The 72089-nt window shown below is 45.0% G+C and overlaps 2 protein-coding genes across 3 annotated transcripts; both read right to left on the reverse strand.

Annotated features, from left to right (window-relative positions):
- Window positions 1-835: 835 nt before the first annotated feature.
- LOC115175364 (mitochondrial import receptor subunit TOM7 homolog) lies at window positions 836-4107 on the reverse strand. Its single transcript, XM_029734586.1, has 3 exons — window positions 3900-4107; window positions 1422-1470; window positions 836-1275 (listed from the first exon to the last, which is right to left on the reverse strand). Exons 1-3 carry the CDS (start codon window positions 4000-4002, stop codon window positions 1260-1262), a joined length of 168 nt encoding a protein of 55 aa, XP_029590446.1. The 5' UTR covers window positions 4003-4107; the 3' UTR covers window positions 836-1259.
- A 3109-nt stretch (window positions 4108-7216) lies between these two features.
- Window positions 7217-37245, reverse strand: LOC115175365 (hyccin-like). Of its 2 annotated transcripts, XM_029734588.1 has the most exons (13): window positions 37062-37245; window positions 22065-22146; window positions 18459-18560; window positions 18073-18255; window positions 17235-17315; window positions 16979-17094; window positions 16563-16658; window positions 15800-15916; window positions 15486-15573; window positions 15135-15241; window positions 14825-14883; window positions 11432-11740; window positions 8830-8914 (listed from the first exon to the last, which is right to left on the reverse strand). In XM_029734588.1, the coding sequence occupies exons 2-12, from the start codon at window positions 22113-22115 to the stop codon at window positions 11460-11462; spliced, it is 1281 nt and encodes a 426-aa protein (XP_029590448.1). In that variant the 5' UTR covers window positions 22116-22146; window positions 37062-37245; the 3' UTR covers window positions 8830-8914; window positions 11432-11459. The 2 variants fall into 2 exon arrangements, with proteins under 2 accessions (XP_029590447.1, XP_029590448.1); XM_029734587.1 differs by lacking the exon at window positions 11432-11740 and having other exon boundaries at window positions 7217-8914; window positions 37062-37244.
- Window positions 37246-72089: the final 34844 nt, after the last annotated feature.

Here is a 72089-nt window from a genome sequence, read left to right on the forward strand (position 1 = left end):
TTGGCATCTAAACTTTTATAGTATTACCATGACGACCGGCAACACAGTTCGTCTTTCAATCACCCACGTGGATATAACCAATGAGGAGATGGCACGTGGGTACCTGCTTCTATAAACCAATGAGGAGATGGGACAGGCAGGACATGCAGCGCGTTCTGCGTCAGAAATAGAAAGGAGTTCTAGTTTAGCCCTTGGCAACACAGACGCTTGTTGGCGCGCGCGAGCAGTGTGGGTGCAATAATTGAATAACATAGATTTCTACATTTATTTTGCAAAGCTTGTCGCACGCGACGCGAGCAGTGTGGTCAGCCTGTAAGGGCTATTTGACCAAGGAGAGTGATGGAGTGCTGCATCAGATGACCTGGCATCCACAATCACCAGTCCTCAACCCAGTTGAGATGGTTTGGGATTAATTGGACCGCAGAGTGAAGGAAAAGCAGCCAACAAGTGCTCAGCATATGTGGGAACTCCTTCAAGACTGTTGGAAAAGCATTCCTCATGAAGCTGGTTGAGCAAATGCCAAGAGTGTGCAAAGCTGTTATCAAGGAAAAGGGTGGCTACTTTGAAGAAACTAAAATATATTTTCATTTGTTTAACACTTTTTTTTGGTTACTACATGTGTTATTTCATAGTGGTTTTGTCTTCAATATTACTCTACAATGTAGAAAATAGTAAAAATAAAGAAAAACCCTTGAATGAGTAGGTGTGTCCAAACTTTTGACTGATACTGTAGTTTCAACCAGATGGTTAGTCACACATGTTGTCATCACAACAAAACATTATTTCCACTGATCGGTAAGTGAATTGACCAACCAGTGAATCACAAACAGTCATCTTCTCTCAAAAGGTGATTTATAGACAAACTCAGGTCCACTTTCAACCAACAGGCAGACATTTTATACAGGATCATTTCAAATAAACAGACAAACACAGGTCCATGACCACATGACAAGATAAAAGTTGTACATGTTCCCAAACAGAGAGGAAACAAAACAATAGAGAAACGTTGGTCGCAGTAAAGGACCTGTTTCAGAATAAGATGTCCATCATGCCATTGGGCGTTTCAGAATGAGGGGAACATTCAGAGCTTCATGTCTCCGACGCAACCTGATTGACGTGACAATGAAAGTTCCATCCAACCTATAATATATTAGCCATATAGAAATTGGTGAGGGTAAGATGGTGTCCGTTTCTGTGGTGACAGCTGGGAGTCACATGACCACAGTTGGATGAGGTGATTGGCCAGGTCAGGGTTGTTCTCAGCCCCACAGCAGACTGGAAGAGAGAAAACAAGGTCAGAGGTCATCTTCGTCTGAATGGTATGGCTCCCTATTCCCTCTATAGTGCCCTACTTTGACCAGATCCATGGAACACTATTCCCTATACCAGGAGGCCAAACCCCAGACACACACACAGCATACCTTAGGATGTTTGGCTCAGGCATTCCAGGATCCCCACCACGAGCAAAACCTGTCAATCAAAAACAAAGAGCAGAGATGAAGAGAAGCAAATTGTTGAAGGGATTAGTTGCATTCCTGAGCTTCGTTTTTCAAAGCCTTCGTAACATCTGGTAGTATCTTCCATCATATCCTCTGACTCAAACTCGGCCATGTAGTTTACTAGCATCAGTAGCGTGTTCCTGACAAGGGGTGAACATGAGTGTTGCGTAACCAACAACCAAGACTTGAAGCATCATAACATTCCAGACAATCGGGCAGGCAGAGAACTGGATTTCCCCCACTTCCTGACCCTTCCTCAACCCCGCTCTCTTTCTCCACCCCAATCTCTCTCGTCCTCTCGCTTTCCCTCTCCCCCCTTTCCTCCTGGCCAGCAGTTCTCCCTGTGGTCCAATAGAGATGTCAGGGAAGGAAACTGAATGTTGGAACTGACTACCCAAATAACGAAAAGACACATCGCAAAGACAAACGGCTAAAAGCACCCACTATGTGCTAGCGATCATTTGCTAGGTGTGATCGAACGGTGCCGATTCAAAATCTAGAACCGTCTGGAAATGTTTTAGTCTCTAACACCTGTTACTGACCGGCGAGAGGGGATAAGAGAATAGTAACCGTGTTTTAAGAATGGACAGCTAGCTTGTGATACTCAGTGTGTCATCATAAGTTACATTTCTATTTCTGCAACCATATTTCATTCATTACATTCATTCATTCATGCCACATTGCATCACCATTCTCATTCCTGACACAGTAAACATTCTGGGTTTCCCCATCAAGTTCTCTGAAGATAGTGTGTACTGTGTAACCATGTTAGCTTGTGGCAGACACTCAGTTACAGTAGGGAACCGCCATCTCCCTCCCAGAGAAGCTGTAACCACTCCGGACCTAAATATAACTACTGGTCTGGTAGCAAAACATTAGCCACGTAGCATGAGAGAATCAAACTTGATGATACCCAATAGCAATGTGCATTCTGCACTATTCTCTGAATACAAGTCATTGTGCACCCACACACACAACATAACCCTCAGCTAGCACCTAGAGGGGAGAGGGGGACACTTGGAAAGGAGTGGTGCAGTTTCATGTCAAAACCAATAAATTGACAGCTGTGCCATATAGATTGCTAAATAGTTGGGAAGAGATTTGATGTACCAATTTCATGGCACATGGTTTATGAACTGATACACAAAATGACACTGGATTCAAAACTTTGAATTTTTCAATTATACAAAATTCTTGCAACCAATATAAATAACATATAGAGCACCAGTCAAAAGTCTAGACACCTACTCACTCCAGGGTTTTTCTTTATTTGTACTATTTTCTACATTGTAGAATAATAACGAAGACATAAACTATGAAATAGCACATATGGAATCACGTAGTAAGCAAAAACGTGTTAAAATCAAAATATATTTTCTATTTGAGGTTCTTCAAAGTAGCAAAGATAAATACAAAAAAAGGGAGGGAGGGAGGTGGTGGGCTGAGTAAGGCTCCCTCCTCCTTGACATCTGTTCAATATTCACAAATTCGAGTTAGGGGAAGCTCGTTTGTGTTATGCAACCACTGCATGCGATTGTAATTGCATAATCAGCTATATGTTTTTCCTATTTCAGTTAGCTAAGCCACGCACCCCACATTTATGGAGATTTATGGCCGTAGTCTGACAAAGGGATTTCCTGTCGAAATAATTGCTAAACCAGCTAGTTAAGCCTTTTCCCAAACTCGGTCCTGGGGACTCCAAGGTGGACACATTTTATTTATTTTTTGCCCTAGCACCACACAGTTCATTCAAATGATCAACTTATCACGGTATAGTGCTAAGGCAAAACCCCAACATTTGCAAACCATGGGGTCTCCAGCACCGAATTTGGGAAACTCTGAGCTGTGGCTCGTTGTCATAGCTAGGGGTGTGAATGGGGAAATGAAACCAGAGACAGACAGTCCCTGAATTAACACAGGTACGCCCCTGCTGTCAAGTGAAACTAGCTAAATAAAAAAAGGTTGGATTCTCCCGTGGGGGATCATGAATCTGATTTCTCCTGTAACAAGGTTCAAGCAAACACGCACAAAAAAACAGTAGCGTCGAGCAGAACATTTGACCCCGAACGCTTCTGCCACAGCACTGTCTTACCGCAGCTACCCCAGCGCACACACACACTTAAACTAAGGCTTAACACGATGAGTCCCAATGTGCGTTTTGCCTCATTTTTGCTAACTAGTTTCCTTTGACAGCTGGGGCATACCTGGGTAAATTCAGGGTCTGTCTCTCTCTGGTTTCATTTCCCCATTCACACCCCTGACTATAATAACTGACCACTGTGAGCCACAGTTCAACGTTTCCCAAACTCCGTCAGGGGTGCACATTGTTTTTAGCCTACTCTAGGCCCCCGGAACCCGAACTGGTAGCATGCTAAGCTAACCAGCTAGCCCCGTACTAACCCAGATAGAGCACCGTGGGGATGAAACCCCAGCGGATGACGAACTGTCCGACCTGGAATACCGTCTGCAGTCGTTGTTTGGTCTCCTTGCTGAGCTTCGCCATGGTACTATGCAGGTAAACCCCGGCGAAAGTAGACAGGTATCTAGCAGATTCACAGATTCTCTGAAGGACGTGAAAAAGAGTAAGTCGACGGAGGAAGCTTGGCCGTAAAGCAAGGCAGGTTTTGCTTTTTGCGACAGTTGGTACAATCACAATTGTGACGAGCGCCACTTTGTGGGCGCAAATGTTTCTGCTCCAAACTAATCTCGTTACCCAGAAGTACAATTCTCTCGAAAATTGTCACTTTTCGCCGTTTACACGTGAATCTTTCCATGTGAGATTAGCTCCAAGCAAACTCCTCATACAAATGTTATTCTGAACATTACAACGCCTAAAATTAACATAATACATACGGAAATATGCATGCAGATAACATACATACACAAACTGGCTGCATACCTTCCCTCAGATGTTTGGGTTTGAGAACTAGGCCCATCATGTCATCTCCTGAGTGAGTGTGTGTTTGTGCTTGCATGTGTGTGATGAAGAACAGCAACAGAAATATAGTGAAATATAGAAATACTTTATTCTCAGAGAGAGTATCTCTATCAGTGAGTTATCTTCAGACAGAAAATCCCAAACAATTGAAGTCCATCAATAATACGTACAGATTCATGACATAGCGTAAAACAACAGAATACAGAAACATGATTGTTATTGTTCCACCATATGAATATAAAACAGATCTAGAACACTGACGGACAGAACTCTGGTTATGATAGAACACTGGGACTGATAGAACACTGGTTCTAGAACACAAAGGTTCCAGAGGGGCAGACTTTATTCTGCATTCAGATCTCCAGTAGGAAACAGTGTTCTGTCTGATCTACGGACTCCCAATCATAGAAATAGAATGAATAGAACGGATGTCACTATTCAAGTCAATGATGGCATAATGGATGGACTGGCGGCCATTGCAAGTGTACCCATAGGCGCAAAGCATGAAGTAAAAACAGGAAGTGTAAACATCAATATGTGCTGTGATTTGTTTAAACACAACTGACATGACAAAAAAATACATTCCAAGCATGAGCCACATCAGTTAACAATTTAAATGAACATTCTACATTACTTTGAAAATTATTGCATCACAATACCAGGCAGCCATTGCAAGTGTACCCATGAGTTTACCAGCCAAATTGCCAGGGTTAGAGCTTCCAAGTCCGTTCAATTCATTCTATTTCTATGCTCCCAACACTTTTCTCCATCTTTACCGCAGTGAACTTTATTGCCACCAAAATGGAGAAGAGTGTGACTTTGACTTTGTTCTGCTAGTCAGCAGTACACCTCTCCTCAAAGGTGTTATTTGTGTGTATTACATTATAAAGCAGGTTATGATAGACCAGAGAACAGATTCATTAAAGACCAATCAATCAATAAAGATCAACCCTAGCTTGAATAGGCCTACTCCAAATTCCCTAGCCCCTATAGCCCCTCCTCCCTAGCCCCTATGGCCCCTCCTCCCTAGCCCTTGTAGCCCCTCCTCCCACACCCCTATAGCCCCTCCTCCTACGCCCCTATAGCCCCTCCTCCCTAGCCCTTGTAGCCCCTCCTCCCTAGCCCCTGTAGCCCCTCCTCCCATGCCCCTATAGCCCCTCCTCCTACGCCGATATGGCCCCTCCTCCCTAGCCCTTGTAGCCCCTCCTCCCATGCCCCTGTAGCCCCTCCTCCCATGCCCCTATAGCCCCTCCTCCCTAGCCCCTATAGCCCCTCATCCTAAGCCCCTATAGCCCCTCATCCTAAGCCCCTATAGCCCCTCATCCTAAGCCCCTATAGCCCCTCATCCTAAGCCCCTATAGCCACTCCTCCCTAGCCCCTATAGCCCCTCATCCTAAGCCCCTATAGCCACTTCTCCCTAGCCCCTATAGCCACTTCTCCCTAGCCCCTATAGCCACTTCTCCCTAGCCCCTATAGCCACTTCTCCCTAGCCCCTATAGCCCCTCATCCTAAGCCCCTATAGCCCCTCATCCTAAGCTCCTATAGCCCCTCCTCCCTAGCCCTTGTAGCCCCTCCTCCCATGCCCCTATAGCCCCTCCTCCCTAGCCCCTATAGCCCCTCATCCTAAGCCCCCTATAGCCACTTCTCCCTAGCCCCTATAGCCACTTCTCCCTAGCCCCTATAGCCCCTCATCCTAAGCCCCTATAGCCCCTCATCCTAAGCCCCTATAGCCCCTCCTCCCTAGCCCCTGTAGCCCCTCATCCTACGCCCCTATAGCCCCTCATCCTAAGCCCCTATAGCCCCTCATCCTAAGCCCCTATAGCCACTCATCCTAAGCCCCTATAGCCACTCATCCTAAGCCCCTATAGCCACTCATCCTAAGCCCCTATAGCCACTCCTCCCTAGCCCCTATAGCCACTCCTCCCTAGCCCCTATAGCCACTCCTCCCTAGCCCCTATAGCCACTCATCCTAAGCCCCTATAGCCACTCCTCCCTAGCCCCTATAGCCACTCCTCCCTAGCCCCTATAGCCACTCCTCCCTAGCCCCTATAGCCCCTCATCCTAAGCCCCTATAGCCACTTCTCCCTAGCCCCTATAGCCACTTCTCCCTAGCCCCTATAGCCCCTCATCCTAAGCCCCTATAGCCACTCCTCCTAAGCTCCTATAGCCACTCCTCCTACGCCCCTATAGCCACTCCTCCTACGCCCAGGGGTATGTTTGGGATGGTGGTCGTGCAGGGTTGGGTTTTCTTGTGCTTTAACACTGAAGGGATTCAACACTGCTAAAACAACAACTCTCTCTCTCGTAGGAAAATGCCACATTTATAACTGGACTTTGTCTGCTGTACATAGAACACCACAGTTAAAGGTAGACTCTGCAATATGACATCAGCATACACGGTGGGGTGACTTCCTGCTACTACCTAGGCTGAATCACTCCATTTGAGTGTTCACACATGCCTCCGCCATACTGTATGCACAAGTGTCACAAAGCTGAGGGAGTGAAAATTTATCGAGGGGGGTAGGGGCTAATTAGACCCTCGGATAGCCACGTTGGCCAAGCCAGCAAGGCTGCAGAGCGAAGTGCTATCCTGACACACACCGTGATATGTTTGCAATTTGATACAAAAGACTGGAGAGGCGTGCCCAATTATTAGTCCCTTTGCAGTTGTTTGTTTGTTTGTCTGATTGACACATGTAACAGATGAAAAACATCACAAATTAAACATTTAACTGTTACTGAGGTTTAAAACATGTAAAACAACAGGATGATTTGTTCATTTAAAATGTCATGCTCATTTTATTATTTAAACGTGGAACATGAATTACATCATTCGAAGTCACGAACGTGTCCCGAAGTTGGTGGGTTTAGTGATCCCTCGCCACTCTTCGAAAGCAACATGTGACAAACGGAGGGTCCTCCAAGCGAGTTGGCAGGGGTGAGGGATTCACAGTTACACTTATATCAACACTGTTATTAGGAAGTCACCCCACTGTGTGTGATGGTGTCATATTGCAGAGTGTATCTTTAAAAAACCCTAGTCTCTCTTTGTCATAGGAACATACCACAGTTTACAAAAACAGTTCATACATCATCAAAACAAACCCACCCCAATCAACTTATTGATCTGAAACATACAAACCCCAATAAGCTTGTTTATTGATCAGATCACTGAGAAAATATTGCTTCTAATAGGATAACATCAATCAATACTTTTCAGACATTTACGACATACATCATTTTTGGGGGGTTTCTACAATTTAGCAATCTGACGTTTAATCGTTTCGTGGGATGCTATGGCAACAGGAGTGTGAACTTGGCGTTGTGTTGGGGTTGTTCAAACCCTAGTGCATGATGGGTAGGAGTACAAGGTGGAAGGGGTTGGGGGCTCAACTCTCCCATTCTCTCTCTCTCTCACACACACACACACACACACACACACACACACACACACACACACACACGCACACACACACACACCAGGGGCATGGTCAGGAGGGATGTATGGAAAGCCAAGCAGGACAAACAGGAGTCTTTTAAATACTCAATTTCCAAACCTTTTACAAAAACAGTTGTAGTGAGTCACTCTGTCCAGTCTGCAGTTCTGTCTGGTTACCACCAGGGGGGGGGGTGGTTCAGTAACTCCAGGGATGAGGGATGGACCCAGGCTCCCGGCTCTCTCACACCAGGCTCTTGCTTTGGGGAGAGAGGAGGGGGGGAGAGAGGAGGGGGGGAGAGAGGAGGGGGGAGAGGGGCCAGCCTTTGGAGGTGGGAAGCTGTCCTACTGGAGAAGAAGAGGTGGGGGAGATGAAGAATGGTGTGGAGAGGAAAGAAGGGAAGGCATGTGTTAATGAGTTTGGGTTCCAGTCCCACTGGCAGGCTGGGAGTCCAGATCAAAAGGTACAGGGGCATGGGGTTAGAGGGTTTAGATGGGTGGTGAGAAGTCAAGTGTTAAATGTTAGGGTTCACAGGTCACTCCTAAAGTGCACCCTGATGCTTGGCGAGCGCTGGGTGTGGGAGGGGCTTATATAGCCTAGCTCCTCCTCCTGTAGACTGCCACTGCATGAATAGCAGCCAGCCTCTGGGTTACCACGGTTACCTCCAGTGTTGTTTCCTTCGAAGGAGCGGGAGAACACGGCGCTGGCTGTACGCGATAGGCTGCTCAGAGCGCTATGGCTCGGCCCCTTGGGCACCGATTGGCTGGACGTCAGCGTCAGACGTTTGATTGACAGATCCAGGTTCTCGATCAAGGCCTGCCCCCCTGGAGTACAAGTCTCCTTCTCCTTATGCGACCGTCCGCCTAAATGCCACTTCCTGCTTCCTGTCTTGGTCCCTCCCACCCCAGGGGTGATACTGTTGCTGATAGTGATGGTGGGCGGAGTCAGGTATTCCGGGCCGGACCCTCTTTTAGACCACACCCCTTCGTCCACTTCCGAGATATCCATCAACTCGTCCGGGGAACCCAAATCCACTGCGTCTAGCGAGAGAAGGAGGGAGAGTGAGAAAGAGAAGGAGAGAGAGGAGGGAGAGAGAGAGAAAGAGAAGGAGAGAGAGAAGGAGGGAGAGAGAGAAAGAGAAGGAGAGAGAGAAGGAGGGAGAGTGAGAAGGAGGGAGAGAGAGAAGGAGGGAGAGAGAGAAGGAGGGAGAGAGAGAAGGAGGGAGAGAGAGAAGGAGGGAGAGAGAGAAGGAGGGAGAGTGAGAAAGAGAAGGAGAGAGAGAAGGAGGGAGAGAGAGGAGGTAGAGTGAGAAAGAGAAGGAGAGAGAGAAGGAGGGAGAAAGAGAAAGAGAAGGAGAGAGAGAGAGAGAGAGAAAGAGAGAGCACCTTTTTACATTCCACTTCAAGCACTGATTGCCATTCAGCTGTACTACTGTGTGATAGCAGTTAGTGGTACTGTGATCAGTTAACCTATTAGGCATCACCAGTTATCAGAGGCCAGCAACAGGCAGAGGTCTGGGCAGCAGGAGTAGTAGAAAGCAAAATGCAATCCCACCACACACACACACACACACACACACACTGATTACCATCTACTATCTTATACTAGCAGACGGACAGATAGGCAGGTCCTTCAATAAAACTGAACTGATATAAAAACTGAAATTAATACTAAATAAAAACTTTATAACATCTGGGCAAGAGACTCCCAGTATGGGCAGACTACATAGAACCCCTTTCTGATTTGATGAGTACAGTGACCTAATGGCCAATCCAGAGCTGCCTATCCTCCTCAGCTGCTACAGCTAACCAATCAGAAGAGAGCAGTCTGTCACCCCCGGCAACCCAGTGATGTGTTGGAGCAAGGCGTTTTAGAGACCAAAATACCTCGCACACACACACACACACACACACACACACACACACACACACACACACAACTTCCTTCACCAGTGAATGGAGAACAGAGGGAGAATGGATGGAGAGAGTGAAGAAGAAGGAGGCCCAAGGACATACAGTAACACCTAGGGTTTCTCTTTATTTTTACTATTGTCTACAATGTAGAATAATACTGAAGACATCAAAACTATGAAATAACACATTTGGAATCATGTAGTAACCAAAAAAATAAACTTTGCCTTGATGACAGCTTTGCACACTCTTAGCATTCTCTCAACCAGCTTCATGAGGAATGCTTTTCCAACAGTCCTAAAGGAGCTCCCACATATGCTGGGTAGATGTTGGCTGGTTTTCCTTCACTCTGCGGTCCAACTCATCCCAAACCATCTCAATTGGGTTGAATTTGGGTGATTGTGGAGGACAGGTCATCTGATGCAGAACTCCATCACTCTCCTTGGTCAAATAGCCCTTAAACAGCCTGGAGGTGTGTTGGGTCATTGTCCTGTTGAAAAACAAATTAGAGTCCTACTAAGCGCAAACCAGATGGGATGGCGTATCGCTGCATAATGCGGTGGTAGCCATGCTGGTTAAGTGTGCCTTGAATACTAAATAAATCACAGACAGTGTCACCAGTAAAGCCCACCCACACCATCACACCACCTCCTCCTCCATGCTTCACGGTGGGAACCACACATGCAGAGATCATCAGTTCACCTACTCTGTCTCACAAAGACACGCCGGTTGGAACCAAACATTTAAAATTCGAACTCATCAGACCAAACGACAGATTTCCACCAGTCTAATGTCCATTGCTCATGTCTCTTGGCCCAAGCAAGTCTCTTCTTCTTATTGGTGTCCTTTAGTAGTGGTTTCTTTGCAGCAATTCAACCATGAAGGCCTGATTCACGCAGTCTCCTCTGAACAGTTGATGTTGAGATGTGTCTGTTACTTGAACTCTGTGAAGCATTTATTTGGGCTGCAGTCTGAGGTGCAGTTAACTCTAATGAACTTATCCTCTGCAGCAGAGGTAACTCTCGGTCATCTTTTCCTGTGGCGGTCCTCATGAGAGCCAGTTTCATCATAGTGCTTGGTTTTTGCGATTGCACTTGAAGAAAATGTCAAAGTTTTCCCGGATTGACTGACCTTCATGTCTTAAAGTAATAGACTGTTGTTGTTCTTTGCTTATTTGAGCTGTTCTTGCCATAATAAGGACTTGGTCTTTTACCTTCTGTATACCATGTCACAACACAACTGATTGGCTCAAACGCATTAAGGAAAGAAATTCCACAAATTAACTTTTAACAAGGCACACCTATTAATTGAAATGCATTCCAGGTGACTACCTCATGAAGCTGGTTGAGAGAATGCCAAGAGTGTGCAAAGCTGTCATCAAGTAGCAAAGGGTGGCTACTTTGAAGAATCTCAAATATAAAATATATTTTGATTTGTTAAACACTTTTTTGGTTACTACAAGATTCCATATGTGTTTTTTCATAGTTTTGATATCTTCACTATTATTCTACAATGTAGAAAATAGTTAAAATACAAACTTTTGACTGGTACTGTAGATATCAGGAGGCAACGCCGCACGGCAAAAGTTAGTCAGCAAACCAATCAGCCGTCATGCTTAGATAAGACCACGCCTCCACACACTGTTACCTAGGTTACCCCGGGGATGGGGAGGGTCTTAGTACTGGGCCCTCCCTGCGGAGGCGGGCCCAGAACCCTCGTCCACCAATCGCCTCACAGACTTCTGCCTCCTGACCTCTTGACCTCTAAGACTGAGGTCGTGGGTGGGGCTGACCTCTGAGGCTGACCCCAGCAGCTCCGGCTCGGGCTGGGTTAATGGTCGAGGGTCACGGGGTCGCAGAGAGTCTCCATTGGGCATCGTCACACTGATCTCTGGGATGGATGACCCTTGACCTCCAGGGGCCGCCAGGTCACTGTCTACACTGACCTCCTGGGACTCTGGGGTCATGGAGATGGGGACACAGATATGAGACAGACACACAAACACAAACAGTAAAATAAATGTGATGGTAAAAAAAATAAATCATGATCACACAGCATACAGAGTATAGTGACAATGCACATGCAGACAGTGATAATGTACACGCATGTATAATAATACAGTAAACTACGCAAAAAGATGAGACAGTGATCATGTATAGACAGTGATCATGTATAGACAGTGATCATGTAGAAATGTAATATTGTGTGGTGGTCATGAATGACAATAATAAAGTGAATGCATCAGTAATATGTACAATTGAAGTGGGAAGTTTACATACACCTTAGCCAAATACATTTAAACTCAGTTTTTCACAATTCCTGACATTTAATCCTAGTAAAAACTCCCTGTTTTAGGTCAGTTAGTATCAGGGCTTTGTGATGGCCACTCCAATACCTTGACTTTGTTGTACTTAAGCCATTTTGCCACAACTTTGGAAGTATGCTTGGGGTCATTGTCCATTTGGAAGACCCATTTGCAGCCAAGCTTTAACTTCCTGACTGATGTCTTGAGATGTTGCTTCAATATATCCACATAATTCTCCTCCCTCATGATGCCATCTATTTTGTAAAGTGCACCAGACCCTCCTGCAGCAAAGCACCCCCACAACATGATGCTGCCACCCCCGTGCTTCACGGTTGGGATGGTGTTCTTCGGCTTGCAAGCCTCCACAATTTCCCTCCAAACATAAGGATGGTCATTATGGCCAAACAGTTCTGTTTTTGTTTCATCAGACCAGAGGACATTTCTCCAAAAAGTCCGATCTTTTTCCCCATGTGCAGTTGCAAACCGTAGTCCGGCTTTTTTATGGCGGTTTTGGAGCAGTGGCTTCTTCCTTGCTGAGCGGCCTTTTAGGTTATGTCGATACAGGACTCGTTTTACTGTGGGTATAGATACTTTTCTACCCGTTTCCTCTGGCATCTTCACAAGGTCCTTTGCTGTTGTTCTGGGATTGATTGGCACTTTTCGCACCAAAGTACGTTCATCTCTAGGAGAGAGAACGTGTCTCCTTCCTGAGCGGTATGATGGCTGCGTGGTCCCATGGTGTTTATACTTGCATACTATTGTTTGTACAGCTGAACGTGGTACCTTCAGGCGTTTGGAAATTGCTCCCAAGGATGAACCAGACTTGAGGATGAACCAAACAATTTGTTTTCTGAGGTCATGGCTGATTTCTTTTGATTTTCCCATGATGTCAAGCAAAGAGGCACTGAGTTTGAAGGTAGGCCTTGAAATACATCCACAGGTACACCTCCAACTGCCTCAAATGATGTCAATTAGCCTATCAGAAGCTTCTAAAGCCATGACATCATTTTCTGGAATTTTCCAAGCTGTTTAAAGGCACAGTCAACTTAGTGTATGTAAACTTCTAACCTACTGGAATTGTGACACAGTGAATTATAAGTGAAATAATCTGTCTGGAAACAATTGTTGGAAAAATTACTTGTGTTATGCACAAAGTAGATGTCCTAACCGACTTGCCAAAACTATAGTTTGTTAACAAAACATTTGTGGAGTGGTTGAAAAACGAGTTTTAATGACTCCAACCTAAGTGTATGTAAACTTCCCACTTCAACTGTACAGGCCTTGATAATGCATCAGCAATATGTTATTTCACTACTGCTAACTACTTGTTACCTCTTATTCTTATCTGTATTTTTTTTAAACTGCACTGTTGGTTAGGAGCTCGTAAGTAAGCATTTCACTGTAAGGTCACACCTGTTGTATTCGGCACATGTGACTAATAACATTTGATTTGACAGTGATAATGTATAGAGGACAATATGGAGACAGATGAGCAGTGATGTAGTGAATAATACATAGATAAGTAAATATCTTGATGTGGAGAACCCATGACATGCTGAACTCCAGTTCCTCATGGAACTGATAACCTCTCATTAGTAGTCAGTCGAGCTGTGTGGATGGGAGGGGTCTGGAACTGATAACCTCTCATTAGTAGTCAATAGAGCTGTGTGGATGGGAAGGGTCTGGAACTGATAACCTCTCATTAGTAGTCAGTAGAGCTGTGTGGATGGGAGGGTCTGGAACTGATAACCTCTCATTAGTAGTCAGTAGAGCTGTGTGGATGGGAAGGGTCTGGAACTGATAACCTCTCATTAGTAGTCAGTCGAGCTGTGTGGATGGGAGGGGTCTGGAACTGATAACCTCTCATTAGTAGTCAGTAGAGCTGTGTGGATGGGAGGGTCTGGAACTGATAACCTCTCATTAGTAGTCAGTCGAGCTGTGTGGATGGGAGGGTCTGGAACTGATAACCTCTCATTAGTAGTCAGTCGAGCTGTGTGGATGGGAAGGGTCTGGAACTGATAACCTCTCATTAGTAGTCAGTAGAGCTGTGTGGATGGGAAGGGTCTGGAACTGATAACCTCTCATTAGTAGTCAATAGAGCTGTGTGGATGGGAAGGGTCTGGAACTGATAACCTCTCATTAGTAGTCAGTCGAGCTGTGTGGATGGGAGGGTCTGGAACTGATAACCTCTCATTAGTAGTCAGTAGAGCTGTGTGGATGGGAAGGGTCTGGAACTGATAACCTCTCATTAGTAGTCAGTCGAGCTGTGTGGATGGGAAGGGTCTGGAACTGATAACCTCTCATTAGTAGTCAATAGAGCTGTGTGGATGGGAAGGGTCTGGAACTGATAACCTCTCATTAGTAGTCAATAGAGCTGTGTGGATGGGAGGGGTCTGGAACTGATAACCTCTCATTAGTAGTCAGTAGAGCTGTGTGGATGGGAAGGGTCTGGAACTGATAACCTCTCATTAGTAGTCAGTAGAGCTGTGTGGATGGGAGGGTCTGGAACTGATAACCTCTCATTAGTAGTCAGTAGAGCTGTGTGGATGGGAAGGGTCTGGAACTGATAACCTCTCATTAGTAGTCAGACATTGTCCTACAGACAGGCCACTACAGAGACAGACAGACTAATGTCTTTAAATCACTAGACAAGCTACAGAGAATAGATCAGATACCCTACTGAGACTAGGATAGTGTTTCTAAACCCAGTCCTGTGTGTGTGAATGGTATCTTACCATGTCGTTTCCAGCGGTGTCCTCTGATAGAGAGTGATGTGACTGCGTTACGTGAGATCCTACAGGACGGAATGCACATTCAGAGGGGCAATTATTAGTAGTTCAAAACAGGTAAACAGGAAACGTCATTTAAAATCATCATCCTTCAAAAAAAAACAATATTGATCTAACTTGGCACATGATAACGTTATGGAATGCAATGTCAAAATCCAATATATTAAAATGTCCACACAAAAAAAGATCAATCTAGGAAACTATACCTATAGATGAAACTTGAAAACTGTGCCGATAGAGTTTATACATAACATACCTAGAGGAAGTAGGAGTCATCTCCACCTGAATGATGCGAGTTCCTTCTTTACTAGCGCCAGACTTTAGCGCTGCACACTGTTGGGAGGACTTGATGGCATTACCCACCTAAACACACAATGTTAGGCATTGACAACGGGGCTGTTGAACAACCGCTGTCTGCTGTGAAGCTGTTTGACACAGCAGCAGCCTTCAGGATTACAGATTAACATCTCAATATCTTAACATTGAATAATCTACTGGGATTACTGGCACCACACACACACACACACCATGGGAGAGGTCAGTGTCCTGGCACACACCGGTGTGTGTGTGCGTGCGCACGTGTGTGTGTTTGTGTGATGTCACCCACCAGTAGAGCTTCAGGGAACAGTTCTAACTGAGCTCGGTACAGAACATCATCCAGCGCCTTGGAACCCAGGTCCATCTCCCCATTACACCTGGAACACACACACAGGGTCCGGGTCGAGGTTAAAAATCAGGGGTCAGAGGTTAGGGCTAGTGTGTATCAGAGGAGGCTGGTGGGCAGAGCTATAGGAGGACAGACTCATTGTATTGGCTGGAATGGAACAGAGTCAAACATGTGGTTTTAATATGTTTGATAGCATTTTATTTATTCCTCCTATAGCTCTTCCCACCAGCCTCCTCTGGTGTGTGTGTTCTCACAGTGCGTAGTGTATCCCAGTGACGAGTTGAACCAGGAACTCAGAGGTGACGGTCAGACGAGAGCTGATGCCTTTATACCTCCTCAAATGTTGTCGTGGGAAACCACAGATACACACCCTGTTAACCAAACCACAGCACAGAGAATACCATTGGTCAACCAAACCCAGTTTAAAGAATACAGTCAACCAAATCACACAGAGAATAACGTCATTCCACCAATCACAGTACAGAACAGAGTCAACCAACCGAGACATAAAGGACAAGCTTTGAGAAATGTGTCAGCCAGCGTATTTTGTTTTATAAAAGAGCACTATGATTTGAAAAATCCATACCAGTCTAGGTATACTGCTATGTTTTGGCAGGTTTTGCAAGCAAACGTTGTTTTTGGGACAAGGAAGTCGATTACTTGTGTCTAAATGTATTGACCTCAAGCAGCCCTGTTCCTAAAGGCCACAGTGGTGCCAGCATTCATGTTCGTATCCAGTAGAACTGTAGTGAGCTGATCACCTCTCTGAGTGGCTTTAGCTCAGTGTTCAACACACTGCCAGCAGATGAACTAATCCTCAGAGAGAGAGATCTGTGTGTCTAGGAAGTGCTAGTATCTTGGCTCAGTTCCACGCTCAAGTCTTAAAGAGGATCAGTTGAGCGGATGCTGGCATGGGGAGTGGGAATGTGTGTGTGTACGCACGCGAGTGTGTGTTGGGAACGGACTTTCCCTGATGGCAGAACAGCGCAGGGTCATGAAGTATTATCTGTGTGTTACCTGGAGCTGAGCTGGCAGAGGGACTGCAGAGAGGAGGAGGACATGTAACTGAGGGACGCATTGTAACTCAGCAGCAGGAAGGTCAGCACCTCGAACCTACACACACACACACACACACGTTTGTTTTACTATCCTTGTGGAGACCAAAACATTTATTCCCATTAAAAATCCTATTTTTCCTAATCACTAACCCATAACTCCTCACCCTACCCTTGTGGGGACCGGAAAAATGTCCCCACTTGTTCAAATTGACCTTGTTTTACTATCCTTGTAAGGACTTCTGGTCCCCACAAGGATATTAAAACCACACACACACACACACAAAATGCAACATTAACACAAACCAAGAACTGTTGCACAACAGTCCATTAGTCATGAAAGAAACTTAGCACACAGCAGTGGACTCTGTCTCTGACCTGTTCTGAGCAGTGAATGTTTCTCTCTGTAGGTGAGGCCCGCTGTACACCACTCTACTCAGCCCGTGATTGGCTAAAGCCCCTTCAGTCAACGCCAGGGAGCCAATGTGGGAGGGCTGGGGGAGGGGTTTATTCATATTAATAACTTGATCCATAAAAAGTTGGATTAGAAACACTTTGATCTGAGGAAGATTGAACAGTTGGCCATCTCTATCCATACACTACTGCTCATAGAGAAAGACTGACTTGTACTTACCTCGTGGTAGACTGAGGGTTTGGAGAGGGAGGGGACAGTGAAAGAGAGGACTTTACTCTGTCCATCCTTATCTACGATCTCCTACATAGAGAGAGGGGGACGGGGGACGAGACGGAATGTCAGGTTGAAGGAAATGACATTTGTTATAAGAGCGTGCCATGAAAGCAATGTCTGAGTGGTGTGTGTGAATGTGTGTTCAAAGGCCTGCCAGGCGACGTCAGAGCTGCTAAATGTCAGGATGAGTAATCGCTGAGACAGGATGATGAGTGACAGCCGACCTACTCTGTTATTCTGAGAGAGAGACAGCGAGAGAGACAGCGAGAGAGAGAGACAGCGAGAGAGAGAGACAGCGAGAGAGAGAGACAGCGAGAGAGAGAGACAGCGAGAGAGAGAGACAGCGAGAGAGAGACAGCGAGAGAGAGAGACAGCCAGCGAGAGAGAGACAGCCAGCGAGAGAGAGACAGCGAGAGAGAGAGAGACAGCGAGAGAGAGAGAGACAGCGAGAGAGAGAGAGACAGCGAGAGAGAGAGAGACAGCGAGAGAGAGACAGCGAGAGAGAGAGAGACACAGCGAGAGAGAGAGACAGCGAGAGAGAGAGAGACAGCGAGAGAGAGAGACAGCGAGAGAGAGAGAGACAGCGAGAGAGAGAGAGACAGCGAGAGAGAGAGAGACAGCGAGAGAGAGAGAGACAGCGAGAGAGAGAGACAGCGAGAGAGAGAGAGACAGCGAGAGAGAGAGAGACAGCGAGAGAGAGAGAGACAGCGAGAGAGAGAGAGAGACAGAGAGAGAGAGAGAGACAGAGAGAGAGAGAGACAGCGTGTGTTGGTGTGTCTCTCACAAGGTTGTACATCCCCAGTAGCAGGGCCTCTATACAGCCTGAGGTGTGTGGGTCCCTGGCTGCAGACGGAGCGAGGAGGAGAGACCAGAGCAGCTCAGGGAGGAACTGGAGCACAAACCGCTGTAGCCAAAGCTCTCCGCTACGGTAGAACTCAAACAGCTGGTGACACACGGGCTCCAACAGCTAGAAGAGAGATAGAGAGGAGAAGGTTTGAGGGAGAGTTCACTTTCAGTTTTAGTTTCAACATACCTAGGTAGTTGTGTCATCTAAACCACTTTAAAAAAAGTTGTCTGGTTATTTAGCAAACACCAGAATCTCCTGGCTAGTATTTTTCCAGAATGTAGCAATGCTGGTGGAAAAGGATTGTATCAGTGTGTAGTACATACGTCACTGTAGTTCTCTCTGATGACTTTGTAGAGTGCTGGGACCAGGGAGCCTTTCTCCTTCAGAGACGCTGCGTAGCTGGACACTGCACTGTCAGGAAGGGTCTGTACACAATCACACAGATCAACACTCTGTACTCGGAGTAACAGGTAACGATGTGTGTATGCGTGTGTGAGAATGAGTGAGTGAGAGAGAGCAACAAATATAACAAAGTACTCTCATGCTTTGTTGATTTCAAAAAAAGATTTTGACTCAGTTTGGCATGAGGGTCTGCTATATACATTGATGGAAAGTGGTGTTGGGAGAAAACCTACGACATTATAAAACTCATGTACACAAACAAGTGTGCGGTTAAAATTGGCAATAAACACACATTTCTTTCCTCAGGGCCGGAGTGTGAGACAGGGATGAGCTTAAGCCCCCACCCTCTTCAACATATATATCAGTGAATTGGCACTAGAACAGTCTGCGGCACCTGGCCTCACCCTACTAGAATATTAAGTTAAATGTCTACTGTTTGCTGATGATCTGGTGCTTAGGTCACCAACCAAGGGCCTTCAGCAGCAACTAGATCTTCTGCACAGATTGGGTCCAAACAGTGAATCTTACTAAGACCAAAATAATGTTGTTCCAAAAAAGGACAACAACTAAAAATTATATCTAGACACCGTTGCCTTCGAGCAGACAAATAATTATACAGTGCCTTTGGAAAGTATTTAGGCCCCTTTACTTTTAACATTTTGTTAACTTACAGCCTTATTCTAAAATGGATTTTAAATAAATAAAATATATAATCTCAAATCTACACATAATACCCCATAATGAAATGAAATGTTTGCAAATATATATATAACATTTAAAAAACACCTTATTTACATAAGTATTCAGACCCTTTGCTATGAGACTTGAAATTGATCTCAGGTGCATCCTGTTTCCATTGATCATCCTTGAGATGTTTCTACAACTTGATTGGAGTCCACCTGTGGTAAATTCAATTGATTGGACATGATTTGGAAAGGCACACACCTGTCTATATAAGGTCCCACAGTTGACAGTGCATGTCAGAGCAGAAACCAAGCCATGAGGTCGAAGGAATTGTCCGTAGAGCTCTGAGACAGGATTGTGTCGAGGCACAGATCTGGGGAAGGGTACCCAAACATTTCTGCAGCATTGAAGGTCCCCAAGAACACAGTGGCCTCCATTCTTAAAAAGGAAGAATGTTTGGAGCAACCAAGACTCTTCCTAGAGCTGGCCGCCAGCTCAAACTTAGCAATCGGGGGAGACGATTGGAGGTGACCAAGAACCCGATGGTCACTCTGACAGAGCTCCAGAGTTCCACTGTGGAGATGGGAGAACCTTCCAGAAGGACAAACATCTCAGCAACACTCCACCAATCAGGCCTTTATGGTAGTGGCCGGCAGAGTCTGGGATTGTCTGGATCGAGAGAAAGATGAACGGCGCAAAGTACAGAGAGATCCTTGATGAAAACCTGCTCCAGAGCGCTCAGGACCTCAGACTGGGGTGAAAGTTCACCTTCCAACAGGACAACGACCCTAAGCACACAGCCAAGGCAACGCAGGACTGGCTTCGGGACAAGTCTCTGAATGTCCTTGAGTGGCCCAGCCAGAGCCCAGACTTGAACCCGATCGAACATCTCTGGAGAGAGCTGAAAATAGCTGTGCAGCGACGCTCCCAATCCAACCTGACAGAGCTTGAGAGAATCTGCAGAGAAGAATGAGAGAAACTCCCCAAATACAGGTGTGCCAAGCTTGTAGCGTCATACCCAAGAAGACTCGAGGCTGTAATCACTGCCAAAGGTGCTTCAACAAAGTACTGAGTAAAGGGTCTGAACACAAATTTGCAACAATTTCTAAAAACCAGTTTTTGCTTTGTCATTATGGGGTAGTGTGTGTAGTTTGATAAGACCCCCCCCCCCCACCAATTTAATCAAATTTTACAATAAGGCTGTAACGTAACAAACTGTGAAATGTCAAGGGGTCTGAATACTTTCCGAATCCACTGTACCTACCTCAACAACAATACAACAGAGAACTTCCACAAGGCTGTGAATGATCTAAGAGACAAGGCAAATGAACATAAAACTTGACATCCTACTAGGATCTGGCTAAAAATACTTCCATCCGTTATAGAACCCATTGCCCTCTATGATTGTGAAGTCTGCGGTCCACTCACTAACCAAGAATTCACAAAATGGGACAAACACCCAATTGAGACTCTGCATGCAGCATTCTACAAAAATATCCTTCAACACAAAACCTAAAAAAATGCATGCAGAGCAGAATTAGGACTAATTATTAAAATCCAGAAAAGAGCTGTTAAACTCTACAGCCACCTTAAAGGAAGTGATGCCCACAGATTAAACTAGATAAGAGTCCCCTCAGCCAGCTGGTTCTGTGGCTCTGTTCACAAACACAAAACAGACCACCAAGGACAGCAACACAACTAGACCCAACCAAATTATGAGAAAGCAAAAACATAACTACTTGACACACTAGAAAGAATCAACCAAAAAAACAGAGCAAATTGGAATGCTGTCTGTCCCTAAACAGTACAAAGTGGCAGAATACCTGACCACAGTGACTGACCCAAAATTAAGGAAAGTTTTGACTATGTACAGACTCAGTGATCATAGCCTTGCTATTGAGAAAGGCCGCCGTAGGCAGACCTGGCTCTCAAGAGAAGACAGGCTATGTGCACACTGCCCACAAAATGAGGTGGAAACTGAGCTGCACTTCCTAACCTCCTGTCAAATGTATGACCATACTAGAGACACATATTTCTCTCAGATTACACAGACCCACCAAATTTCTAAAACAAACCCAATTTTGATAAACTCCCATATCTACTGGGTGAAATACGACAGTGTGCCATCACAGCAGCAAGATTTGTGACCTGTTGCCACAAGAAAAGGGCAACCAGTGAAGGACAAACACCATTGTAAATACAACCCATATTTATGTTTATTTATTTTCCCTTTTGCACTTTAACTATTTCCCACAGTCTAAGGCTGGCTTCCGGGTTAAGTGAGCAGTGTGTCAACAAGCAGTGCGGCTTGGCGGGGTCGTGTTTCGGAGGACACATGGCTCTTGACCTTTGCCTCTACCGAGTCCGTATGGGAGTTGCAGCAACGGGACAAGACTGTAACTACCAATTGGATATTACAAAATTGGGGAGGGGAAAAAAATGGGGGAAAAAAAATAAAAACAATAACTCATATCCGTTAGGTGAAATACCAATCACAGCAGCAAGATTGGTGGGCCGTTGCCATGAGAACAGGGCAACCAGTGGAACACAAAACACCATTATAAATACAACCAATACTTCTGTTTATTTATCTTACCCCTAAAACACTATAAATAGATGATAATATAACACTTGAAATATCTTTTGAGTGCAATGTTTACAGTTCTAATAGCTTTTTGTTGAATTTGTTTACTTCACTTGCTTTGGTAAACATATGTTTCCCATGCCAATAAAGCCCCTTTGAATTGAGAGTGACACAGAGTGAGACAGAGTGAGAGAGGTGCAGTGATAACTGATGGAGACACATTGACACTGGTTCTCCTCTAACTCACCCCCCCCCTCACCTTAAACTCTGACAGCCATTCCTCCACCACTCCTTGGTTCATAGCCAACATCTTCTGTCATCTGCTGTGGACACACCTCTACCTGGGAAGCAAGCAAAGAGGCTGTTGTTAACAGTTAATCCAAAAAGCCTTCCTTCCTTCTCGTTTCTCCCTTCATTGCAGCTTCAGACATTCTCAGCGGTTTCTCAGGTCTCATTGTCAACAGCACTCTCTCTCTTTATTATGTTACTTTAGGCTCTCCCGCAAGTTACATACATGTGTGTGAGAGAGAATGAGTGAGAAAGAGCAACCAGTGAAGAACAAACACTATTGTAAATACAACCCATATTTATGTATTTTCCCTTTCGTACTTTAACTATTTGAATATAGTTACAACACTGTATATAGCCATAATATGAAATATCTTTATTCCTTTGGAACTTTGAGTGTAATGTTTCCCATGTCAATAAAGCCCCTTGAATTGAAATGAATTGAGAGAGAACTTCCACTTCTTAAGATTCTTTATATTCATATGTGACGTCAGTCACACACACACACACACACACACACACACACACACACACACACACACACACACAGACACAGACACAGACACAGACACACACACACACACACACACACTTTGTCTGGTTCCACGAGACCACACACACACACACACACACACACACACACACACACACACACAGACACACACACACACACACACACACACACACACACACACACACTTTGTCTGGTTCCACGAGACCACACACACACACACACACACACACACACACACATACACACACACACACACACACACATACACACACACACACACACACATACACACTTTGTCTGGTTCCACGAGACCACACACACACAGACATCTCCTTGTATGGTATAAACAGAGCTAGAAGAATCATGTAAATATCATCCAGCTACAGCACGTTTCCATGCCTACTGGACCAGAGAACATAACGACCAAACTTTAACCGTGGCAACAGGGGATCACTGGAAGTCAGTCATTTCAACCGGGTAGAGAGAGAGTGGAGTGTTGCAAGGCAGCCGGTCAGGTTTGCCCAAAACCAAACAGGAACTTCAGAGTGCTGGTTCTAATATTCCCCTCGGTAGGGATGTTTTTATTAACTTGTCCAGTGATTTGTTGTCGACCTTTGGAACGTTTGCACTTTTTTTTTGTTGACAATTGCCTGCTAAGTTGCATTTACATTTAACTTAATCTTGTGTCAAGAAAAACAGCTGGACGTAATGCGTCACACCTGAAATATAAAATAAAGAAACCACTAAAAACTACAGTGGCGAATAAAAACCTAGTGGTTGAAGTGTTTCCACTACCCATTTAGGCAAATTGTGCATTAATAAATTGGTGACCGCCTGTATGCCCTCCCACCTACAGTGCCTTCAGAAAGTATTCACACTGAATTTAAAATGGATTCAATTGAGTTTTGTCAATGGCCTATAACACAATACCCCATAATGTCAAAGTGGAATTTCTGAAACATCTTTTCATTTTTAATTAATAGTAAAGAAATAAAAAATCTGAAATGTCTTGAGTCAATAAGTATTCAACTCCTTTGTTATGGCAAGTCTAAATAGGTTCAAGAGTAACAATGTGCTTAACAAGTCACATAATAAGTTGCAGGACTCACTGTGTGCAATAAGTGATTAAACATGATTGTTGAATGACTACCTCATCTCTGTACCCCACACAGGTAAAAGTCCCTCAGTCAAGCAGTGAATTTCAAACCCAGATTTAACCACAAAGACCAGGGAGGTTTTGCAATGCTTTGCAAAGGGCACCTATTGGTAGATTGGTAAATATAAAACAAGCAGACATTGAATATCCCTTTGAGCATGGAGAAGTTAATTCGATTTTGGATGGTGTATCAAGACACAATGTCACTACAAAAGATACAGGCGTCCTTTCTAACTCAGTTGCCGGAGAGGAAGGAAACCGCTCAGGGATTTCACCATGAGGGCAATGGTGACTTTAAAACAGTTAAACTCTAAGGGCTATAATACGACAAAACTGAGGATGGATCAACAACATTGTAGTTACTCCACAACACTAACCTAATTAACAGAGCGAAAAGGAAATCTGTACATAATAAAAATATTCCAAAACATGCATCCTGTTTGCAACAACGCACTAAAGAAATACTGCAAAAAAATGTGGCAAAGCAATTAACTTTTGTCCTGAATATAAAATGTTATGTTTGGGGCAAATCCAATACAACACATTACTGAGTACCACTCTCCATATTTTCAAGCATAGTGGTGGCTGCATCATGTTATGAGTATGCTTGTAATCGTTAAGGACTGGGGAGTATTTCAGGATTAAAAAAAAGAAACGGAATGGAGCTAAGCACAGGCAAAATCCTGGAGGAAAACCTGCTTCAGTCTGCTTTCCACCAGACACTGGGAGATGAATTCACCTTTCAGCAGGACAATAACCTACAACACAATGACAAATCTACACTGGAGTTGCTTACCAAGAAGACAGTGAATGTTCCTGAGTGGCCGAGTTACAGTTTTGACTTAAATCTATTTGAAAATCTATGGAAAGACCTGAAAATGGTTGTCTAGCAATGATCAACAACCAACTTCACAGAGCTTGAAGAATTTTGAAAAGAATAAATGGGCAAATGTTGTACAATACAGGTGTGCAAAGCTCTTAGGGACTTCCCCAGAAAGACTCACAGCAGTAATTGCTGCCAAAGATGCTTCGACAAAGTATTGACTCAGTGGTGTGAGTACTTAGGTAAATGTGATACACTACGTGACCAAATATATATGTGGACACCTGCTCGTTAAACATCTCATTCCAAAACCATGGCCATTAATATGGAGTTGGTGCCCTTGTTGCTGCAATAACAGCCTCCACTCTTCTGGGAAGGCTTTCCACTATGTTGGAACATTGCTGCTATAACAGCCTCCACTCTTCTGGGAAGGCTTTCCACTATGTTGGAACATTGCTGCTATAACAGCCTCCACTCTTCAGAGAAGGCTTTCTACTATGTTGGAACATTGCTGCTATAACAGCCTCCACTCTTCAGGGAAGGCTTTCCACTATGTTGGAACATTGCTGCTATAACAGCCTCCGCTCTTCAGGGAAGGCTTTCCACTATGTTGGAACATTGCTGCTATAACAGCCTCCACTCTTCTGGGAAGGCTTTCTACTATGTTGGAACATTGCTGCTATAACAGCCTCCACTCTTCAGGGAAGGCTTTCCACTATGTTGGAACATTGCTGCTATAACAGCCTCCGCTCAGCCACAAGAGCATTAGTGAGGTTAGGCACTGATGTTGGGTGATTAGGCCTGGCTCGCAGTCGGCATTCATATTCATCCCAGAGCTGTTTGATGGGGTTGAGGTCAGGGCTCTGTGTAGGCCTGTCAAGTTCTTCCACACCGATCGACACGGACTGTACGGACCTCGATTTGTGCACTGGGGCATTGTCATGCTGAAACAGGAAAGGGCCTTCCCCAAACTGTTGCCAGAAAGTTGGAAGCACAGAATAGTCTAGAATGTCATTGTATGCTGTAGCATTAAGATTTCCCTTCACTGGAACGAAGGAGCCTGAACCATGAAAAACAGCCCCAGACCATTATTCCTCCTCCACCGAACTTTACAGTTGGCACTATGCATTGGGGCAGGTAGTGTTCTCCTGGCATCCGCCAAACCCAGATTCATCCATCGGACTGCCAGATGGTGAAGCGTGATTCATCACTCCAGAGAACGCGTTTCCACTGCTCCAGAGTCCAATGGTGGCAAGCTTTACACCACTCCAGCCGACGCTTGGCATAGCACATGGTGTTATTAGGCTTGTGTGCAGCTGCTCAGCCATGGAAACCCATTTCATGAAGCTCCCGACGAACAGTTCTTCTGCAGACGCTGCTTCCAGAGGCAATTTGGAACTTGGTAGGGAGTGTTGAAACTGAGTACACATGATTTTTAAGCGCTATGTGCTTCAGCACTTGGCAGTCCCGTTCTGTGAGCTTGTGTGGCTTACCACTTCACTGCTGAGACGTTGTTGCTCCTAGACGTTTCCACTTCACAATAACAGCACTTACAGTTGACCAGGGAAACTCTAGCAGGGCAGAAATTTGACTAACTGACTTGTTGAAAAGGTAGCATCCTATGACGGTACCATGTTGAAAGTCACTGAGATCTTGAGTAAGGACATGAAGATTGCATGGCTGTGTGCTCGATTTTATACACCTGTCAGAAACGGGTGTAGCTAAAATAGCCAAATCCACTAATTTGTCCTCATACACTATATTTACAAAAGTATTTCTGTATTCAATTTCAATAGATTTGCAGAAATTTCTAAAAACATGTTTTCACGTTGTCATTATGGGGTATTGTTTGTAGATTGGGTGAGAAAAACAAACATTTCATCCATTTTGAATTCAGGCTGTAACACAACAAAATGTGGAATAAGTCAAGAGGTATGAATACTTTCTGAGGCAATGTATCTGCTTCATGTCTCAGGCAGCCCGTGAAAGCCAGCTTGGATAGAATGCAATAACTGACTAATATTTGCCATATTCTAATAATTCTCATGTGCCAACCTATCGCCACGGTCGCCACGGTGAAACTTGCATTCCTGTACATCTGAAATAATTGGACGGTGAAACATGCCAGCCAATCAGAACTGCAAGGCGAAGGCCTTCTTGAAAGTCAGGACAATCATTGTCCTGCAAAGAAACGTGATTTTTATAGTAATTTTTTTATTTTGCAAGTAGTAGACATTTCAAATCAAAATGTGGAGTGGAGCTTACAGTTACGGAATTTACTGTTTCCATCATCACTTGTCTCAATAAATAAAGTTTGACCCAGACCAATAGATAAAAATGGCTCCTATATCTGCCATTTCCATAAAACATTTTGCGACAAACCCTGGGTCAATGGAAACCTGCAGAGAGCATGTCAATTCTAGCTGCAACCCCCCACACACACACTCCATTCCCAGTCACACACACACTCCATTCCCAGTCACACACACACTCCATTCCCAGTCACACACACACTCCATTCCCAGTCACACACACACACACACTCCATTCCCAGTCTCTCTCTCACACACACACACACACACACACACTCCATTCCCAGTCTCTCACACACACACACACACACACACCATTCCCAGTCTCTCACACACACACACACACACACACACACACACACACACACACACACACCATTCCCAGTCACACACACACTCCATTCCCAGTCACACACACACTCCATTCCCAGTCACACACACACACACACACACACTCCATTCCCAGTCACACACACCATTCCCAGTCTCACACACACACACACACACACACACTCCATTCCCAGTCACACACACTCCATTCCCAGTCTCACACACTCCATTCCCAGTCTCACACACTCCATTCCTAGTCTCACACACACACTCCATTCCCAGTCACACACACACACACACACACACACACACACACACACACACACACACACTCCATTCCCAGTCTCTCACACACACACACACACACACACACACACCATTCCCAGTCTCTCTCACACACACACACACACACACACACTCCATTCCCAGTCACACACACACACACACTCCATTCCCAGTCACACACACACACACACACCATTCCCAGTCACACACAGACTCCATTCCCAGTCACACACACACACACACCATTCCCAGTCACACACACACACACACACACACACACACACACACACACACACACACACTCCATTCCCAGTCACACACACACACACACACACCATTCCCAGTCACAAACACACTCCATTCCCTGTCTCACACACACACACTCCATTCCCAGTCTCACACACACTCCATTCCCAGTCTCTCACACACACACACCATTCCCAGTCTCTCACACACACACTCCATTCCCAGTCTCTCTCTCCCACACACACACACACACACACACTCCATTCCCAGTCTCTCTCTCACACACACACACTCCATTCCCAGTCTCTCACACACACACACACACACACACACACACAAACTCCATTCCCAGTCTCTCCCACACACACACACTCCATTCCCAGTCTCTCCCACTCCCACACACACACTCCATTCCCAGTCTCTCCCACACACACACACACACTCCATTCCCAGTCTCTCCCACACACACACACACACTCCATTCCCAGTCTCTCCCACACACACACACACACTCCATTCCCAGTCTCTCCCACACACACACACTCCATTCCCAGTCTCTCCCACACACACACACACTCCATTCCCAGTCTCTCCCACACACACACACACTCCATTCCCAGTCTCTCCCACACACACACACACTCCATTCCCAGTCTCTCCCACACACACACACTCCATTCCCAGTCTCTCCCACACACACACACACACACACACACACACACACACACACACACACTCCATTCCCAGTCTCTCCCACACACACACACTCCATTCCCAGTCTCTCACACACACACACACACACACACACACACACACACACACACTCCATTCCCAGTCTCTCCCACACACACACACACTCCATTCCCAGTCTCTCTCTCACACACACACACTCCATTCCCAGTCTCTCACACACACACACACTCCATTCCCAGTCTCTCCCACACACACACACTCCATTCCCAGTCTCTCCCACACACACACACTCCATTCCCAGTCTCTCACACACACACACACACACACACACACACACACACTCCATTCCCAGTCTCTCACACACACACACACACACACACACACTCCATTCCCAGTCTCTCACACACACACACACTCCATTCCCAGTCTCTCACACACACACACACACACACTGTTCCCAGTCTCTCCCACACACACACACACACACTGTTCCCAGTCTCTCACACACACACACACACACACTCCATTCCCAGACACCTCAGTCACCATGACCTCACCTCCTAACCCATACTCACACTCTAATGAGTCCCAATTCTCTGTCCTTTCTCCCAAATAACACACTCCTCCCCACCCCACCCACATAAACCTGGATTGGTGTAAACATGGGCTTGTCTACACCAGTCTTTTTCCTTATAAAACCATGAAGGGAAGTGAACAAGTGCTGTGAAAATGGACAGGACAAGCAAACGCTGCTCTGGCATGTTATCAGACAGGAACAAAAGCCAGGAAGTGAATGGACCAATCAGAACACCCTGTTTTGGAGAGCTTGGAGGTGAGAAGAAAGTGCTTCACCAGATGTTTTTTCCTGTAGAAACAGAAAAGAGACCGAGAGAAAGAGCGAGAGAAAGAGCGAGAGAGAATTGGCGAGTGCACTAGAACAGTCTGCAGCACCCGACCTCACCCTACTAGAATCTGAAGTCAAATGTCTACTGTTTGCTGATGATCTGGTGCTACTGCACCAGAATCTGCACAGATTCTGACAGACCTGGGCCCTGACAGACCTGGGCCCTGACAGTGAATCTCAGTAAGTCCAAAATAATGGTGTTCCAAAGAAGGTCCAGTTGCCAGGACAACAAATACAAATTCTATCTAGACACCGTTGTCCTAGAGTACACAAAAAACTATACATACCTCGGCCTAAACATCAACGCCACAGGTAACTTCCACAAAGCTGTGAACGATCTGAGAGACATTGCAAGAAGGGCCTTCCTTCTATTCCATCAAAAGGAACATAACATTTGACGTTCCCGCGATTCATCCGATAGCGTTGAGTTCAATAAGTGCATAGAGGATGTTCTCCCCACAGTGATTAAGAATGTATCCAAACCAAAAACCATGAAGTACAGGCAATATACAGGCTGGGATACAGGCCGGGATACAGGCCGGGATACAGGCCGGGATACAGGCCCGGGATACAGGCCCGGGATACAGGCCGGGATACAGGCCGGGATACAGGCTGGTGGGATACAGGCTGGTGGGATACAGGCTGGTGGGATACAGGCTGGTGGGATACAGGCTGGTGGGATACAGGCTGGTGGGATACAGGCTGGTGGGATACAGGCTGGGATACAGGCAATATACAGGCTGGGATACAGGCTGGTGGGATACAGGCTGGGATACAGGTTGGGATACAGGCAATATACAGGCTGGGATACAGGCTGGTGGGATACAGGCTGGTGGGATACAGGCTGGTGGGATACAGGCTGGGATACAGGCAATATACAGGCTGGGATACAGGCTGGGATACAGGCTGGTGGGATACAGGCTGGGATACAGGCTGGGATACAGGCTGGTGGGATACAGGCTGGGATACAGGCTGGGATACAGGTTGGGATACAGGCTGGTGGGATACAGGTTGGGATACAGGCTGGTGGGATACAGGCTGGTGGGATACAGGCTGGTGGGATACAGGCTGGTGGGATACAGGCTGGTGGGATACAGGCTGGTGGGATACAGGCCGGTGGGATACAGGCCGGTGGGATACAGGCTGGGAGGCTGGTGGGATACAGGCTGGTGGGATACAGGCCGGTGGGATACAGGCCGGTGGGATACAGGCCGGTGGGATACAGGCTGGTGGGATACAGGCCGGTGGGATACAGGCCGGTGGGATACAGGCCGGTGGGATACAGGCCGGTGGGATACAGGCCGGTGGGATACAGGCCGGTGGGATACAGGCCGGTGGGATACAGGCTGGGAGGCTGGTGGGATACAGGCCGGTGGGATACAGGCCGGTGGGATACAGGCCGGTGGGATACAGGCCATTGGGATACAGGCCGGTGGGATACAGGCCGGTGGGATACAGGCCGGTGGGATACAGGCCGGTGGGATACAGGCCGGTGGGATACAGGCCGGGATACAGGTCGGGATACAGGTCGGGATACAGGCTAGAGCTTCCGCTTTCAAGGAATGGGACACGGACGCACAAGAAAGCTCGCTATGACCTTCGACGAGACATGGAACTCTACAAATAAAAGGGCAGTTTAGAAGGAAGGTGGAATCCTATTAGACCGCTCCGATGATCGTCCTGGGTGGCAGAGCAGACAACAACGGATTATAAAAAGGGAAACGCAGCCATGAGTTGCCCAGCGAAGCAGTTCTCCCAAACAAGCTAAATGCCTTTTTACACGGTGAAGAATAGAACACTGTGCCCTGTGTGAAAGACCCTATTTTTCCAGATGTCTGTGTGCTCTCACTGTTGAGGATGTGAGCAAAACGTTTAAACAGTTTAAACAGATGGAATATGCCTTCCCTGTGGCTCAGTTGGTAGAGCATGGTGTTTGCAACGCCAGCATGGCGTGTGCAACGCCAGGGTTGTGGGTTCGATTCCCACGGGGGGCCAGTACAAAAAAAAAAAATGCATGAAATGAAAATGAAATGCATGTATTCACTACTGTAAGTCGCTCTGGATAAGAGCGTCTGCTAAATGACTAAAATGTCAAATGAATACCGGGGTGTGTTCAAATGTTTCCAAGTTTCAAACATGTTCTCAAATGCCATTGAAATGGCAGCAGCGGTATGAGAACCAGCACATTCTTGAGCATGCAGTACGGCTTTCCTCAGTAGGAAATCCTCGACGACCCACTGTGCTGTCAGACTCATAATGCACAACTGTTGATTGTTGGGAAGACGGGGTCGTAAACAAGCACGGGAAGATCTACACCACATATATTCGTCGCATGTGACATAAAATCTGATTTGATGCCACCAGATGTTTATTTATATTCTTGTTATCTATTCAGTAACATTCCATAACCATTCATTGGGGAAGGTTAAAACCCTCGCTCCTATCCTCGCTCAGATGACTGACCGCAGCATCTATCAGTAGCCTAAACTGTGGCACAAATTGGGGAATTTCCACACCTAGCCCGAACTATTAAACTAAATTACTGGGGGATGTAAAGGACTCTGATAGAAACAATCTCTTCTACCACTAGAGACCTGCATCGGCCCCAAAAAATAAATCAGCTGGCGGGTGGTCCCGGACTTCAGAGAACTTGGGTAAAGGTGTAATTACACTTGACATGTGGACTGACAATTTTCTAAAAATAGAACACTTGTGCCTTACAGCCCATTACATAAACAAAGAGTGGGTGCTTGTGAAGAGGATGCTATTCACCACAGAGTGGGACATTTCACAGCTCAAAACTGCAGATACCGTAAGGCCAGTTATTGTGAAAGAATACTTGGGGATCTTGTTGATTTTCCTCCATCGCTTCAAAGAGGTCACACTCCCCTTGGGAGGCAAGTAAACAGCCTACTGTTGACCCGGTAACTGTGTGCTTCCTAAGGATAAAGCTTCACCTACAGCTGGATTAGTGGTGTCAGAGAAGAGAAACCAGCTGACCAGGCACGGACATCCGTTTCCTGCTATTTTTACACTATTGTTCTAAATTAAAAATTAAAAAAAATCACCCTCTTCTTCTTCTTCATCATTATTCAGTTCATTCAATTTCAAAATGGTGAAGTCGTGTACATTTATCAGTTCCTATTTGGTTTCCATCACTCATTCATCAATTCACCTAATTCATTCAATGAGGAGAGAAGCAATAGCGCCTGAGTACCAACACTTTACACTGAATACCGTACTATACCATAGTGCACCACAGCATAACGTCAATACCGTACTATACCATAGTGCACCACAGCATAACGTCAATACCGTACTATACCATAGTGCACCACAGCATAACGTCAATACCGTACTATACCATAGTGCACCACAGCATAACGTCAATACCATAGTGCCCCACAGCATAACGTCAATACCGTACTATACCATAGTGCACCACAGCATAACGTCAATACCGTACTATACCATAGTGCACCACAGCATAACGTCAATACCGTACTATACCATAGTGCACCACAGCATAACGTCAATACCATAGTGCACCACAGCATAACGTCAATACCGTACTATACCATAGTGCACCACAGCATAACGTCAATACCGTACTATACCATAGTGCACCACAGCATAACGTCAATACCGTACTATACCATAGTGTACCACAGCATAACGTCAATACCGTACTATACCATAGTGCACCACAGCATAACGTCAATACCGTACTATACCATAGTGCACCACAGCCTAACGTCAATACCGTACTATACCATAGTGCCCCCCACATAAAGTCAATACCGTACTATACCATAGTGCCCCACAGCATAACGTCAATACCGTACTATACCATAGTGCCCCACAACATAACGTCAATACCATAGTGCACCACAGCATAACGTCAATACCGTACTATACCATAGTGCCCCACAGCATAACGTCAATACCATAGTGCCCCACAGCATAAAGTCAATACCGTACTATACCATAGTGCACCACAGCATAACGTCAATACCGTACAATACCATAGTGTACCTCAATGCACCACAGCATAATGTCAACTTTTAATTCAGGAACCACAGTATAGGCTTAGCTCTGATCATATTTACTGGGCGCCCTCTCCTCATACTGCTGTTAGGCCAAGCTCTCTCCTTTCAGGAGCCATGAACGGGTGTCAAATGAAAGATAAGAGAGTCTATATTTTAGAGATATTAAGGAATATATACATTTTCCTAGGAATAAGGCTTTGATTTCTGGTCAAACAGATGGAAAAGGGGTCTTAGACAACATCCACTAGAAAAAGTCTTACTGTATTAGAAATACATCAAAACAATGTCGATTTTTTTATTTTATTTAACCTTTTATTTAACTAGGCAAGTCAGTTAAGAACAAATTCTTATTTACAATGACGGCGTACCCCGACCAAACCCTGAATACGCTGGGCAAATTGTGCGCAGCCCTATGGGACTCCCAAATCACGGCCGGTTGTGATGGAGCCTGGAATCGAACCAGGGTCTGTAGTGACGCCTCCAGCACTGAGATGCAGTGCCTTAGACCGCTACGCCTCTCGGGAGCCCAAAGTCCCCTGCCAACTACTATCAACACATTAAGTTTTAGATAAATGTTTCTGCTTTCTGTAAGTTTAAGAAACATTGCCTTGTAATTCTGTTACCAAAAACCCACATCCCTTGAAGATATTTTATAATGTCTCTCCCTCATGTGGAGGGAGGATAATGAAAGATCACAGAAGTAACAAGTGAAGGTAGACCTACCAATTAGTTTAATTTTTTATTTTGCTGATATGAAGTTTATGAATTATTAAGGGATTAAAACTATGAATTATCTTACTGCAATTGAATTGGCTACAATAAGAAATTATAGTAGTTACAAACCAGTTGGATCACCTGCTACTGTCCTCCCTTCCACTGGCATACTGTTATGTTCAGCTCATAACTCTCCCCGTTTACTGTAATAAGCATCCTCAGCCACTGAGCACCGACGACACCGGACGTCCAGGAACGTTTAAAAGTAGTTGAAATTTGGTCAGTCTGCTCTGGCCCGACTAAATCTGAACCAATGATAGAAGTCCGTTTCACAAGTTCGGTCAGCACAGTAATTACAGTAGAGCACAGTAGTATACATTACTTTACAGTAGAGCACAGTACTATGCTTTACAGTAGAGCACAGTACTATACTTTACAGTAGAGCACAGTGCTATACATTACTTTACAGTAGAGCACAGTGCTATACATTACTTTACAGTAGAGCACAGTAGTATACATTACTTTACAGTAGAGCACAGTACTATACATTACTTTACAGTAGAGTTCAGTACTATACATTACTTTACAGTAGAGTTCAGTACAGCAGAGGTCGCAGACCATCAACAAATTTGCGTTTAGAACTCGTCACCTGTGTTTCATATTGAAAGTCAGTGTTTTTTTTGCATCAATAAACTAATCAGGGATGTGCAACTTTAGCTTTCCTTCATAGAAAACACATTTCATATGCGTTTTAAAATCTTTTTGCGTTAAAAACACAGAATTCTGCATTAATGAGACCCCTGGTGCAGTACAATGTAGTGTATTGTACTGAACATATCTACTTCACTGTATGTACTGTACTCTACTGTACTGTGATTGGTTCAAATTTGGTCTGGTACAGACCGTGGTCACAGAGTTTCTAAACCAAGAGGTGCAACATCGCGAGACTTCCAGGAACACTTGTGAAGCAGAGCAGGCCGGGGTTTGGACTTGGAGAAGTCAAGGAGAGAAGTGAAACACTGTTCCTTTAGTTGTCTAAAGCCACAACCTAGATTCCAGCCAATGTCTCAAGTAGCTGAACTTATTATTACTCCTACCTCGTGAGTGACAAACTGACATTTTTTGTTTTTGTTGTCAAAATCAACTTTATATTTAAAGGAGTGCCTTTGATTTGATGGCCTGCACATGCGCAGTCCAGCACAATACGACCGTTAGAAACACGTTGTCGGGCCTACGCCCGAGTTTAGCTAGCCAACGTCGCCATGGCGTCGCCTACATTTGTGATCTGGGATTTGCATTGGAGAAGCAGTACTGTACCGTCTTTGTCATGGTCTTATTTCGGGGAGGAGCTCATTATAATAAATAGCCAGTTTGTAGAATACCCAAATATGCAAAAGACAGATATTGAATATTTCTACCTTTGTGTACCTATTGAAGATACATTATGATATTCATATCCATAATTATATATTTATGCGTAGTACAGATAAGGGTCACATGATCTTATTCCTTTACCAGATGTAAATCCACTTCACTTATTGTAGTGTTCAATAACCATCGTTTTTTTCCCCCAAAACTCAAGTGTCATGTCATAGCCGACACCACGTTCTTTCTGCAGACATCTTTGAATCTTAATTTGATGCAGATATTTCAAGAGTTTTTGAAAAAAACGTGGTCGCATAAAAACGGAGGGAGATTTACAAAAATGTGCTTCAGCACAATTCTTCCAGTAAATGTGTTGTGAAAATGTCCGTGTAAATTATTCCAAGTAGTCCTTGTGCATGGTTTGTTAAACTTCGAAATCAATGGTTTTTGTTTGGCATACATTTTAAAGTGAAAAATCTGAGTCAAAGTGTAATTCCATTACTGTGGAACTGCCCTGTAGCAGAGGGACTGTGTGTGTACACCTCTACAGTGGTGAGTCGGGTGGGTATAATGTGTGTAAAGTTCCAACAGGAATCTGTTCCAAAAACTACTTTCGTACAGCGGCAGAATAAGATACCGGATAGGGAGTGGGCTACTTCATTAAGTTTTCAATCACCACGTTTTTTCCGAAAAATGTCTGTCCTCCCTCTGGTTGCCTCTGGACAAACATTAATAATAAGTTAGGTGGTGAGTTGATGCCTATTCGGCAGCTAGTTAACTAGGTGAATTGATCGTGCTACTTTGTATGAGTTGTTTGTTGGCGACCTTGTACTTTACGACGTTTTTGGAACAGATTCCTGTTGGATCTTTACACAAAGGATACCCACCCTTCCTGGGTCTGTGGTATCCACCGCAGATCGATGCTACAAGACTATTGATCAGTGTAACAGCCACAATATCTACTGGCATAAACACTAAGCAGTAGCTAGTTGACCGTCACTACAATACAAATCATAATCAAATCGATTAGCTACATCATATGGAGACTAAACCAGACTGAAATAAGACTAGGGTATAAATGACTTGTTAGCTAGCTGAAGGACAAACTTTGACAGCCGTCTGATTACGGAAGCCACCTGGGCTTGTCACGCCAATGACAGTAAACTAGTTGCTAAATTAGCTAACTGTACTAATCTTGCCAACCTAGTCACGAAACGAAGTTACTAATGAGCTTGTTTGAACTCAACGCCTGACACAGTTTAACTCGACGTTAGTTAGCTACAGTAGATGCTAACGGTAGTTGGCATGACTCCTAGTTATCAAAGCTTCGCCAGTGAGCTCTACAGAAATCCGCTAGCTAGCTTCCTATTGTAGATAGCTACTTTACCTAACAGTTATTGCAAACTACTTTGTGTGAGGTCGCTAGTAGGACTAACTACTTTAGTTAGCTATATTTGCTTCCCAGAGCAGAATCGCCAACTCAGTCAGATTTCAAACTGAAAATGTGCATGCAGTCAGAATGGCCTCTCCAAGAAGACGAGCTAGCTGGAGGGAAAAAAAATGTATTATTTACTTACTATCATGCTATCTCGTGATTTCCTTTGTCTCCAAGTCCACTATTGTTCCGTCCAGGCATATGGGTAGCTATCAATTACTCCACAAATCCACTAATCTAAATCATTTATCAACCTACATCTTCATTTACGACCACAATTCCTACTAGCTTGAATTCGAGGATTAATTCGGAATGACAGGCATGTGAGCAAATGGTCAAACAGTATAAAACGTAACCCCCACGCCTCCAGAAATAGCGACCAATGCAATTTGGTATAGGGGCGGGACATCATAATTTCCGCAAATACGGTGGATTGTCGCTGTCATCTCTGACAGTCAGAGCAGACCATGGGAAGAGGAAGAGACACTGGTCGTGTACGAACCACAGTGGCGGATCTAGACCATTTTAACTGGGGGGGCCAAGCTGGGGCCATTAAGAGGGGCCAGTTACATTAGACGTTATTGTTGTCATATCGTGTTCTTCACTGCATTGCAGGCATTAGCAGGCAAAAGACCATGTTCATAATCATCATCGTTGCCACTGTCTTATAACAGATGTAAAAAAAAGAACGATAGCAAAAATGTGTTATGTAAACATTATTTCATACTCCACATTTAGGGGGGCCACAAGGGGGTCCAAAATTGTTGTCACAGGGGCACTGCACCCCCCCCCCCCTCCAGAACAGCTAGTGATGAACCATTTTGTTTTATATAATATCTGATATTTGTAACATTGAAATTCATCTTTATATGTGATTTTAAAAGGGAAAGTATACAATGTTCTCAACTCTTTAAAGGGTATGTATTTTTAATATGCTGTATTATAAATGTTATCTACATGGTTATCACTGCAAGGCCTATTAACTTACATTATATAATTGTTATTAACCAGAAAAATATAATGGTTTAATAATAATTATACCAGGTTGATGTAAAAAGTAACTCTGGAAATATATTATGTAAATTTTGGTACATTCATAGACAAGCCTCCATCTGCCAGTAGTTTATGAGGTGCAGTGTAAGATGTGCATAGCTAATGGTCCTGCAACGGTTAACGCTGCAGAAAAACGCCTTTCAGATAATTGCAGTAACATTTGAACTAATACATGATGTAAATGATTGACCAGACACATGAACTGTCTTGTCCTTGTCCACACTACAGTGCAACATGTCAGTAGCAAAGCTTTTCCTCCATCTTCTCATCTCCCTTTTTCTCTCACTCTCTCTCAATCACACACACATCTCTCTCCCACCCTTAACCCCCCCCCCACACAGTCCCTCCCTCCCTATATCTCCCTGTCCTGCTGCGGGGTCCTGTCAGTACCAATAAGGATTCTCTGTGTGCTAAGTGGTTTAGAGGTGCAGTGTACCATGTTCTAATACTCCGCTATGTCACTCAAACATGTTCATACAAATCTTAAGACACTAACAACAGAGTGCAGTTTTAATTTGTTATAAAACACAATAACATACAGTATTAACACAGAAGAAACCCTAACATGATCTCTAAAATTGACAGTGGTTTAATGAACAGTGTTTGATTAGAATAGTATTCAGAATAGGAATTCCTGTCCAGAATAAATCAGGATATATCTCAGCTAATTTCTCTAACTAGTTCATAGACATACTCACAATACAATACTTAAACACTATCTATAACCAGTCATAATCTGTGGCACTCCAAGACCAGCCGAAACCTGCAGGAGAGTGTTTTCTAACAGTGTAGGTCCATAGTGTGCTTTTTACATGATAGTAAAAATAGCCTACATTGATTCCCAAAATAATTAAAAGTGACCCAGAGGTCAGTGTCCCCAGAGGTCTCTCTCCTCTCAGTGTGTGTGAAAGAGATTACCATCCGATAAGAGGTGGACCCATAGAGTTACCAGTGCAAGGTGTAAGGAACCACAGCGCTGGGTCTCTGGATAGAGGATTAATAGCACTAGGTCCCTGGATAGAGGAACAACAGCACTAGGTCTCTGGATAGAGGATTAATAGCACTAGGTCCCCAGATAGAGGAACAACAGCACTAGGTCTCTGGATAGAGGATTAATAGCACTAGGTCCCTGGATAGAGGAACAACAGCACTAGGTCCCTGGATAGAGGAACAACAGCACTAGGTCTCTGGATAGAGGATTAATAGCACTAGGTCCCCAGATAGAGGAACAACAGCACTAGGTCCCCAGATAGAGGAATAACAGCACTAGGTCCCCAGATAGAGGAATAACAGCACTAGGTCCCTGGATAGAGGAACAACAGCACTAGGTCCCTGGATAGAGGAATAACAGCACTAGGTCCCCAGATAGAGGAACAACAGCACTAGGTCCCTGGATAGAGGAACAACAGCACTAGGTCCCTGGATAGAGGAACAACAGCACTAGGTCCCTGGATAGAGGAACAACAGCACTAGGTCCCTGGATAGAGGAATAACAGCACTAGGTCTCTGGATAGAGGAACAACAGCACTAGGTCCCCAGATAGAGGAACAACAGCACTAGGTCCCTGGATAGAGGAATAACAGCACTAGGTCCCTGGATAGAGGAACAACAGCACTAGGTCCCTGGATAGAGGAACAACAGCACTAGGTCCCTGGATAGAGGAACAACAGCACTAGGTCCCCAGATAGAGGAACAACAGCACTAGGTCCCTGGATAGAGGAATAACAGCACTAGGTCCCTGGATAGAGGAACAACAGCACTAGGTCTCTGGATAGAGGAACAACAGCACTAGGTCCCCAGATAGAGGAACAACAGCACTAGGTCCCTGGATAGAGGAACAACAGCACTAGGTCTCTGGATAGAGGAACAACAGCACTAGGTCTCTGGATAGAGGAACAACAGCACTAGGTCCCCAGATAGAGGAATAACAGCACTAGGTCCCTGGATAGAGGAACAACAGCACTAGGTCCCTGGATAGAGGAACAACAGCACTAGGTCCCTGGATAGAGGATTAACAGCACTAGGTCTCTGGATAGAGGATTAACAGCACTAGGTCCCCAGATAGAGGAACAACAGCACTAGGTCCCTGGATAGAGGGGAATGACTATAAAGGAAGAGACAAATTATGTATTACACAGGAAGCGGCGCAGGTCCTAATCCAGGCACTTGTCATCTCCCGTCTGGATTACTGCAACTCGCTGCTGGCGGGGCTCCCTGCCTGTGCCATTAAACCCTTACAACTCATCCAGAACGCCGCAGCCCGTCTGGTGTTCAACCTTCCCAAGTTCTTGCACGTCACCCTGCTCCTCCGCACACTCCACTGGCTTCCAGTTGAAGCTCGCATCCGCTACAAGACCATGGTGCTTGCCTACGGAGCTGTGAGGGGAACGGCACCTCCGTACCTTCAGGCTCTGATCAGGCCCTACACCCAAAGAAGGGCACTGCATTCATCCACCTCTGGCCTGCTCGCCTCCCTACCTCTGCGGAAGCACAGTTCCCGCTCAGCCCAGTCAAAACTGTTCGCTGCTCTGGCACCCCAATGGTGGAACAAGCTCCCTCACGACGCCAGGACAGCGGAGTCAATCACCACCTTCCGGAGACACCTGAAACCCCACCTCTTTAAGGAATACCTGGGATAGGATAAAGTAATCCTTCTACCCCCCCCCCAAAAAAAATCAAGATATAGATGTACTATTGTAAAGTGGTTGTTCCACTGGATATCATAAGGTGAATGCACCAATTTGTAAGTCGCTCTGGATAAGAGCGTCTGCTAAATGACATAAATGTAAATGTATACATTACAGAGGGGAATAGCTATACAGGGAAAAATACTACCTGGATAATAGAGTGATATGGCTCAAAAATGTACCTCAATTCAGGGATGGAAGATGTTGTTGTAGCTTACTCCTAATTATCTCAATATCAAGAAACGACAAATCGAGAATATAGCAATACTGCTAGTTTTCAAGTAGACTGCCTTTTTCCTCCTCATGCTAGGCTAGCTAATGCTAAAGCAGCCCATTGCTTTCCATTAAAATACAATGCCTAACATTGGGGTGAGTAGCTTCCGGAAGTGTTGTGGGATCCAATGGGTTGCTTTAGCATTAGCTAGCCTAGCGTGCTGACGAAAAAGGCAGTTTAATTAAAAACTAGCAGTATTTCAATATTGTCGATGCGGTAACATATGGCAGCCGGTGCCAAATTGAATATCTAAATTACCTTGCAGCTGGCGGCCATCTTAGGCCTATAGGTTTCAATGGCAATTAGGCCTAGAGTGTAGCCTAACTATTGGCCACAACAGTAGAACTACTCATAACTCAACCATAAGTGTATAAACAGGCTATGTAACATGGCAGAAGAGTGTCTGAGTGGGCTGCAGAAACTGCTACGTTTTGGGGGAGCCACAGGTGGGTTTCCACAGTGTGTGTCAGGCCAGTCCTGCTACCTGTGCAGCCTCAGTTTGGACCTCTCCAGCCCGCTGGCGGTAACTTAGTGAAAGCTCCCTCGCCCTTCTCACTTCCTGCATGGTCTCAATCAGGTTCTCTCCTCCAGTCTACAGCGGTCCTGATGGGTTGGTGCCGCCTCCCTGACCTGCTCCACCATTCGCTCCCCCCACTCAGCAGCCAGCCTATCAGCTCCTGGAGCTTGGTCCCAGCAGCGCTTATCGCTTTGGCGCCCAGGGAAATGGCCCAGAGCTCCTCCTGAGCTAATCGGAGGCGGCTAGGCGGAGACTCCTCTTCCTCGACCGCAGACCTCAGCGGAACCACTGAGAGAGAGAAGTCATACCCCTTCATCCCCATGGTTACACACCAACTGTCCTCTAGAGAGAGAGAGAGAGAGAGAGAGAGAGAGAGAGAGAGGTTATAAGCCTTCATCTGTAGACTTACACTTTACCTGTCGTATGGAAGGGAGTGGGAGTGAGCGGGGGTAGATTAGATTAGATGAGTTTATATGTCACTTGCACAGGGTACAGTTAATTATTAAGCTCTGAGCTCCAACGGTGCAGGTCAAAAAGAGTAGTTAATGAAACAATAATAACAAAATGTAAAATAATAATATAGACATATTTAACTGTAATAATGACAAATGTCCATGGGGGGTGGAATGTTCCAGAGGGAATGTCCTTGGGGGGGGAATGTTCCAGAGGGAATGTCCATGGGGGGGGGGGGAATGTTCCAGAGGGAATGTCCATGAGGGGGTGGAATGTTCCAGAGGGAATGTCCATGGGGGGGTGGAATGTTCCAGAGGGAATGTCCATGGGGGGGTGGGGGGGGGGGGGTGGAATGTTCCAGAGGGAATGTCCATGGGGGGGGGGGGGGGATGTTCCAGAGGGAATGTCCATGGGGGGGGGGGAATGTTCCAGAGGGAATGTCCATGGGGGGGAGCAGCAGGGGGGGAAGTGAGAAGTAGAATGTCCTAAGGTTGAAGAGTCGCTGTCGTGCTTTCTTCACCACGATATCCATGTGGGTTGACCATTTCAGCTCCTCGGAGATGTGTACGCCTAGGAACTTGGTCGTTTTGACCGTCTCTGCGGCGGCCCAGTTGATAAGGATGGGCATGCCTAGCCTGGTTCCTCCTGAAGTCCACAATCAGCTCCTTTGTTTTGCTGCCGTTGAGGGAGAAACGTTTAAATGGCACCATGCCGTCAGAGTGCTTACATCCTCTCTGTAGGCCGTCTCGTCGTTGTTGGTAATCAGGCCTACAACTGTCGTGTCGTCAGCGAACTTGATGATGGAGTTGGAACTGTGAGGCCAGGAAGAGAGAGAGAGAGGACTGGCAGGGCTCTGTTATGCCTGCATGTTTTTTGGGTTGGTTTCACTAACCTCGTGGGGACCAGAAGTCCTCACAATGATAGTAAAACAAGGACAAGTGGGGACATTTATCCGGTCTCCACAAGGAAAAAGGCTATTTTAGGTTAGGGTTACAATTAGGGTTAGGAGTTAGGGTTAGGGGTTAGGGTAAGGGGTTAGGGTAAGGGGTTAGGGTTAGGGGTTAGGGTAAGGAGTTAGGGTTAGGAGTTAGGGTTAGGTTAAGGGTTAGGGTTAGGGTTAGGGTAAGGGGTTAGGGTTAGGGGTTAGGGTAAGGGGTTAGGGTTAGGGGTTAGGGTAAGGGGTTAGGGTTAGGGGTTAGGGTAAGGAGTTAGGGTTAGGAGTTAGGGTTAGGTTAAGGGTTAGGGTTAGGGGTTAGGGTAAGGGTTAGGGTTAGGGGTTAGGGTTAGGAGTTAGGGTAAGGGGTTAGGGTTAGGAGTTAGGGTTAGGTTAAGGGTTAGGGTAAGGGTTAGGGTTAGGTTAAGGGGTTAGGGTTAGGAGTTAGGGTTAGGTTAAGGGTTAGGGTTAGGTTAAGGAGTTAGGGTTAGGAGTTAGGGTTAGGTTAAGGGTTAGGGTTAGGGTTAGGGTTAGGTTAAGGGTTAGGGTTAGGGGTTAGGGTTAGGAGTTAGGGTTAGGGTAAGGGTTAGGGTTAGGTTAAGGAGTTAGGGTTAGGAGTTAGGGTTAGGTTAAGGGTTAGGGTTAGGGTTAGGGTTAGGTTAAGGGTTAGGGTTAGGGGTTAGGGTTAGGAGTTAGGGTAAGGGGTTAGGGTTAGGAGTTAGGGTTAGGAGTTAGGGTTAGGGTTAGGAGTTAGGGTTAGGTTAAGGGTTAGGGTAAGGGTTAGGGTTAGGAGTTAGGGTTAGGAGTTAGGGTTAGGTTAAGGGTTAGGGTAAGGAGTTAGGGTTAGGAGTTAGGGAAAATAGGATTTTGAATGGGAATCAATTGTTTGGTCTTCACAAGGATACTAAAACAAATGTGTGTGTGTGTCTCACTGTGCTCCTCTTTAATCTTCCTCACACACTCTGTAAGAGTCAGGTTGCTGTCATTGTTACAGTCGTAGGTGCGTCGCAGAGAGATGATGCGTTCCTTCATGGCATCATAGCTCTCCTGTTGTTGGTTGAACGTCACGGCTACATCAGAGAACCGCTGGTCCAAGTCTCACGCTTCGGAACCAACCGACCACTCTGTCTCACTGAAACACACACACACACAGAGTCAATAACACACACACACCCTTTGGGACCAACCGACTCACTGAAACCAACCGACTCACTGAAACACACACACACACACACACACACACACACACACACACACACACACACACACACACACACACACACACACACACACACACAATAACGTACGTATGTACACGCACACACACACACACACACTTGTTATATGATGGTAATATGTGTGATTGAACCTGTGGGTGCTGGTCGAGGCTGTCTGGCCGACTCTGGTTTAGCTGATTTTGAAGGCTTGGTGTGAAGTAGAGGCTGTCTGGCCGACTCTGGTTTAGCTGATTTTGAAGGCTTGGTGTGAAGTAGAGGCTGTCTCTGTAACACACATTCCACTGTGTGAGTGAGGTATGGGCGGGTTATACAAATCCAATCAATGTCTAAAACACTGTAACAATAGACCTATTATATTCAGTAGTGGGTAATATTGTGGCATAACACTTCCTGATGCAGAAACATGTAGGTCATGTGTAGCGCACTATTACATTGGTTTGTTGTAAATATGATCTGATCAAGCTTATTATATGAAAGTAGCCTAATGCATGAGTGAATATTTTTACATTTGAGTAATTTAGCAGACGCTCTTATCCAGAGCAATTTACAGGAGCAATTATGGTTAACCTTCCTCCTGCTCAAGAGCAGATTTTTCACCTAGTCAGCTCGGGGATTCGGTTAATGGATCAACCTCTTAACCGATAGGCTGACTACCTGCCGTCCGTGGTTTTGTGTCTGATTCCACAAATGATGTTTCCCCGCTAAAAATAAAGTTATAGGCTACTTTTTTTACTGTGTAGTCTAACCCCAGACAATACATCATGTTTCTTTCCTGTTCCAATACAATACCTCGTCATTGTCTTCGGGAAGGAGAGACACAGCAACAGAATAGCACAGACATTCTCGCTGAAATGATCCCGAGAGACCCAACAGTTAATCCCCGCAATCAATCTCTCTTTATTCGTTTTTCTCCACAATCTCTCTTTCTCTCTCTGTGTATCCAGGTCACCTCTGCCCGTAGTCCCGGTGACGTCACCGGTCATGGGACTGATTTTGCGGAAAGGTTTTCTAGCTGTGGACACAGACAGGACAGGTGCACCCAGCTGATACACTGGACCGGTCATGGGACTGGTTTTGCGGAAAGGTTTTGCGGAACAGGACAGGTGCACCCAGCTGATACACTGGACTGGTCATGGGACTGGTTTTGCGGAAAGGTTCTGTGGAAAGGTTTTCTAGCTGTGGACACAGACAGGACAGGTGCACCCAGCTGATACACTGGACCGGTCATGGGACTGGTTTTGCGAAAAGGTTTTCTAGCTGGGGACACAGACAGGACAGGTGCACCCAGCTGATACACTGGAACTGTGACATGCATAGCGATACATTTTAGCGTTCAACAGTAAACAGACATTTGACACGTCAGAGCCGTCATTTTAAGTAGTACATTTATGAAACGACAAAACGGTAGGCCTATCTGCAGCAAGTAGCCCAGAATGAAAAGAGACAAGCAGAGGCGGTCTGTAAACCGACGCTAGAGGGCGATATTTGACAGCCACTGCAACTGATTTTACCTCAACAGGAACCCAGAAGAAAGGAGAAACTGAGCAGTGCTAACCGGCTAGCTTACACATAACTTATCATGTCAGCAAACTAAAGTAATATTATAGCCCAGTGGTTTACATCCAGCGAGGCAACATCAAGATTAGTGTGTGTACAAGCTGGACATGCATGTGTTGCTCGCGTTTAGCTGCACGCACTCTATAGCAAGCTAAATGAGCATAACTGCTAACACCAAAACAAACAGGCTGTACTGTGGAGTGGACTTTGGCAGCAGCAGTGGGAGTTATAGCTGCTATTGCAACTAGTCTGCTTATACATTATTATTTAGAAAATATAGACCCATAACTGGCCAACTAATGTAGCTAGCAGCTAAGGCCAGCACCAGTATGGCTTCAGCAGCTGCAACAGGAGACAAACACTCAGCTTAAGGTTCCCAGAAGAAGAATGTGGCTCTGTTGGTAGAGCATAGTGTTTGCAACGCCAGGGTTGTGGGTTCGATTCCCACGGGGGACCAGTAGGAAAAACATATTTTTTGATGAAATGTATGCATTCACTACTTACTGTAAGTCGCTCTGGATAAGAGCGTCTGCTAAATGACTAAAATGTAAAATGTAAGTTGGCTTCTAAAGGCGAGTTTAGTTTCCTGTCCAGTATCATGGGCGTCATGTACAACCTGAGGACACAGGTGTGTGTGTGAGAGAGAGCTTGTGTCTAACAGTGTTTTCTGCAGGGTACTCTACGTGATGTGATTCAGAGTGGTGCAGCCGCCAGCTATTTCTTTCAGCCTCGCATTTACTAGTGAGGTGTTTCTCACCTATTCTGCCATGTAATATTGTTTCTTTCTTTCTTACCTCTATAACATATCTCTCTCCCTCCATGTGTAACCTCTCCTGTGTGTTCAGGTGGGATGCTGGATCGTCAGGAGTTGGGAGAGAACAGTCAACCGGGACATAAGAAACACTACTACAGGATTGCCCTGTTTGGAGGCTCCCATCCACAGTCCTGCAGATACTTCAACCCCAAGGTACATGCACACGCGTCCGTTTGAGAAGCTTCGTGATGCCACAGCGGTGTTCTGGGATAATGCTGTCTACACCCTGGGAGGATCTCAGCTGTTCCCCATCAAGAGGATGGACTGTTACAACGTGCTGAAGGACAGCTGATACTCCAAACTATGTACTGGAAGTGTGTGTGTGTGTGTGTGTGTGTGTGTGTGTGTGTGTGTGTGTGTGTGTGTGTGTGTGTGTGTGTGTGTGTGTGTGTGTGTGTGTGTGTGTGTTATTAGAGTCTGAAATAAGAGCAATGTGACATGTGTTGCAACACAGAGAACGTTGTGTGTGAGTGTGTGTTGTATTAGAGAAGGTTGTGTGTGTTGTATTAGAGAAGGTTGTGTGTGTGTTGTATTAGAGAAGGTTGTGTGTGTTGTATTAGAGAAGGTTGTGTGTGTTGTATTAGAGAAGGTTGTGTGTGTTGTATTAGAGAAGGTTGTGTGTGTTGTATTAGAGAAGGTTGTGTGTGTTGTATTAGAGAAGGTTGTGATCTCGACCCCCTACACCACGGGACAGTAAAACACACTAGAGGACAGGGATGTGTTGTATTAGAGAAGGTTGTGTGTGTTGTATTAGAGAACGTTGTGTGTGTTGTATTAGAGAAGGTTGTGTGTGTTGTATTAGAGAAGGTTGTGATCTCGACCCCCTACAACACGGGACAGTAAAACACACTAGAGGACAGGGATGTGTTGTATTAGAGAAGGTTGTGTGTGTTGTATTAGAGAAGGTTGTGTGTGTTGTATTAGAGAAGGTTGTGTGTGTTGTATTAGAGAAGGTTGTGATCTAGACCCCCTACACCACGGGACAGTAAAACACACTAGAGGACAGGGATGTGTTGTATTAGAGAAGGTTGTGTGTGTTGTATTAGAGAAGGTTGTGTGTGTTGTATTAGAGAAGGTTGTGTGTGTTGTATTAGAGAAGGTTGTGTGTGTTGTATTAGAGAAGGTTGTGTGTGTGTTGTATTAGAGAAGGTTGTGTGTGTTGTATTAAAGAAGGTTGTGTGTGTTGTATTAGAGAAAGTTGTGTGTGTTGTATTAGAGAAGGTTGTGTGTGTTGTATTAGAGAACGTTGTGTGTGTTGTATTAGAGAAGGTTCTGTGTGTTGTATTAGAGAAGGTTGTGTGTGTTGTATTAGAGAAGGTTGTGATCTCGACCCCCTACACCACGGGACAGTAAAACACACTAGAGGACAGGGATGTGTTGTATTAGAGAAGGTTGTGTGTGTTGTATTAGAGAAGGTTGTGTGTGTTGTATTAGAGAAGGTTGTGTGTGTTGTATTAGAGAAGGTTGTGTGTGTTGTATTAGAGAAGGTTGTGATCTAGACCCCCTACACCACGGGACAGTAAAACACACTAGAGGACAGGGATGTGTTGTATTAGAGAAGGTTGTGTGTGTTGTATTAGAGAAGGTTGTGATCTAGGCCCCCTACACCACGGGACAGTAAACACACTAGAGGACAGGGATGTGTTAGGCTTGTGGCTTATCTATATCAGCATTGTAGCATAATGGAACGTTCGATACACAACATTGTTTGTGTGTGTGTGTGTGTGTGTGTGTGTGTGTGTGTGTGTGTGTGTGTGTGTGTGTGTGTGTGTGCTCGCTCATTTTTGTCCGAGTGTGACCCTGTGTCTCTGTCCGTCTCTCCCTCTAGGCTGCTCAACGTTGAACCTGAGTGTTATGACATGTTGAACCTGAGTGTTATGACACGTTGAACCTGAGTGTTATGACACGTTGAACCTGAGTGTTATGACCCGTTGAACCTGAGTGTTATGACACGTTGAACCTGAGTGTTATGACCCGTTGAACCTGAGTGTTATGACACGTTGAACCTGAGTGTTATGACACGTTGAACCTGAGTGTTATGACACGTTGAACCTGAGTGTTATGACACGTTGAACCTGAGTGTTATGACCCGTTGAACCTGAGTGTTATGACACGTTGAACCTGAGTGTTATGACACGTTGAACCTGAGTGTTATGACCCGTTGAACCTGAGTGTTATGACCCGTTGAACCTGAGTGTTATGACACGTTGAACCTGAGTGTTATGACACGTTGAACCTGAGTGTTATGACACGTTGAACCTGAGTGTTATGACCCGTTGAACCTGAGTGTTATGACCCGTTGAACCTGAGTGTTATGACACGTTGAACCTGAGTGTTATGACACGTTGAACCTGAGTGTTATGACACGTTGAACCTGAGTGTTATGACACGTTGAACCTGAGTGTTATGACACGTTGAACCTGAGTGTTTATGACACGTTGAACCTGAGTGTTATGACACGTTGAACCTGAGTGTTATGACACGTTGAACCTGAGTGTTATGACACGTTGAACCTGAGTGTTATGACACGTTGAACCTGAGTGTTATGACCCGTTGAACCTGAGTGTTATGACACGTTGAACCTGAGTGTTATGACACGTTGAACCTGAGTGTTATGACACGTTGAACCTGAGTGTTATGACACGTTGAACCTGAGTGTTATGACCCGTTGAACCTGAGTGTTATGACCCGTTGAACCTGAGTGTTATGACACGTTGAACCTGAGTGTTATGACACGTTGAACCTGAGTGTTATGACCCGTTGAACCTGAGTGTTATGACCCGTTGAACCTGAGTGTTATGACCCGTTGAACCTGAGTGTTATGACACGTTGAACCTGAGTGTTATGACACGTTGAACCTGAGTGTTATGACACGTTGAACCTGAGTGTTATGACACGTTGAACCTGAGTGTTATGACACGTTGAACCTGAGTGTTATGACACGTTGAACCTGAGTGTTATGTTAATACACAAATATCTCATTTACATACAGGTACAGTCAGAAGTTCGGACACACCCACTAATTCAAGGGTTTTTCTTTATTTGTACTATTTTCTACGTTGTAGAATAATAGTGAAGACATCAAAACTATGAAATAGCACATATGGAATCATGTAGTAACCAAAAAAAGTGTTAAACAAATCAAAATATATTTTGGATTCTTCAAAGTAGCCGTGTCTATGTGAGATGTAGAGTAGGTGACTGGAGGATCTCTGCATGTGTGGATCCCACCGTGAAGCATGGAGGAGGAGGTGTGATGGGGTGGGGGTGCTTTGCTGGTGACACTATCATGATTTATTTAGAATTCAAGGCACATTTAACCAGCATGGCTACCACAGCATTCTGCAGTGATACGCCATCCCATCTGGTTTGGGCTTAGTGGGTCTATAATTTGTTTTTCAACAGAACAATGACCCAACACACCTCCAGGCGCTGTAAGAGCTATTTTACCAAGAAGGAGAGTGATGGAGTGCCGCATCAGATGACCTGGCCTCCACAATCTCCCGACCTCAACCAAGTTGAGATGGTTTGGGATGAGTTGGACCGCAGAGTGAAGGAAAAGCAGCCAACATGTGCTCAGCATATATGGGAACTCCTTCAAGACTGTTGGAAAAGCATTCCAGGTGAAGATGGTTGAGGGAATGCCAAGACTGTGCAAAGCTGTCATCAAGGCAAAGGGTGGCTTTTTTAAGAATCTCAAATATAAAATGTTTTGGATTTGTTTAACACTTGTTTTTGGTTACCTCATGTGTTATTTCATAGTTTGATGTATTCACTATTCTACAATGTAGAAAATAGTAAAAAATAAAGAAAATCCCTTGAATGAGTAGGCGTTCTTAAACTTTTAACTGGTAGTGTATGGAAATGTGATTTTTCAGATTTGTATTTTCATATAAATTTGCTAAAATTAAAAAAAAAAACATTTTTGCTTTGTTGTCATGAGGTTTTGTGTGTAGATTGATGAGGGGGAAAAAATGATTTAATCAATTTTAGAATAAGGCTGTAATGTAACAAAATGTGGAAAAAGGGGTCTGAATACTTTCTGAATGCGCTGTGTGAATGAATGCACCCCATAGAGTCGAGCTAAGATTGTACTTTTCTATACCATGTATCATATGACTAAGTACAAAACCAAAATTACATAATTTTTGTGCATATAAAAATCTGCCAATGGTATAAATATTGATATTACAAAAATACAGAACTCAGATAGACTAAATCTACACAGAGTATTGGTGTGTATTCTCCAAAAAGTAGTTGTTGTAGGGCAAATCTAAAAATGTATTTGTTTGAATCCAGGTTTCTCTGGAAACATAATATTAAGTTATATCTTCAGAGGGTGGAGGGGGATCTGTAGGCGTGATCTTGACCTGATAGACATCACCTGCCTAGATGGAGCACCATGTCCTCACCTATGGTTTTAACTAGGTATGACCATGTACAAAATCTAAATTATTTTAGATATACAGTGCCTTGCAAAAGTATTCATCCCCCTTGGCGTTTTTCCTATTTTGTTGCATTACAACCTGTCATTTAAATTGATTTTTATTTGGATTTCATGTAATGGACACACAAAATAGTCAATTGGTGAAGTGAAAGGAAACGTGTTTAAAAAAATGCTAAAAAGTTAAAAATGGAAAAGTGGTGTGTGCATATGTATTCACCCTCTTTGCTACGAAGTCCCTAAATAAGATCTATTGCAACCAATTACCTTCAGAAGTCACATAATTAGTCCACCTGTGTGCAATCTAAGTGTCACATGATCTGTCACATGATCTCAGTATATATACACCTGTTCTGAAAGGCCCCAGAGTCTGCAACACCACTAAACAAGGAGCACCATGAAGACCAAGGAGCTCTCCAAACAGGTCAGGGACAAAGTTGTGGGGAAGTACAGATCAGGGTTGGGTTATAAAAAAATATCCAAAACCTTGAACATCCCACAGAGCAAAAATTAAATCCAGTATTAAAAAATTTAAAGAATATGGCACCACAACAAACCTGCCAAAAGAGGGCCGCCCACCAAAACTTACAGACCAGGCAAGGAGGGCATTCATCAGAGAGGCAACAAAGAGACCAAAGATAACCCTGAAGGAGCGGCAAAGCTCCACAGTGGAGATTGGAGTATCTGTCCATAGGACCACTTTAAGCTGTACACTCCACAAAGCTAGGCTTTAGGGAAGGGTGGCCAGAAAAAAGCCATTGCTTAAAAAAGAAAATAAGCAAACACATTTGGTGTTTGCCAAAAGGCATGTGGGAGACTCACCAAACATATGGAAGAAGGTACTCTGGTCAGATGAGACTAAAATTGAGTTTTTTGGCCATCAAGGAAAACGCTATGTCTGGCGCAAACCCAACACCTCTCATCACCCCGAGAACATCATCCCCACAGTGAAGCATGGTGGTGGCAGCATCATGCTGTGGGGATGTTTTTCATCGGCAGGGACTGGGAAACTGGTCAGAATTGAAGGAATGATGGATGGCGCTAAATACAGGGAAATTCTTGAGGGAAACCTGTTTCAGTCTTTGAGAGATTTGAGACTGGGACGGAGGTTCACCTTCCAGCAGGACAATGACCCTAAGCATACTGCTAAAGCAACGCTCGAGTGGTTTAAGGGGAAACATTTAAATGTCTTGGAATGGCCTAGTCAAAGCCCAGACCTCAATCCAATTGAGAATCTGTGGTATGACTTAAAGATTGCTGTACACCAGCGGAACCCATCCAACTTGAAGGAGCTGGATCAGTTTTGCCTTGAAGAATGGGCAAAAAATCCCAGTGGCTAGATGTGCCAAGCTTATAGAGACATACCCCAAGAGACTTGCAGCTGTAATTGCTGCAAAAGGTGGCTCTTCAAAGTATTGACTTGGGGGGGGGGGGGGGGGGGGGGTGAATAGTTATGCACGCTCAGGTTTTCAGTTTTTTTTGTGTTATTTCTTGTTTCTTTCGCAATAAAAAATATTTTGCATCTTCAAAGTGGTAGGCATTTTGTATAAATCAAATGATGATAACTCCCAAAAATCCATTTTAATTCCAGGTTGTAAGGCAACAAAATAGGAAAAATGCCAAGGGGGGGTGAATACTTTCGCAAGCCCCTGTATGCTTAGTTGCAGTCAAAACAACTCATAAAGGGAGGAGCATGTATGCTTAGTTGCACTCAAAACAACTCATAAAAGTCTGTCAATGGTATGAATACATGGTTGAACTATAATACAGAAACCAGCTACTCTCTAAATGTACACAGGGTTGTTTTGGTGTGTATTCTCTGAAAAAAATAATTATACCGGAAATGTTATTTAGATACCAGAATTCCTATAATATCCTCCAATATTATGTAATTGCAATATTGTATTTGGGTTGCTATACCATTTGGTTTGTAGTGATTTTGATGATTTGGGCATGCTTTTTGAAGCATTCTGCCATAGGCCTTACTACTCCCATTGTTTCACTAGCAGTAATGCTAATGCTGGCTCTGGTGTAAGTAAATAAAGAAAACAAAGGTATTTTTTTTGGTCAATGTCTCTCAGGATAAATGGATGAGATCAATGAAAATTAAGTATATTTCAAATCTTGGTTACTGCCCCTTTAAATGGCAGTCGTTTTTACCACACATTTCAAAATTCTAAAAGTGAAATGATACTACAATCAAATGATGTTAAATCATCTTTTTAGTACTAATGTGGATTGTACTTTGGAAAAAAGCTGCACATTATTTAAGTAAAAAATCTGATTTTTGTTTTACAGAATATGCAAATTAAATGTAAATTAAATTGTCTGTTTTGGTTATTTTTTACATTTCAGATGACATTATTTACATATAATAAGAATTAAGTTTTGCTACATTTTGCTATGATTTTCAAATAATTTCTTCTTGGGGTTAAAATTGGTAATACAGTTGGTAATCCATATATGTAAAATATGTTGGTAGTATGATGGTTAACGAGAAACAAAACCCATTCAAACATACATTATGTCAAAAACACTTAAAATTCTCAAATGTACAGTTGGCATGCTGAAGTGGAATGATGAGGAACTGAAACGCACACTGGTTCAGTCTTACAGGTGGTCAAGTTTTATTCTCCTCAAGGGGAAATCTGTAATAATTCAAACATTCATTAAAGTGGCAATCTGAGATTCAAACATCGACAAAGCTGACACCAAGAAATGTTTTGTTGCTCAGAGGTGGGGCTGGATACATTTTTTAATTGAACCTTTATTTAACTAGGCAAGTCAGTTTAAGAACAAATCCTTATTTGCAATTGCGGCCTACACCAGCCAAACCCTAACCCGGACGACGCTGGGCCAATTGTGCGCCGCCCTATAGTACTCCCAATTGAGGCCAGTTGTGATACAGCCTGGAATTGAACCAGGGTCTGTAGTGATACCTCTAGCACTGAGGTGCAGTGCCTTAGACCGCTGCGCTGCTCGGGAGCTCGCTGACCACTCTCAAATTCAAAGTTGGAGTTATGGATGCAAGGATTGGCCATCAATGAGGTCGAAATATAGTTTTAACCATGCTTTGAAGCTATACAGTGTTTGTTTACAATTACATAATTTACAAAAAATGTAGTACATCAAGCTTATATATTGGGTGGTAATTCAGACAGTATGGTATAACAGAATAGCTTGACCAATGGAATTCAGACAGTATGGTATAACAGAATAGCCTGACCAATGGAATTCAGACAGTATGGTATAACAGAATAGCCTGACCAATGGAATTCAGACAGTATGGTATTACAGAATAGCTTGACCAATGGAATTCAGACAGTATGGTATTACAGAATAGCTTGACCAATGGAATTCAGACAGTATGGTATTACAGAATAGCCTGACCAATGGAATTCAGACAGTATGGTATTACAGAATAGCCTGACCAATGGAATTCAGACAGTATGGTATTACAGAATAGCCTGACCAATGGAATTCAGACAGTATGGTATAACATAATAGCCTGACCAATGGAATTCAGACAGTATGGTATTACAGAATAGCCTGACCAATGGAATTCAGACAGTATGGTATTACAGAATAGCCTGACCAATGGAATTCAGACAGTATGGTATTACAGAATAGCCTGACCAATGGAATTCAGACAGTATGGTATAACAGAATAGCCTGACCAATGGAATTCAGACAGTATGGTATTACAGAATAGCCTGACCAATGGAATTCAGACAGTATGGTATTACAGAATAGCCTGACCAATGGAATTCAGACAGTATGGTATTACAGAATAGCCTGACCAATGGAATTCAGACAGTATGGTATTACAGAATAGCCTGACCAATGGAATTCAGACAGTATGGTATTACAGAATAGCTTGACCAATGGAATTCAGACAGCATGGTATAACAGAATAGCCTGACCAATGGAATTCAGACAGTATGGTATTACAGAATAGCCTGACCAATGGAATTCAGACAGTATGGTATTACAGAATAGCCTGACCAATGGAATTCAGACAGTATGGTATAACAGAATAGCCTGACCAATGGAATTCAGACAGTATGGTATTACAGAATAGCCTGACCAGTGGAATTCAGACAGTATGGTATAACATAATAGCCTGACCAATGGAATTCAGACAGTATGGTATTACAGAATAGCCTGACCAATGGAATTCAGACAGTATGGTATTACAGAATAGCCTGACCAATGGAATTCAGACAGTATGGTATTACAGAATAGCCTGACCAATGGAATTCAGACAGTATGGTATTACAGAATAGCCTGACCAGTGGAATTCAGACAGTATGGTATTACAGAATAGCCTGACCAATGGAATTCAGACAGTATGGTATTACAGAATAGCCTGACCAATGGAATTCAGACAGTATGGTATTACAGAATAGCTTGACCAATGGAATTCAGACAGTATGGTATTACAGAATAGCCTGACCAATGGAATTCATCTGGCTTCTGATTTGATCTGACACATTCTTAATTTGTGATTTGTTGTTACATAAATAGAAAAAGTAACATTTCTAAACATCTAATTCATACCAGTTTATCCAACCAAAACCCTTTTCTCAGGGACTGTCTCTTGTCCCTTCCACATATAGCTATCTTCACTGTCTGCTTTAGTAAATAATCCCCACTTACAAAAACAGATCATTGTCGGGCAATACACCCTGAAAATGAACCCTATTATTTGTTGTTTCATTTGCTCTGTCCACCTGGCCTGAAAATAATATCAATGTGAAGAAGGGTTTGAGACGGGTCCAGTTTAGTCCTCCCTGGTCGGTCACCTGTTTGAAAGGCGACTCCCTTGTCTTGTCTAGAGTACTCTTGTTCTTATTGACGCACCAGTTTGAGATATCAGGTGAGTGGACTGTTTATTTTTACTGTCAGCTCAAGATCACAGACATTATTATTGTATAGAAAAAGGTCAAATAGAAATTAACATAATTATAACATTGTCTAACATTATTATATTCTGTAAAACACTTGTTGTTGTCTTTGTGTCAACTCCCTCCATCCCACCCGTGTGTGGGGGCGTGGGTGCGGGACAGTTTAGTTCTGCTCTAGAGGGGGAGGAGAGGGAGGGGGAGGAGGTGAAAGGAGAGAGCTGGGGAGGAAGAAGAGAGGAGAGGGATGGGAGAGAAAGGACAGGGGAGAGGGATGGGAGAGAAAGGAGAGGGGAGAGAGATGGGGCGGAGGAGAGAAGAGAGTGATGGGGAGGAAGGAGAGAGGGATGGGGGAGGAAGGAGAGGGGTGGGGAGAGAGGAGAAGGAGGCGAGAAGAGAGGGATGGGGAGGAAGGAGAGGGGTGGGGAGAGAGGAGAAGGAGGCGAGAAGAGAGGGATGGGGAGGAAGGAGAGGGGTGGGGAGAGAGGAGAAGGAGGCGAGAAGAGAGGGATGGGGGAGGAAGGAGAGAGAACCCCGAGTCCCTCCTCTCAACCCCTTTCACCCCTGGACACACACAGAGACAAACATTCAGGCATGCATACACACAACATATTCTATTGGGCTGTAATAGGATGGATGACCAGAGCTCCCCATGAACATCAGTCTCAAATCTCTCTCTCTCTCGCTCTCTCTTTCACTCTCTCGCTCTATCTCTCTCCCTCCCTCTCTCTCTGTCTTTGTCTCTCTCGCTCTCTCTGTCTCTCTGTCTTTCGCTCTCTCTTTCTCTCGCTGTCTCTCTCGCTGTCTCTGTCTCTATCTCTCTCTCTCTCTGTCTGTCTCTCTATCTTTCACTCTCTCCCTCTCCCTCTCTCTCTCACACACACACACACACACACACACACACACACACACACACACACACACACACACACACACACACACACACACACAGATTACTGAAAAATGAATGGGGAGAATAAAAAGAGAGAACAAATGGGGAGGCATGTGAGGGAGAGGGTAGATGTACGACGCCGTGTCACAGTCACAAAGGCTGAACAGAGTGTCTGGCATCACCCAGGAGAACCATCGGGGGATTACATTAACAGAGCGTCTGGCATCACCCAGGAGAACCATCGGGTGATTACATTAACAGAGGGCCTGGCATCACGCAGGAGAACCATCGGGTGATTACATTAACAGAGGGCCTGGCATCACGCAGGAGAACCATCGGGGTGATTACATTAACAGAGCGCCTGGCATCACGCAGGAGAACCATCGGGTGATTACATTAACAGAGGGCCTGGCATCACGCAGGAGAACCATCGGGTGATTACATTAACAGAGCGCCTGGCATCACGCAGGAGAACCATCGGGTGATTACATTAACAGAGGGCCTGGCATCACGCAGGAGAACCATCGGGTGATTACATTAACAGAGGGCCTGGCATCACGCAGGAGAACCATCGGGTGATTACATTAACAGAGGGCCTGGCATCACGCAGGAGAACCATCGGGTGATTACATTAACAGAGGGCCTGGCATCACCCAGGAGAACCATCGGGTGATTACATTCAGAATCCAGTCAGCACTGTCGTCTCTCTATGTCAAGTTGAATCACACACACGCCATCCCTGTGTGTGTGTGTGTGTGTGTGTGTGTGTGTGTGTGTGTGTGTGTGTGTGTGTGCACAGCATGTGGAGGAGCTCTCTTCTCTTCAGGGTGATGGGAGCCAGTAACAGAAAGAAACACACTGGAGCATTAAAGCACTAACAGACCAGACCAACAGACAGAGAAACAGACCAGACCAACAGACAGAGGAACAGACCAGACCAACAGACAGAGGAACAGACCAGACCAACAGACAGAGGAACAGACCAGACCAACAGACATTGGAACAGACCAGACCAACATACAGACATTGGAACAGACCAGACCAACAGACAGAGGAACAGACCAGACCAACAGACATTGGAACAGACCAGACCAACATACAGACATTGGAACAGACCAGACCAACAGACAGAGTAACAGACCAGACCAACAGACAGACAGACAGACAGAGTAACAGACCAGACCAACAGACAGAGGAACAGACCAACAGACAGAGAAACAGACCAGACCAACAGACCAGACCAACAGACAGAGTAACAGACCAGACCAACAGACAGAGGAACAGACCAGACCAACAGACAGAGTAACAGACCAGACCAACAGACAGAGGAACAGACCAGACCAACAGACAGAGGAACAGACCAGACCAGACCAACAGACAGAGAAACAGACCAGACCAACAGACAGAGGAACAGACCAGACCAACAGACAGAGGAACAGACCAGACCAACAGACAGAGAAACAGTGTTTGGTGTGTATCTGTGTGTGAAGTGGGGTGTGTATTGGTGTGTATCTGTGTGTGAAGTGGGGTGTGTATTGGTGTGTATCTGTGTGTGAAATGGGGTGTGTATCTGTGTGTGAAGAGGGGTGTGTATCTGTGTGTGAAGTGGTGTGTGCCGCTCAGGAAGAGTGTGTGTGTGTGTTTGTGTGTGTGTGTGTGTCTGTTTTTTTAAATGTTTTATTTCACCTTTATTTAACCAGGTAGGCCAGTTGAGAACAAGTTCTCATTTACAACTGCGACCTGGCCAAGATAAAGCAAAGCAGTTCGACACAAACAACAACACAGAGTTACACATGGAATAAACAAACATACAGTCAATAATACAATAGTAAAAGTCTATAAACAGTCTGTGCAAATGAGGTAGGATAAGGGAGGTAAGGCAATAAATAGGCCATGGTGGCGAAATAATTACAATTACAATATAGCAATTAAACACTGGAGTGATAGATGTGCAGAAGATGAATGTGGAAGTAGACATACTGGGGTGCAAAGGAGCAAAATCCAGTCATTGGCAGCAGAGAACTGGAAGGAAAGGTGGCCGAAGGAGGAATTGGCTTTGGGGGTGACCAGTGAGATATACCTGCTGGAGCGCGTGCTACAGGTGGGTGTTGTTATGGTGACCAGTGAGCTGAGATAAGGCGGAGCTTTACCTAGTAAAGACTTATAGATGACCTAGAGCCAGTGGGTTTGGCGACGAATATGAAGTGAGGGCCAGCCAACGAGAGCATACAGGTCGCAGTGGTGGGTAGTATATGGGGCTTTGGTGACAAAACGGATGACACTGTGATAGACTGCATCCAATTTGTTGAGTACAGTGTTGGAGGCTATTTTGTAAATGACATCGCCGAAGTCGAGGATGGTCAGTTTTACGAGGGTATGTTTGGCAGCATGAGTGAAGGATGCTTTGTTGCGAAATAGGAAGCCAATTCTAGATTTAATTTTGGATTGGAGATGTTTAATGTGAGTCTGGAAGGAGAGTTTACAGTCTAACCTGACACCTAGGTATTTATAGTTGTCCACATATTCTAAGTCAGAACCGTCCAGAGTAGTGATGCTGGACAGGCGGGCAGGTGCGGGCAGCGATCGATTGAAAAGCATGCATTTAGTTTAACTTGCATTTAAGAGCAGTTGGAGGCCACGGAAGGAGAGTTTTATGGCATTGAAGCTCGTCTGGAGGTTAGTTAACACAGTGTCCAAAGAGGGGCCAATAGTATACAGAATGGTGTCGTCTGCATAGAGGTGGATCAGAGAATCACCAGCAGCAAGAGCGACATCATTGATGTATACAGAGAAGAGAGTCGGCCCGAGAATTGAACCATGTGACACCCCCATAGAGACTGCCAGAGGTCCGGACAACAGGCCGTCCGATTTGACACACTGAACTCTATCAGAGAAGTAGTTGGTAAACCAGGCGAGGCAATCATTTGAGAAACCAAGGCTGTTGAGTCTGCCAATTACAATGTTGTGATTGACTGAGTCGAAAGCCTTAGCCGGGTCGATGAATACGGCTGCCCAGTAATGTCTTATCGAGGGGGGTTATGATATCGTTTAGGACCTTGAGCGTGGCTGAGGTGCACCCATGACAAGCTCTGAAACCAGATTGCATAACGGAGAAGGTACGGTGAGATTCGAAATGGTCGGTAATCTGTTTGTTAACTTGGCTTTCGAAGACCTTAGAAAGGCAGGGTAGAATAGATATAGGTCTGTAGCAGTTTGGGTCTAGAGTGTCTCCCCCTTTGAAGAGGGGGATGACCGCAGTAGCTTTCCAATCTATGGGAATCTCAGACGATACGAAAGAGAGGTTGAACAGGGTAGTAATAGGGGTTGCAACAATTGCGGCAGATAATTTTAGAAGAGAGTGTCCAGATTGTCTAGCCCGGCTGATTTGTAGGGGTCCAGATATTGCAGCTCTTCCAGAACATAAGCTATCTGGATTTGGGTGAAGGAGAAGTGGGGGAGGCTTGGGCGAGTTGCTGTGGGGGGGTGGAGGGCTGTTGATCGGGGTAGGGGTAGCAAGGTGGAAAGCATGGCCAGCCGTAGAAAAAAATTCTCAATTATAGTGGATTCATCGGTGGTGACAGTGTTTCCTAGCCTCAGTGCAGTGGGCAGCTGGGAGGAGGTGCTCTTATTCTCCATGGACTTTACAGTGTCCCAGAACTTTTTGAGTTTGTGCTACAGGATGCAAATTTCTGCTTGAAAAAGCTAGCCTTGGCTTTCCTAACTGCCTGTGTATATTTGTTCTTAACTTCCCTGAAAAGTTGCATATCACAGGGGCTGTTCGATGCTAATGCAGAACGCCACAGGATGTTTTGTGCTGGTCAAGGACAGTCAGGTCTGGAGAGAACCAAGGGCCAATAGTACAGCATAGGCCTACTACAAATAGTACAGCATAGGCCTACTACAATAGTAAAGTATAGGCCTACTACAAATAGTACAGCATGGGCCCACTACAAATAGTACAGCATAGGCCTATAGCTAAATGGATAGACTATGAGACTAGAACTACTACAAATAGTAAAGTATAGGCCTATAGCTAAATGGATAGACTATGAGACTAGAACTACTAGAAATAGTAAAGCATAGGCCTATAGCTAAATGGATAGACTATGACAGTAGAGCTAATCACAAAGGCATGGTGACCTCTCATATGACTGGCTCAGCGACCAGGCGGCCTCTCGTACGACTGGCTCAGCAACCAGGCCTCTCATACGACTGGCTCAGCGACCAGCGTTCATCTCACTCCTCAGTAAAAGGCACATGGCAGCCCGCTTGGAGTTTGCAAAAGGCACCTAAAGGACTCTCAGACAGTGGAGGCTGGTGAGGGGAGGACGGCTCATAATAATGGCTGGAACGGAGCAAATGGAATGACATCAAATCATGTACTTGATGTATTTGAAACCATTCCACTCATTCCGTGCCAGTCATTACCACAAGCCCATTCTCCCCAATTAAGGTGGCACCAACCTCCTATGCTCTCAGACCATGTCACGCCCTGATCTGTTTCACCTGTCCTTGTGCTTGTCTCCACCCCCCTCCAGGTGTCGCCCATCTTCCCCATTTATCCCCTGGGTATTTACACCTGTGTTTTCTGTCTGTCTGTGCCAGTTCGTCTTGTTTGTTCAAGTCAACCAGCGTTTTCTCAGCTCCTGTTTTTCCCCCCAGTCTCTCTTTTTCCTCATCCTCCTGGTTTTGACCCTTGCCTGTCCTGATTCTGAGTCCGCCCACCTGACCACTTTGCCTGACCCTGGGCCTGCCTGCCGTCCTGTACCTTGGTCCCACTACTCTGGATTATCAACCCCTGCCTGCCTTGACCTGTCGTTTGCCTGCCCCTGTTGTTACAATAAACATTGTTACTTCAACACAGTCTGCACTTGGGTCTTACCTGAAACTTGATACTCTGGTCTGATGAAACCAATATTGAACTCTTTGGCCTGAATGCCAAGTGTCACGTCTAGAGGAAACCAGCCACAGCTCATCACCTGGCCAATACCATCCCTACAGGGAAGCATGATGGTGCCAGCTTCATGCTGTGGGGATGTTTTTCAGAGGCAGGGACTGGGAGACTAGATAGGATTGAGGAAAAGATGAACGGAGCAAAGTACAGAGAGATCCTTGATGAAAACCGGCTCCAGAGCGCTCAGGACCTCTGATTGTGGCGAAGGTTCACATTCAAACAGGACAACGACCCTAAGCACACAGCCAAGACAACACAGGAGTGGCTTCAGGACATGTCTCTGAATGTCCTTGAGTGGCCCAGCCAGAGCCCGGACTTGAACCCGATCGAGGAGAGACCTGAAAATAGCTGTGCAGCTACGCTCCCCATCCAACCTGACAGCGCTTGAGAGGATCTGCAGAGAAGAATGGGAGAAACTCCCCAAATACAGGTGTGCCAAGCTTGTAGCATCATACCCAGGAAGACTCGAGGCTGTAATCGCTGCTAAAGGTTCTTCAACAAAGTGCCGAGTAAAGGGTCTGAATACTTACGTAAATGTGATATTTCCATTTTGTATTTTAATAAATTTGCTAACTTTTCTAAAAACCTGCTTTTGCTTTGTCATTATGGCGTATTGTGTTTAGATTGATGAGGGGAAAAACGATTTAATCCGTTTTAGAAAAAGGCTGTAACGGAATAAAATGTGTAAAAAGTCAAGGGCTCTGAATATTTTCCGAATGCTCTGTATATTTAAAAATAAATGAAAAATAGGCAGCCTGACTTCAGGGGCGGAAATCCCGGGGGGGACGGGGGGGACACGACCCCCCCCATCCTGGGAAAAATATGAGTTGATATCAGATTTTCGCCCCTGCCTGACTTGCAGGGCCTGCTGTGGCTTCACCTCTGACTGGGCTGCTTACTCTCCTCTGCCCAATGCATCATGACACTGCTTCAGGCCCACAGCAGCCTCCCCATCTCCATATAGCAAACCAACATTGATTTCCAGTAAGGGGGGCACCCAGCACATTAGTAGGGTTTATAGAATTTAGAGCAAATCCAAACAAACTCCTCTGACATTCAGGAATATTCAAACATTTACGTACCTGTGCATACACATACCACACACATACCACACACACACACACACACACACACACACACACACACACACACACACACACACACACACACACACACACACACACACACACACACACACACACACACACACACACACACACACTTTCTAACTCGTACAGAATGGCTGGTCGATGCTAGTTGACCTATTTACTGTGTTGTGCTCATGACCTTCATACGTCTGCCATCAGACAATCAATGTGTGTGTGTGTGTGTGTATGCATGTGTGTCTAATCAACGTACAGTTGAAGTCGGAAGTTTATATACACCTTAGTCAAATACATTTAAACTCAGTTTTTCACAATTCCTGACATTTAATCCAAGTACAAATTCCGTGTCTTAGGTCAGTTAGGATCACCACTTTATTTTAAGAATGTGAAATGTCAGAATAATAGTAGAGAGAATGATTTACTTCAGCTTTTATTTATTTAATCACATTCCCAGTGGGTCAGAAGTTTACATACACTCAATTAGTATTTGGTAGCATTGTCTTTAAATTGTTTAACTTGGGTCAAACGTTTCGGATAGCCTTCCACAAGCTTCCCACAATAAGTTGGGTGAATTTTGGCCCATTCCTCCTGACAGAGCTAGTGTAACTGAGTCAGGTTTGTAGGCCTCCTTGCTCGCAACTGACACTTCAGTTCTGCCCACAAATGTTCTATAGGATTGAGGTCAGGGCTTTATGATGGCCACTCCAATACCTTGACTTTGTTGTCCTTAAGCCATTTTGCCACAACTTTGGAAGTATGCTTGGGGTCATTGTCCATTTGGAAGACCCATTTGCGACCAAGCTTTAACTTCCTGACTGATGTCTTGAGATGTTGCTTCAATATATCCACATAATTTTCCTGCCTCATGATGCCATCTATTTTGTAAAGTGCACCAGTCCTTCCTGCAGCAAAGCACCCCCACAACATGATGCTGCCACCCCCGAGCTTCACGGTTGGGATGGTGTTCTTCGGCTTGCAAGCGTCCCCCTTTTTCCTCCAAACATAACAATGGTCATTATGGCCAAACAGTTCTATTTTTGTTTCATCAGACCAGAGGACATTTCTCCAAAAAGTACAATCTTTGTCTGCATGTGCAGTTGCAAACCGTAGTCTGGCTTTTTTATGGCGGTTTTGGAGCAGTGGCTTCTTCCTTGATGAGCGGCCTTTCAGGTTATGTCGATATAGGACTCGTTTTACTGTGGATATAGATACTTTGTACCTGTTTCCTCCAGCATCTTCACAAGGTCCTTTGCTGTTGTTCTGGGATTTATTTGCACTTTTTGCACCAAAGTACGTTCATCTCTAGGAGACAGAACGCGTCTCCTTCCTGAGCGGTATGGCGGCTGCGTGGTGCCATGGTGTTTATACTTGCGTACTATTGTTTGTACAGATGAACGTGGTACCTTCAGGCATTTTGGAAATTGTGGATGTATACACATTTTTTTCCTGAGGTCTTGGCTGATTTCTTTTGATTTTCCCATGATGTCAAGCAAGGAGGCACTGAGTTTGAAGGTAGGCCTTGAAATACATCCACAGGTACACCTCCAATTGACTTAAATTATGTAAATTTGCCTATCAGAAGCTTCCAAAGCTATGACATAATTTTCTGGAATTTTCCAAGCTGTTTAAAGGCACAGTCAACTTAATGTATGTTAACTTCTGACACACTGGAATTGTGAAATAATCTGTCTGTAAACAATTGTTGGAAAAATGACTTGTGTCATGCACAAAGTAGATGTCCTAACCGACTTGCCAAAACTATAGTTTGTTAACAAGAAATTTGTGGAGTGGTTGAAAAACAAGTTTTAATGACTCCAACCTAAGTGTATGTAAACTTCTGACTTCAACTGTATGTGTGTATGCGTGTGTGTTGCTCCACAGGATGACCGTCAGAAAATGGAGGACCCTGTGAAGTCTCCGTTCACTCAAGGGGAGGAGTATCTGAACATCGCCAACTCTCATTCGCCGAAACATATGAACAACTGCCCCGCCCACTCCTCTGACCACACAAATGAGGTGGTAAATAGAGAGGAGGCAAACTCCTCCCCTTCCAACAACCTATACTAAATTATTATGATGATTATTGTCATACCACCATGCACATAAGGGGCAACATAATACAATATACTGTACAATAATATACTACATAATACAATATACTATTCAATAATATACTACATAGTACAATATACTATAAAATAATATACTACATAATACAAGATACTATACAATAATATACTACATAATACAATATACTATACAATAATATACTACATAATACAATATACTACACAGTAATATACTACATCATACAATATACTATACAATAGTATACTACATAATACAATATACTATACAATAATATACTACACTACACTATAATACACTATAATATACTACACTTCACTATAATACACTATACTATATTATAATATACTATACTATAATACACTATACTTTAATACACTATACTATAATATTCAAATCAAATGTATTTATATAGCCCTACTTTCATCAGCTGATATATCAAAGTGCTGTACAGAAACCCAGCCTAAAACCCCAAACAGCAAGCAATGCAGGTGTAGAACTAAAACCTAAGACGAAACCTAGAGAGGAACCAGGCTATGAGGGGTGGCGAGTCCTATTCTGGCTGTGCCGGGTGGAGATTATAACAGAACATGGCCAAGATGTTCAAATGTTCATAAATGACCAGCATGGTCAAATAATAGTAATCACAGTGAACAGGTCAGGGTTCCATAGCCGCAGGCAGAACAGTTGAAACTGGAGCAGCAGCACGGCCAGGTGGACTGGGGACAACAAGGAGTCATCATGCCAGGTAGTCCTGAGGCATGGTCCTAGGGCTCAGGTCCTCCGAGAGAGAGAAAGAAAGAAAGAGAAAAAGAGAGAATTAGAGAGAGCATACTTAAATTCACACAGAACACCGTATAAGACAGGATAAATACTCCAGATGTAACAGACTGACCCTAGCCCCCCGACACATAAACTACTGCAGCATAAATACTGGAGGCTGAGACAGGAGGGGTCAGGAGACACTGTGGCCCCATCCGATGACGACAGGGCCAAACAGGCAGGATATAACCCCACCCACTTTACCAAAGCACAGCCCCCACACCACTAGAGGGATATCTTCAACCACCAACTTACTACCCTGAGACAAGGCCGAGTATAGCCCACAAAGATCTCCGCCACGGCACAACCCAAGGGGGGGCGCCAACCCAGACAGGAAGACCACGTCAGTGACTCAACCCACTCAAGTGACGCACCCCTCCTAGGGACGGCATGGAAGAGCAGCAGTAAGCCAGTGACTCAGCCCCTGTAATAGGGTTATAGAGGCAGAGAATCTCAGTGGAGAGAGGGGAACTGGCCAGGCAGAGACAGTAAGGGTGGTTTGTTGCTCCATTGCCTTTCCATTCACCTTCACACTCCTGGGCCAGACAACACTCAATCATAGGACGTACTGAAGAGATGAGTCTTCAATAAAGAGTCTGCGTCTCTCACATGGATAGGCAGACCATTCCATAAAAATGGAGCTCTATAGAATGGAGCTCTATACGCTACGGTCTTGTGACCGTAGCGTACGTGTAGGTATGTACGGCAGGACCAAATCGGAGAGATGGGTAGGAGCAAGCCCATTGTAATGTACTATACTACACTTTACTATAATATAGGATACTATAATACACTATACTACACTTCACTATACATTACTATAATATATTTTTTTGAGCGGATGGTTGGGGGACCAGAACATAATTACAAATAATTTGTAGACTGCAAATTGACCACAAGAAGCCCAAACAGACATAATGTTTAACTAAAACATAATCAATTTCAAACCGTATGTGATCGTGTGTCTCTCTATTAAGCATGGGAAAACTTTCCTGGTGTTTTTACAGTCTCATGTCTAACAATGAAGATTCAAAAAAATGTTATATCCCACAACATAACAACATGTTGCACCACTACTGACCACATGGGGGCGATGCTGCCTCTTCATGCTGCATCACTGTAGCAACCCTGAACTAAACTGTCTCTGGCTAGACAAATTCTCCTCTCCCACAATGCCCTGATCTTTGAACTCTGACCGTTTACTGCTGTCCCCCCTGATCCCTCCCCCTTTGTCCGCCTTAAGTTTGCATCCAAAATAAAACCATATGTCGTTTATAGTGCAGCACTTTTGGCTAGAGCTCTGTTAAAAAGTAGTGCACTACTTAGGGAATAGGGTGCCATTTCAGATCTTTACCCTTCGCAGTGGTGGGTAGTATATGGGGCGTTGGTGACAAAACGGATGGCACTGTGATAGACTGCATCCAATTTGCTGAGTAGAGTGTTGGAGGCTATTTTGTAAATGACATCGCCAAAGTCAAGGATCGGTAGGATAGTCAGTTTTACGAGGGTATGTTTGGCAGCATGAGTGAAGGAGGCTTTGTTGCGAAAATAGGAAGCCGATTCTAGATTTAATTGTGGATTGGAGATGCTTAATGTGAGTCTGGAAGGAGAGTTTACAGTCTAACCAGACACCTAGGTATTTGTAGTTGTCCACATATTCTAAGTCAGAACCGTCCAGAGTAGGGATGCTGGACGGGCGAGCAGGTGCGGGCAGTGATTGGTTGAAGAGCATGCATTTAGTTTTACTTGCATTTAAGAGCAGTTGGAGGCCATGGAAGGAGAGTTGTATGGCATTGAAGCTTGTCTGGAGGTTAGTTAACACAGTGTCCAAAGAAGGGCCAGAAGTATACAGAATGGTGTCATCTGCGTAGAGGTGGATCAGCAGCAAGAGTGACATCATTGATGTATACAGAGAAAAGAGTCGGCCCGAGAATTGAACCCTGTGGCACCCCCATAGAGACTGCCAGAGGGCCGGTCTGATTTGACACACTGAACTCTATCAGAGAAGTAGTTGGTGAACCAGGCGAGGCAATCATTTGAGAAACCAAAGCTGTTGAGTCTGCCGATAAGAATGTGGTGATTGACAGTCGAAATCCTTCGCCAGGTCAATGAATACGGCTGCACAGTATTGTCTTTTATCGAGGGCGGTTATGATGTCATTTAGGACATCATTTACCCATGACCAGCTTGGAAACCAGATTGCATAACGGAGAAGGTACGGTAGGATTCGAAATGGTCGGTGATCTGTTTGTTAACATGGCTTTCGAAGACCTTAGAAAGACAGGGTAGGATAGATATAGGTCTGTAACAGTTTGGGTCTAGGGGTGGAAGAGGGTGATGACCGCCTCAGCTTTCCAATCTTTGGGGATCTCAGGCGATACGAAAGAGAGGTTGAACAGGCTAGTAATAGGGGTTGCAACAATTGCAGCAGATAATTTTAGAAAGAGAGGGTCCAGATTGTCTAGCCCAGCTGATTTGTAGGGGTCCAGATTTTGTAGCTCTTTCCGAACATCAGCTATCTGGATTTGGGTGAAGGAGAAATGGGGGAGGCTTGGGCAAGTTGCTGTGGGGGGTGGAGAGCTGTTGACCGGGGTAGGGGTAGTGTCTCCTGACCCCTCCTGTCTCAGCCTCCAGTATTTATGCTGCAGTAGTTTATGTGTCGGGGGCAAGGGTCAGTCTGTTATATCTGGAGTATTTCTCCTGTCTTATCCGGTGTCCTGTGTGAATTTAAGTATGCTCTCTCTAATTCGCTCTCTCTTTCTCTCTTTTTCTCTCTCTCGGAGGACCTGAGCCCTAGGACCATGCCTCATGCCTGATGACTCCTTGCTGTCCACTGTCCACCTGACCGTGCAGCTGCTCCAGTTTCAACTGTTCTGACTGCGGCTATGGAACCCTGACCTGTTCACCGGACGTACTACCTGTCCCAGACCTGCTGTTTTCAACTCTCTAGAGACAGCAGGAGCGGTAGAGATACTCTGAATGATCGGCTATGAAAAGCCAACTGACATTTACTCCTGAGGTGCTGACCTGTTGAACCCTCGAGAACCACTGTGATTATTATTATTTGACCCTGCTGGTCATCTATGCACATTTGAACATCTTGGCCATGTTCTGTTATAATCTCCACCCGGCACAGCCAGAAGAGGACTGGCCACCCCTCATAGCCTGGTTCCTCTCTAGGTTTCTTCCTAGGTTTTGGCCTTTCTAGGGAGTTTTTCCTAGCCACCGTGCTTCTACACCTGCATTGCTTGCTGTTTGGGGTTTTAGGCTGGGTTTCTGTACAGCACTGAGATATCAGCTGATGTAAGAAGGGCTTTATAAATACATTTGATTTGGTTTGATCTGATTTGAGGTAAACCTATGCGTTGTGTGACGATGAGAGAGGTTTCGTCTCTGGAGGCATCAATTAACCTGGGTGAGGTCTCCGCATGTGTTGAGCGGGACTGAGGGCTCTACAGTGAAATAAAACAATAAAAACTAGCCAAGACAGCAGTAGACAAGGCATACTGACATTAGAGAGAGGCATAAAGCAATCACAGGTGTTGATCAGGAGAGCTAAGACAACAATGGGTAAATGGCGATGAATGGGCAGAGAGGGTCAGTTAGCTACACACAGGACCTGAGTTCGAGGCTGGGGCCGACAGATAAACAAAATGAGGTACCGTGTTATTGAAACAGTCCAGGGGGCATCAGCTGTATAGCCGAGTGATCATCCTTTTTGCCTGCATGTGTTGCTGTTTTCTACTAAAACAGTTATTTACGAAAAATCCTTATAAAAAATAAAAAAGAGTTTAGATACGTTGATGTTTGATATGAAACAGTGAATGTGTATGCAGTAGGTCTCATGGGGCAAAGTTACTGTGATGCCTGGCTTGCTAATATTTATATATTTATGTTTTCTTTTGATGTGGGTTATTAGAACCCCATTACGTACTTGAGGGTTTTTTATACTTTTTCTTTGAGAATACATAATTATAGAATTGGAACCAGAGTTGTTGAAATAAAACTTTGTAACTTTAAATCAGCTTGTGTGTTCCTGGAATGGCCCTCTCCCTCTCTCTCTCTCTCCCTCTCTACCTTTATTGTTCTCTCTCTCTCTCTCTCTCTCTCTCTCTCTCTCTCTCCCTCTCTACCTTTATTGTTCTCTCTCTCCCTCCCTCTCTCTTTCTCTCCCTCTCTACCTTTATTGTTCTCTCTCTCTCTCTCTCTCTCTCTCTTTCTCTCCCTCTCTACCTTTATTGTTCTCTCTCTCTCCCTCTCTCTTTCTCTCCCCTCTCTACCTTTATTGTTCTCTCCCTCTCTCTCTCTCTCTCTCTCTCTCCCTCTCTCTTTCTCTCCCTCTCTACCTTTATTGTTCTCTCTCTCTCTCTCTCTCTCTCTCTCTCTCTCTCTCTCTCTCTCGACTGATTTTGCATGGCTTTATTAACACGGTTGAGGAAGCTAACTACACACACACACACACACACACACACACACACACACACACACACACACACACACACACACACACACACACACAGATACACAGCTAAAGGTGGCGTGGACTTAGCGGTGGATGAAGCCAACCCAATGTACAATAACTCTCTATCTCTTTCCTCCGCCTAATTTTCTATTATTTTATCACTCCTGTTCTGTTTCTCCATTTCTCCTTTCCCTCTACAGTATCTAAACCATCTCTCTGTCTTTATCTCTATAATGTCTATCCTCTGTCTCTCTACTATATATTTCTATGGTAGGGCGGAGTCACCATCGTTCTGCAGTTGCTCCTCCCTAAAGAGGCCAGCCCCCCTCTGCACTACAGCGTCTTCCTCTACAAGAAAGGGGACCGGTCCCTCTACTACTGCCACTAACTACACCGCCCACAACATGGCTGCTGCTAGAAACCGGTCCCTCTACTACTGCCACTAACTACACCGCCCACAACATGGCTGCTGCTAGAAACTGGTCCCTCTACTACTGCCACTAACTACACCGCCCACAACATGGCTGCTGCTAGGAACCGGTCCCTCTACTACTGCCACTAACTACACCGCCCACAACATGGCTGCTGCTAGGAACCGGTCCCTCTACTACTGCCACTAACTACACCGCCCACAACATGGCTGCTGCTAGGAACCGGTCCCTCTACTACTGCCACTAACTACACCGCCCACAACATGGCTGCTGCTAGGAACCGGTCCCTCTACTACTGCCGCTAACTACACCGCCCACAACATGGCTGCTGCTAGGAACCGGTCCCTCTACTACTGCCACTAAATACACCGCCCACAACATGGCTGCTGCTAGGAACCGGTCCCTCTACTACTGCCGCTAACTACACCGCCCACAACATGGCTGCTGCTAGGAACCGGTCCCTCTACTACTGCCACTAAATACACCGCCCACAACATGGCTGCTGCTAGGAACCGGTCCCTCTACTACTGCCACTAACTACACCGCCCACAACATGGCTGCTGCTAGGAACCGGTCCCTCTACTACTGCCGCTAACTACACCGCCCACAACATGGCTGCTGCTAGGAACCGGTCCCTCTACTACTGCCGCTAACTACACCGCCCACAACATGGCTGCTGCTAGGAACCTGTCCCTCTACTACTGCCACTAACTACACCGCCCACAACAGCAGCCAAAACAAGGACACCACATCTCAACAACACCCTGACCAAAACCAGGACACCACATCTCAACCACACCCTGACCAAAACCAGGACACCACATCTCAACAACACCCTGACCAAAACCAGGACACCACATCTCAACAACACCCTGACCAAAACCAGGACACCACATCTCAACAACACCCTGACCAAAACCAGGACACCACATCTCAACAACACCCTGAACAATACCAGGACACCACATCTCAACCACACCCTGACCAAAACCAGGACACCACATCTCAACAACACCCTGACCAAAACCAGGACACCACATCTCAACAACACCATGACCAAAAGCAGGACACCACATCTCAACCACACCCTGACCAAAACCAGGACACCACATCTCAACAACACCATGACCAAAAGCAGGACAACACATCTCAACAACACCCTGACCAAAACCAGGACACCACATCTCAACCACACCCTGACCAAAACCAGGACACCACATCTCAACAACACCATGACCAAAACCAGGACACCACGCCTCAACAACACCCTGACCAAAACCAGGACACCACGCCTCAACAACACCCTGACCAAAACCAGGACACCACATCTCAACAACACCCTGACCAAAACCAGGACACCACATCTCAACCACACCCTGAACAAAACCAGGACACCACATCTCAACCACACCCTGACCAAAACCAGGACACCACATCTCAACAACACCCTGACCAAAACCAGGACACCACATCTCAACAACACCCTGACCAAAACCAGGACACCACATCTCAACAACACCCTGACCAAAACCAGGACACC

This window comes from Salmo trutta, chromosome 36 (genome assembly GCF_901001165.1).
Source record: "Salmo trutta chromosome 36, fSalTru1.1, whole genome shotgun sequence".
NCBI lineage: Eukaryota > Metazoa > Chordata > Actinopteri > Salmoniformes > Salmonidae > Salmo > Salmo trutta.

What these genes read in the sequence shown, in the direction of transcription:
- LOC115175364 (XM_029734586.1), bottom strand. Translation starts at nt 4,002, where the DNA reads ATGGCGAAGCTCAGCAAGGAGACCAAACAACGACTGCAGACGGTATTC. An exon ending in CCCCACGGTGCTCTATCTGG is followed by an intron (nt 1,471 to 3,899) that starts GTTAGTACGGGG and finishes TTTGATTGACAG; the next exon opens with GTTTTGCTCGTGGTGGGGAT.
- LOC115175365 (XM_029734587.1), bottom strand. Translation starts at nt 22,115, where the DNA reads ATGTTGGCTATGAACCAAGGAGTGGTGGAGGAATGGCTGTCAGAGTTT. An exon ending in ACATTCACTGCTCAGAACAG is followed by an intron (nt 16,659 to 16,978) that starts GTCAGAGACAGA and finishes GTGTGTGTGTAG; the next exon opens with GTTCGAGGTGCTGACCTTCC. An exon ending in ATGACTCCTACTTCCTCTAG is followed by an intron (nt 14,884 to 15,134) that starts GTATGTTATGTA and finishes TCCGTCCTGTAG; the next exon opens with GATCTCACGTAACGCAGTCA.